The 72089-nt window shown below is 41.5% G+C and overlaps 1 protein-coding gene across 1 annotated transcript; it reads left to right on the plus strand.

Moving 5' to 3' along the window:
* Positions 1 to 25602: 25602 nt before the first annotated feature.
* mchr2b (melanin concentrating hormone receptor 2b) lies at positions 25603 to 49837 on the plus strand. Its single transcript, XM_066669043.1, has 2 exons — positions 25603 to 26278; positions 46839 to 49837. The coding sequence occupies exons 1-2, from the start codon at positions 25878 to 25880 to the stop codon at positions 47479 to 47481; spliced, it is 1044 nt and encodes a 347-aa protein (XP_066525140.1). The 5' UTR covers positions 25603 to 25877; the 3' UTR covers positions 47482 to 49837.
* The last annotated feature ends 22252 nt before the right edge of the window (positions 49838 to 72089 follow it).

Here is a 72089-nt window from a genome sequence, read left to right on the forward strand (position 1 = left end):
CCAGAGCATCCCATTTCATTTCATGCTTTTCTACAGAGCTGGTGCAAACTGAACATTTGGTGACCTTAAAAGAGCTGAATTCCCTCATTATACAGTCTATGTTTCAAATGACTCACTCTCACTTTTCTAACTAAGCCGGAAAGTGAAATTACACCTCCTGTCAGCAGCCATTATTGTGCTGGGTACAGATGTGGTGTGATCGGATTGATTAGACTTGGCCAGGGGCTAGGTAACAGCAGACAGGGAGAAAAGTATCGATTTAAATAAACCATATTAGCTTCTTTCTCGCTTACCTCCGCACTGGCCTTGTGGGCGCTCATTTCTTGGTTAACCTTGGGAAGAAGTGAGGCCACCTCGTGAGGAGAAACTCTAGACTGAGATCCAGTTTGGTTACACTGTCTCTACAGGGAGCTGCCAAAATACTGTCCCCTTATTTTGAGAGACAGACTGTCTACATTTTTAAATAATGGCGTATACAGTATTATCGTTAATTTACAGTACTGCAGAGGAATGTTTCAGTACATCCAGCACAGGACCTGAACTTTATAAAACCGTTCTTCAACTGTTTGGATCCTTTTTTTCCTTCTATACAATAGTAAGTATGATAACAGAAAAGATACTGAACCATAGTTTACAATGAAATCAAGAATTTGCAGAGACAATATGGATAAATATGAATGGCTTAAGCATAAAAGAGCAAAAATAACATTTATTTACTAACATCAGGGGTGGCACAGTGGCGCAACAGGTCGTGTCGCTGTCGCTCTAGCTCCAGGGTTGTGACTGTCTGTGAGGAGTATGGGGTTTCCTCCAGCTGCTCCATTTTCAGCCCAAAAAGACATGTTGGTGTCAGGAAACGCGGGGCGGACTGACTGAGGCGGACGCACTCGCTAAAAACACAGCGAACTTTATTTAAACAAAACAGTACCATACATAACAGATAGACTTCAAAAGAAAGGAAACACAATCACTGAGAAACAAATCATGACAGAGGAAATGAAACGAGGAACAGCAGAGATAAACTAGACTTAGAAACAAAATGACGACGTGGAAAACAATGACGGGAAACAGCGGAGACAGACAGACTTGATAACATGACAAAGCTAACAACAACAGGGAACGAAACAGTACAAATGACTGACAAAACGGGAGTGACACAAGGGAACTTAAATACCTGACACAGACAAGACACACCTGGAACAGATAACGAGGGGGGCGGATCAACGAGACTGACGAGGACTAGGGCGGAGACACGAACAATAACAAACAGAGCCATGTGCTAAGAGAGCACATGGCAGGGAAAACAGACACGACAGGATAAGGGCGTGACAGTTGGTAGGTGGATTAATTATTCAAAAGTGTCCATAGGTGTGAGTGGGTGTCGCCCTCTGAAGGAGTGGCGCCCCCTTTTATGAAAATATCCCTCAGGCTGTGGATCTGGAGTCTACCAACCCACAAACAGTGCAACACTCAGGATTTTTTGTGGGCCGTCCAAATGAGCCACTCTTACTTTGTGCTTTGTTTTATCCTACATAGAACCTTTAGAATTACCCTGCCCCCTTGTTTGAGTCTCTCCAATCACAGCACTGAACAAGTGCAGATTAAAAAGAGAACAGAGCTAAAACGTTTAAAATTCAGATCTCCTCATTCCTGGGGTCTCGCACTGAACTGAGCCGTGGGTCATTCTTATTTAAAGGAAGAGATGCTGAAACCGGCCATTCAGAACAGGGCTGCTTAGACAGGGGGCTATGATCCTTGTGGTATTTTGACCAAAGAAGGACCCCAGAACTGTTAACTTGTGAAAAGGGGGGAGGAAATGTCCCTTCATGCATTTTACAGCTCACTGTACACAGCTTGAGACACTGCTCATTGGATTTCACCACCATTTCTAACTGTTTGAAAAGAGCCAGACACAAAGGGTATTAATGTGAATATTATTTGTGATATTACATGGAGCAGTGAGGATTGTTATTTAAAATGTAGGTTTAAAAACAAGTGATCAGTAAGAGACAATTAAGAGGAGCAGCACAAGCTTATGTATTGATAGAGTCTTATCTTTATTATAAAGCTAGGGTTTCACCTGTGTCACTTCTGTACATGCTGCAGAGCAATATCCAACCCTAAATATAAAAATCAAGGCTAAAAATACAAGGGCAGTGTTGTTATCCACCATGCTACGTGATGACAGTGGAGACTGCTGTTGGTTCAGTGTAATATCTGATGTAATGAGGTTTCATATTGAGCCTCTGAGGCTGTTCCTCTGCAGATGGGTGTAGACAGGGGCTCTCGCAGTTCCGGGAAATCCTTTGTCTCCACCTGCTGGTGGTCTCTCCTCTCCACAGCTCCAGGTGTGACTGACAGGTACAAAGCCCACCGAAGCTACAGCACGGCTAAGCTCTTTAGCACGAGCACTCTTTGTGTCCAGTTCCCATTGTACGAGTATGAGATATCACAGGTGTGCCCCGTGTAACAGGCTCTTTCACGGCCTTCAGAAGCACTAATCTGATCGGACACGCTGCAGAGTGATGCTCTCCCTGGGTGTGAATGGATTAGCCTTTACTCCATCTCATCACAGTGAGAATAAGGGCAATGGATGGAGGAGGAGGAATGAGGAGGGCTTTGCTGACGTTTTGGAGAACAGGGGGTAAACAATGAGGAAGTTCTCTAGAAATCGACCAAAGTGATTTTGTTTACATCTCAATCTTTAAAGCGTCACTAGGTAAGATTTGGTGCTTTTGCTCTTGGGCTCCCCCTTCTGTTGAAAAGTGTAATAAAGTTACCTCTGAAATCAAGATGAAGTTGGAGTTCAAAAAAGTTCCAAAAGTTACATAGTGCATTTTGTGCAGTGCTGAGCCTGGAGTAGCAACGACTTCACACTATTACAGCTCAGTGGAGCATCACAATCATTCTGAAGCTGCAATTTTACAATGAAATTATTACATAGTGATCCTTTAATGCTGAGGTGCTTTACACCCATAATCAGCTCAGAGCCTAAAGTCACTAATGCCAATCATTGGCTGGACAGGTATAAAGTCATCAAGCACTGGGCTATAGGACAGCTCAATTGCTTTAAAAGTGAATGAGCTCCATCCACTACCTGGAATGAGTTGGAGCATCTATGCCATTAAGATTCTCAATGCTGAATGCCATCAGTCTCAAAGAAATGTTCCAGCCTCTGGGATAAAGCCTTCCTTGAGAAAAGTAGAAGCTACAATTAATGCATACAATTCCAGGGACCTGGATGTTGTGGGTTCGAGGTTGTCTGCTCCGGGTGACTGTCTGTGAGGAGTGTGGTGTGTTCTCTCTGTGTCTGTGTGGGTTTCCTCCAGGTGACTGTCTGTGAGGAGTGTGGTGTGTTCTCCCTGTGTCTGCGTGGATTTCCTCAGGGTGACTGTCTATGAGGAGTGTGGTGTGTTCTCCCTGTGTCTGCGTGGATTTCCTCCGGGTGACTGTCTGTGAGGAGTGTGGTGTGTTCTCCCTGTGTCTGCGTGGGTTTCCTCCAGGTGACTGTCTGTGAGGAGTGTGGTGTGTTCTCCCTGTGTCTGCGTGGATTTCCTCCGGGTGACTGTCTGTGAGGAGTGTGGTGTGTTCTCCCTGTGTCTGCGTGGGTTTCCTCCGGGTGACTGTCTGTGAGGAGTGTGGTGTGTTCTCTCTGTGTCTGTGTGGGTTTCCTCCAGGTGACTGTCTGTGAGGAGTGTGGTGTGTTCTCCCTGTGTCTGCGTGGGTTTCCTCCGGGTGACTGTCTGTGAGGAGTGTGGTGTGTTCTCCCTGTGTCTGCGTGGGTTTCCTCCGGGTGACTGTCTGTGAGGAGTGTGGTGTGTTCTCTCTGTGTCTGCGTGGGTTTCCTCCGGGTGACTGTCTGTGAGGAGTGTGGTGTGTTCTCCTTGTGTCTGCGTGGGTTTCCTCCGGGTGACTGTCTGTGAGGTGTGTGGTGTGTTCTCTCTGTGTCTGCGTGGGTTTCCTCCGGGTGACTGTCTGTGAGGAGTGTGGTGTGTTCTCCCTGTGTCTGCGTGGGTTTCCTCCGGGTGACTGTCTGTGAGGAGTGTGGTGTGTTCTCCTTGTGTCTGTGTGGGTTTCCTCCGGGTGACTGTCTGTGAGGAGTGTGGTGTGTTCTCCCTGTGTCTGTGTGGGTTTCCTCCGGGTGACTGTCTGTGAGGAGTGTGGTGTGTTCTCCCTGTGTCTGTGTGGGTTTCCTCCGGGTGACTGTCTGTGAGGAGTGTGGTGTGTTCTCCCTGTGTCTGTGTGGGTTTCCTCCGGGTGACTGTCTGTGAGGAGTGTGGTGTGTTCTCCCTGTGTCTGCGTGGGTTTCCTCCAGGTGCTCCGGTTTCCTCCCATGGTCCAAAAACACACATTGGTAGGAGTCGCCCTGCGAAGGATTGGCGCCCCCTCCAGGGTGTGTTCCCGCCTTACGCCCAGTGCTTCTGAGTAGGCTCCGGACCCACTGCGACCCTGAACTGGATAAGAGGTTACGGATAATGAATATTTGGACATTTTCTGTGAGGAACACTCCACCTAACCTTTGCCGACAGTTAAATCTGAGGCCTTGCAGCAGAGACTCTCAGTGGTAAACTACAGCAGCGGAGTGTTCCTTATGTCTCTTTGTCTTGGAAAGGACCCGAGGCTGATGTACTGATACAGTGATGTTGTTAGAAGAGGAAGGAAAAGGAAGAGAGGGATAATGATCGAGGAAAATGGGCACATTCGGCAGCCCTCTTTTTTTTTCCTTTTGATAACACGACGAGATCAATGCAAGTGGGTAGCGCCGTCTGAGCGAGATGCAGATCAATACGCGACATTCAGAGGACTAAAAGTAAATTAAAGAGGTTTCCAGCTATGACAACTTTCATCTGCCATTGGAAGCTAATATCAGAATTTATTTTCCTGAGTCTATTAAAGCTTCTATACTTTCTTATAAAAGATTACAGCGCTGTATGTTCAAAAACCTTGTAATTAGTGAATTCAGCTACTTCAGCACGCACCCGCTGTGGAAAATTAGGTTTGGTTGCACCCACACAGCTCGTATAAACACCATAGAACTGAATAAAGTGAACTGAAGCAGCGATACATGAGCCGTTACCACAATACACACGAGGGGTACAAAACCCTTCAGCACACGTACTCTGCCTGCAAAGCCATGCTGTTGAATCACATGCAGAACAGGGGCTGGCACGGTCTTGCTGAAATAACCATGGACTTCCCTGAAGAAGACGTCACACCTCAATGGAAGCATCTGTTTCTTTAAAATTCCAATATACACCTCCCACATCAATGGTGTCTGCTCAGGGGGGTGGGCCATGACACCTTCTTGCTGCAGAGACTAACCCTTTGGTGGATGCTCCTTTCCCACTTTTTATTTTCTTCTTATTGTGAGGATTCCAAATATTCTCTAAACATTTCACTGTTATTCTGCCAGAGTTTTTACAGGTGACTAATTCTTAATTTGTTTATATTTACAAAATACAACGGAGTTGATCAGTGATAGCTGTTGAAATCTTTTCAGCAACATTACACGTGTATTTCAAGAGTGAATGTGTCACCACTGAAAGCCCGTGATGATGGTCTACAGGTGATTATACGGTCAGCATACTGAGTGTATAGGTTGTTTGAATGTCAAGGACAGATGGCCCTGTCTCCAGGCTTCAGTAGACACAGCTGTGGCTGTATTACTGCCTGTATATAAGTGTTATTATATTGTCTATGAAGGCTTGGCTCATCTCTTTTAGATCATTACACTGGTAATCTGCTGAGGCCTCACACTGTAAATCGCAGAGAGTGCACTCTATTCTCAGCTCAGGTGGATTTTACCCTTACGCTGTATATCGCTATCACTGATGTAAATACAATAAGTCTTAAAGGGCGTAGTGATAAAATGAGGCATTCTGATTTTGCTACACAGGAATAAATAAATGAATAACTTGAGGTTGGGGGGTGAGCAGTGGCCCATTCTCATTTAAAGGAGCAGGTGCTGAGACCTACTGCTGTAGGGTTGATCTTTGTGGCATTTTGACCAAAGCAGGACTAAGAAGTTTCATGAAGAACCCAGGGCTGTGTTGACTTGTAGAAAATGGGGAGAATATGTCACGTTTAAAGTGTACAGTAGGTAAACCCTTGATTTAAGCCAGATTCTGCCCATTCTGAGGGTTTGAAAAAAGATGGCAGGTGTGTGTGGGTGCCAGGTAGCATCCGTGACAAGAGGTGGAGGAAGTAGCTTGAGTATTAACCATTAAACATATAAACCTTATTCTAAAAATGGACTGACCTGTGTCTGAATAATACACTTTGTATTTATTTAACATTGACATTTTAAGTTCAAAGTCACTGTCTAAGCTACTCGTTAACTGAGACTGAGACGACTCTTAAGAGTTTTAACTCTATGAATTATTAGCCAGCAGTTGATACGAGCGACTCCTAGATGCTCAAATAATCGATTCTTCATTATTCCGCCTGGCTGCTCTCGTGACATCAGTAAATATACGATTTCCTTGTTATTTTTTTTCTGTTTCCAAATCAGAAATAACAGCTTATTTTTCAGACTTTGACCTTTCGTTTAATTTTTTATTTAAATTATCTATTAATGCTCATGTGCAGCTGCTCCAGTGTCTAATTTTGAATCATGCTTTTGTAGGGAGACCATTATTCAACGTGTGCACACGACTGTAACTAACCAGGGGTGTCTGGAAACCTCTGGATATGTAGTGTTACCATAGTAACCACCTAGACAGCCATTAGGACATCACACAAATCCCCTGGGATAAAATGGCAGCCATGTAGAAAACCCTAGAAACTACCTGGAATAACTTATTACATGGGAACTGCTTAAGCTACATGACCGCTCTGTTTCCAGTTACATTCAGTGAAGTAAAATGGCAATAAATCACACACGGACGGTGAGACTCACTGTGTGCTCTGATCATAGCGCTGGGGGGAGGATTTGATGCCAGTAAGAAGTCACGGCCTTTGTGTTACAGTGAGCGGCTCAGCGTGGCATTTGCACAGGTACGAGAGTGGATTTAGGAGGCCAGGGACTGCACAGCCTGTGATGTGAGAAAATAGACAGTACACAGGTTTATCTCCCCCAGCTCCAAACACTCCTATCTCTCTCTCTCTCTCTCTCTCTCTCTCTCTCTCTCTCTCTCTCTGGGGAAAGGCTGCCTTAAAGGACTCATATCCTACATTTCTCACATTTTTTTTTCTTTTCCCAAGGGCCACATTGGATTTATGTATAACACACAGCTGTTATTCATTCTCAAACCATTTCACTGACTGTACTTATATGTATATGACCTCTGTTCAGACTGGTCACTGGCCAAAGCTCAATTAAAACAAGCAGTATGTATATAAATGAGTTGGTATCTCTGACATCACAAAAACAAATGAGCTGCACTCGAAACAGACCATCGTTGCAGCTTAATTCAAATATGCAGCTTTAATCTGGCAAGGAAAAATGTTTTCTAATGAGGGCCCTTTAGATGTCACACTTCTACTCTTCCCTCGTCCTTGGTTAATGTCATCCTTTGTGTACACCTCCTTATCTTTATATTGAGACAATTTCTTTGAAGACATAGTTCAGAATATTCATTTGAAAGGTTCTTTATGAATAATTAAATGGTTCCTAATCAGAAGGACCAAGTACTCCTCAGGTTCAGTCTATAGTTTAGCCTCCAAGCTAACGCTTTTACAAATCACCTGGCATATGGTTTGTTTTCATCTGCTTCCAGAAGGACCAACATAACTATAAACATGTTGATGGACCAAAATGACCAGCATGACAAAGCTGTTCCAACAATATTGACCAGTGTAAACAGCTGGTGGACCAGAGTCACCGGTGAAACTAGCATTACAGCGCTAGTAGTCCTTTGACACTGGTATAACTTAATGATATTTATAGACCTGTTTTGTCAACCCTAACCCTAGCTGTTTAAACTGGATTGTCCAGTGGATGTCTGGCTTGTCATTAAAGACCAGCTAATACCATCAAAACCCAGCAACCAGCAAAGAGCCTGGAGACTTCAGTAGTGCTAGCAGCTCTTCTACAACACCTTAGAGTAACCAGACTACAAATGAACTAAATACTGAGTTTATCATCTCTGAAAACTCAAAGAATTAAGCACTTCACATCATTATCAGCCAAATAACAGCAACATTCAGAGAATTAACTTGTTGATTAATTAGGGTGACCAGATCCAGATGGTGATAAAGAGGGCACGTCTCCGGGGGGATGGGGGTGTGGACGACTACTGACGTGCAGACTGACCAATTAAATGTTTACAGAGAAGGTTATCGACCAATAACGGTAGCTCTACAGTCAGACCGTCCAATCAAAAGATTTTAGGCTACTTCAACACGACCCCTTCTCACTCAAGCGAACCAATCGGAGTAGGGGAGGGCGGGACTAGGACATGTCCGAGTAAAAGAGGACGTCTGGTCAGACTTAGATTAATGCACAGTGTTAACTTTTATTGTTCTGACACTCTGTGCTAGCCCTGTTTTTTTTTTCTGTTTTAGTAAAAAACACATTTTTACTAAATCTTTACACATCTTTGACACATTTATATCCTTCTTATCTATAATGTTAAATATTACTATAAAATGTACAATATCCATGCCTGAAAGAATCTCGAAATATGATTTCAAACACTCCTTCACTGGACCCTACACCTCTCCTCTGCCTGCCTCTCACACATTATTGGTCATGTGGATTGCGTTCTCATTAAGGTAGCACCTGCACAACCCAGAGAATGCGTCACGTGTATGTCGCTATCAATCTTTTAAAAAAAAAAAAAACTATTGCCTTCAGTAAATCACACATGAAGACGTTAGACTGCTCAATTTTACTGCAGTGGCGACACATTTCAGGCTGAAGATGTGTCTTTATTAGGTGCTTTGGACATGACGTCGTCACCTTTTAAGGTGGAACAGAACGTTCAAATAAGAAGCTTGGTTTATTTTCTCTGTGGACTGTTTGTGTTTTCTGCACAACACACACAGAAATGTATAAAATTCATCAAGAACCTATCATCTACTCAATGATCAATGTAATGTTTGCACCATTTTAAGGTGGAAGGGGAAAATTGGAACAATCTAGTGGCTGTAGTAGTTAACTATTAATTGCTGCTGTGAACACAGATATTACTGTAGAGAATCAATACATTGATGTATTATTTAAAAAATAACTTGTTTCACTTAACATTCCATAAACAAACATTTACATTGGAGACTAACAATAGCCAAGCTTCTACAAAGGTTGTGGTGTGGTACACATTAGAATTAGAGAAGAATTAGAATGACTTTATTGGCCACTGTGCTTGCACAAAGAGGAATTTGTTCTCTGGATTTAACCCAATCCGTGCAGTGAAACACATTTATACACACACTAGTGAACACTAGGGGGCAGTGAGCACACACGCCCAGAGTGGCAGCCCTAGCCACGGCGCCTGGGGAACAGTTTGGGGGTTAAGAGATCTTCAGTCATTACCTGCCGGCTCTGGGGATCGAACCAGCAACCTTCTGGTTACAAACCCACTTCTGTTTACTGAAGTACACACCTGCGCTGTACTGGTTTCCCATTATGACCTGAAGAAAAAGTTGACTCCCCGCAAATTGTCATTGTATAATTCGTACCTGCTCTCACCCGGAACTGATGGCGTATGGTGCATGTTTAGAAACAAAACGAAAGCTCAGCTCAGAGTGTTTCTTTCCTCTCATAGACCGACAATTCACAGAAACTCACAAAAAACTAAGAGATTCTGTGCTTTTATTCATCTGATATATGTCTCAGCTATGGGCCCAAAGTTAATCCTAATCTTTATGTAAGAGGCTCATTACTTGCCTAATTCTTTTAATGTCCTACTACATTAAGAGAAAGATTATGAGGAGTAGGCTCTGAGATCAAACATGATTTAATCTTAACGACAAATTCCACCCGGCTCTGACTTCTTTACAGTGGCAGTGATAGTAACCAGACGTCCAAAGGTCTACAACAAACAAAGGCAATGTTTATTTATCTTCATTTACACTCATTTATACAGAGCTTATTTAGACATAAAAACTGCTTTTTCTTTTTTGGACATTAGGGTGTTGCCTCAGCCACAACCAAACACCCACCCAGTCACTCACTCACTCACACACACACAACCAGTTTTATACACTCACACCTGTGGACAGCTACACACACTCACCCAGTCACTCACTCTTTCTCACACACACAATTTCAAACATTTGCAGAGTCACTCACACACTCATCCCACACACAACCTCACACCTGTGGACAGTTTCACACACTCACACCTGTGGACAATTTTTCACAGCCAAGCCACCTACAAACACCTTTGTTTGGACTGTGGTAGGAAACTGGAGCACAATGAAGAAGCCCAAAAAGACAAAGAGTGGACACGCCACACTCACAGACAGGGACAAGGAGGGGCTTAAATAAAGGAACCCAGGACTCTTAAGATGCGCATTAGCGACTCGAGCCATTGCGCCACCATCCTGCCGTGTAGCTACTTTAATGTGCACTCATTGCTGACACAGGTGCAAATAAATTTGCTTAGTTCTCTATAGAAACAATAAGGTCTGGAGCTGATGCTGAGTTCACTATGCTCATCGGCTCAAGGGCTATAGACCCCCCCCAGTGTTGGACTTTGGAACAGTGGAACTGCATCCTCGGGAGTGATGGAACTCAATTAAGAACCTCTGGGATGAGGGACAATATCAGGACATGACCTGTGTAATGTTTATGTGGTTAAATGCCATCAGATCCTCACAGCAATGTCCCGCCATCTAGCGTAAGGCCTCCTCAGACTTATAGAAGCTGTAACTGCAGCGAATCAGAGACAAACTCTCTAATGCTGCCCCTTCATTTCAAAGGAAGTGTTGGATGAATAGATCAGAGCTGCAGGTCATCAGTTCACAGAGGCTCAGGGTTTGATTATAAAGATATTTGGACAAGCTGCTGGTCATCAGAGAGATGGAGTCCATTCCTAACAGAAGGAGGTCACTTGTGAGATTGAGATCACACTCTGAAGAGAGACAGAAGGACGTCCCGGCTATCAGAGAGATCACATCCAGACTGGTCTGAGAGGAATAATGAATAGTGGCGGCCCACTGGGGAGGTTAGAATATGACCACCTCTCTTCAGCACTGCTCACCTCCCGGTATGACCTCGAGCACTCAAGACGCAGTTTGGGTAATTTAGAGTACAGTTTGTGTGTGTGTGTGTGGGGGGGGGGGGGGTGAGAATGAGTGGAGAGAGAGAGAACAAGAGAAAATAAAAAAAATTAAGAATGAGAGAATGGGGAAGAGAGATTGAGAGGATGGGCTGGAGATAGAGAGAGTGAGAGAGAGAGATATTAGCAGAAGTAGACACTGTTGTAAATTGCACACTAAGCTGTGGATAATTGTCTCGGAGCTTATCGTGTTATTAATGAATTGGAGAAGTGTGAATTGCTGCAGTTAAAGACCAGGTTGTCTGAGGTTACTGCCACATGAAAAGATAATCTTCCCCCAAAAGTGTCTGAGTGCACTTTTATAAGCTTTCGCATCTCACTAAAACTCTGTGACAGGTCAGAGTTATTTCCCAGCATGCCTCTGCAGTAGGGCAGTCGTTTATCCATGCCCTCGGCAGGCTTTCAACTCCTTACATTCAGAGTCTGAGATACAGAGTTTAGACTGTTTTTTTTTATGTCAGTTTGGCCATTTCTGTCATTATGCTTCAATATTACTTGGAATTGTATCTTGTTACATTCAATGTTTTCTCTCTTATACAGATACCATTTGGGGGATGTGAGGTTTGGATTGGATTAGTTTTTCAGTGGAATGTGTGTAATAAAAACACATTCTAATTCCTGAATTAGATCCCATCATCACGTTAATATGAGTACGGTTCCATTTCGCAAATTATATTAAATTAATATAAACGTAACTCTATACACCTGTAGCTGCCGTTATAATCGTTCCTTTAATCAGCCTACATCTCCATTTTCTCTTTGATTCGATCCCCCTCCTGATAAAACAGCCCCAGGTGAATTCTGGAGAACTTTTAACACACCTGCACCTTCAATTTTCATATTGTTTCTCTGCTCGTAAATTGTTTTCTGGGAGTATCTATGGGAACGTCCACTCAGAGGCTAAACGCGGTGCACAGCAGTGCCCAAACTCCTACTTAATCCAACGCAAAGTGAGATCTGCCTGTTAAAACTCAAAGTTTTGCATCTGGACAGGGTTATCAGAAGTGATCAGAAGACCACTGAAACTCAGTGAAAATCGGTAGGTAATTCAGCCTGTACATTTCTCTTATGACATTGGGGGAAAAACACAGACATGGTCAATTTGGACGGAAATAAAACTACAGATATCCCCCATAAAAGAGTCTTACCCCAAGACCCCATCGACATATAAAACCTGTCCAGACAGAGCAATAGATGATGATACTGGGGAACCAGTAACAGGCTCAGTATCTTTTCGATAGGACTGGAATAGGACTGGAACAACCTTCATTCCACTCTTGTACATCAGTAAGTCTTGGGCACTCATGGCCCAGGTAAGCTGCACTTTTGGCAGTTACTAACCACTGCACACCAGTACACCCCTCAAAAACCTTATGTTTTGGAAATGCTTTGACCAAAACATGATGACCATGGTCAAAGAGGCTCAGATCCTTACCCGTTTGACATGATTCCAACATCAACTTCCATACTGATTGTTCTGAGTTCACCTACTGCCTGAAATATCCCACACTTCGACGGGTGCTACTGGAATTATATAATTAATTAATAGTATATTAGCTGACAGACATTCAATGAGTGCCAGTAATGCATGATAATGGCACTATGACACAAGCTATTTAAGTATTACTCCACCACATACACATTACAAGAAAGTGGAGGGGTGTCTGAAAGATAATCATTTTCCATCAATATGCACCATCTGCGGTTCCCATTTTCTTACCTAATTTTAAAAGTTTGGTGCATTTCCACCAACAAAAACAGGTTCTGGATCCTTAAAACCCTAAAAATAAACTGTAACATCAGAACTGTCTAATAATCACAATAATACACAAGGTCCGTGCTATAATGAGAGATATTAGAATTCGTGTACTGATCTACGACCACAGTACACCAGTGCCAATATCTCACATTATATCATAAATCGAGTGTACTATTGCTTAATTTTTCAAATTTTCCTGTCGGTGGTTTTATTCTTGTGGCTGATTGTTAGTAGAAAATATGTTAGCAACAGGAAAGACGAATTAAAAACAGGAATTGGCAGCAAGCGACTGAGCATTACAATTCCACACAGAGTCCACACTTCTCTTTAACAGGCTTCTGATGGCCGCTCTGATGTCAGACCTCCTTACCGTACTCTTATGGATTTTCTTTCACGGTCTGGAGTTTAGAGTGCGGCGTGGAGACACATGTGATACTTTGCCTGCAGCATTTTCAAAACTGAGCTGCTAAAAATAAATAAATAATCCCATTTGAAATGTAAGCAAAGCACAATCCCTTTTCCCCATAGTGTCTAGCACCTTCAAGTGCATGAGTCTGGTCCAGTGAAAACAGGTTTAGCTAAGCTTGGATTGTGCTGGAATGAGAGTCTCACTGACAGCACACAGGAATGGACCATGTTAGGTAAAACGAAAACCCACCCAACTTAAAATAGTTGTTTTGGCCGGTAAACCGAAATGTGAGGAGCTCCCGAAGAGGCCTTGGCCTTGGACTGACCTTCTTATCTTCAACAGCCGTGCTCTCACTCTCAATGCAGGTTCATAAATTGCTTAGTTTAGAGTCTATTATTCAGCATCTACAATACAATTAGACTTTAAGCAGCATCTACAGGCAGAGATGGCTCCTACAGACACGAGAGGACCAATGCTGGATTATTTTAGATTCTCCTTCACAAGTCCAGCATAGTTTTGAGTGGGTTGAGTTTCTTTTTTTTCAGTCCCAACCTGGTCTGCTCCATAAATCTTTTATGAAACAATCAACGCCTTAAGGGAGCTGTATACGGTTCGGGAGAATGACTGTTGATATCTGATCTTCTCAACAACTAACGTGTAAGACCACTTCAGATTCTGTCTTTTAAAATCAGTAAGTCTCAGGGGAGGCGCAAAAAAACTTCTAAAAACATCAGTAAATCTCCTTATTTACTCGCTCACAGCGACACAGTAAACATCATTTTCTTTCCTGCGGAATGGTGACACGGTGTTTACGTAAAGTCTTCGTGAATTTAAAGTTTAAGGTGTTTCTTCTTAGATCTGTGGACCAATGAGCCGCTGCCTGGTGTGAGCGGTTGCCCGTTACCCGGGGGGGAGGGAGGGTTGCCCTGCGGGCTGCCGCTCTCCACAGGGATTCGCTCACAGCTCTAAATGGGCGATGATTGACACCGCTATAAACCAATAGCAACAGAGATGAAGACAACTACTCACTTGCAGCGCCTGGGAAGTAAAAGTGTGCCTATGGCTGAAAGACCGGCAGAGAACACCACCCGGGGCAAAATATAATAAACTTAAAATTACTTGTTTTATCACAGAAAAGCCAAATAAAATCTTTATGTGACACACTAATTTAAACGTTCTGGGTACATATTGCTTACATAATTTCATAAAACTTTACTGGACCTGCTTAAAACCTTGTAAGTTGTTTTACAAGACCCCAAATGGATCAGAAAATATATATGAAATATATAAATAACAATATATAAAATGGCTGGTCTGATACTCCCAATTACACATTATTAACCCCTAAACTTATTTAATTTAGATTCACACCTGGGAATTTAATGATTGAAACAAAAGCCTGAATTTGAACAAATATGTTGGCCCAAGTGCCTATGTCAATTTAAGCCTTGAATGATCATTCAACTCTATGTAGAACTCTAGATATCTAGTGTTAATGTGTAGTGATGCAAACCACTCTAAAATGAGCCAAAAACTAGATATGCGCAAAGGCTCTAGGCTTATTACTCAGCTATTGAGATTAAGGCTTATAATTAATCCAAACTCTACTGCTATAAATATAGACTCTAATTAGACAGAAGCAATTCCTTTCAGGATCAATACAGTGCTGTTTTAGCCCAGTTGTTCAAAGCAGAAATTCTTTTGTTTGTTTTTCTTAGTCTGAATTTCCCTGAACCAATTCTTTTGAACTGAATCAATTGATTAACTTTGGCCTCAACACACCTCTGTCTCAGAGCTTAAATCTCCAAGACAAGGGGTCCGTGTTGCATTTTACGTCATAGTGTGCACGCTCCCAACTCGTAGGCTGTCTCGATTCGTAGGCACCTCATTATACTCAGTATGCCTACTGAGAGACAGTTCCTTAGTCGCAAAGGCCATCCGATGATGCAAGGAAGCACAGCTCCGGTCTATTTTTAATTATGTTTTAAATAATATTTTTAATGAACAAAATCTACCACACTAAAACATTGAGGTGTGTGTGCGGTGGGAGGGGAACAAACTGTGATGAAATTGCTCTCTAATGACTCAATAATGACTCAATGTCTCAGTAATCTGCCTCATGAGGACAGACAACCGTTAGAACGCTGCCGACTTACAAAGCTGTCTACGTAGTCAGTTCCTTCTTTGGCAGCTCACTAGGTTTTGGGACAGACCTAATATCTGCCAAAATAGCTGACATTCTGGAAAAATGATGATGTTAATAAAATGGAGTGTGACATGTAACGGTGTCAGAGTGTTAATGTAAATCAAGCAAGAATTAATCATTCTCGTGTACAATTAATTAGAGGCAGAACAGGATTTCATTGTTTTTATAACTCATTTCATCTCATCTTCTTTTCCACTTAATCCATTTCAGGGTCGCAGTGGCAACAGGGCGAGTGAAGGATGTGAGACATCTCTTTCCCCCGCAGCTTTGGGGAGGGGGCGTAGATCAACCGCTAAATTGAGAGCTTTGCTTTATGGCTCAGTATCCTCTTTGCCAGAATGCTCCGAACAGCGACCGCTTTACTACAAGTGAACATGACCCTTTACTTGTAGCAGATTCTCACCCCCTACCTGGAGGGAGTATGCCATCTTTTTTAGGGAGAGAACCATGGCCTCAGTTTTGAGGTGCTTCTCTGCAAATTGCTGAATTGTACACTGGAGGTCACCATACAAAGAAGCCAGAGGACAACATTATCCACAAACAACCAACTAAGAAGCAATTACACCTTCTTAGTCCCTGACGGAAGCTCTCCTGTCCCAGACTACGCCATAAATATCATGAATAAGAGTGGAGACAAGGTACAACCCTGACAGAGTCCAACACCCACACTGAAAAAGCTCGACTTACTGCCAAGAATATGAACACAACTCACCTCAATGACCCTTGGCATGCCATACTCTCTCAGCACCACCCACAGAATATCTTAGGATACATGGTCATGTACCTTCTCCAAATCCACAGAAATCATGTAGAGGGGCATAGCGAATCCACCCTTCAATCACCATGGCCATTCCTCAGCCAGGACAGAATCTGCATTGTTCCTCCTCAGTCTGAGGTTCAGACACATTCTCCTTTCCAGCACATTGGCTTAGACTTTCCCTGGGAGGCTGAGAAGGCAAGGACTGAACCCACAACCCCAGGACCCTGGAGCTGTGTTGTAGAGAGACTACCCACAGTGCCACCTTGCCACCCTGGTTCTTTATTAAATATTTTATATAGAACAGTTGTATAGTGCTTACTGAAAGAATGAACAAGTGAACAGGAGTTTCTTCAGGGTTGGGATTAGGATTCATAGTTTGTGCATGGGAATTCTACAGCATAGTCATTTTAGACAACTGTATGCTTACAACATTTCAAGGAATACTTTTTTCTGCTCTTTTTTTCCCGTAATAACTAATATTTTTTTTATTAGGTAAACAACTTATCAGACCAATTCCCCACGACTTTTGTGTTCACCTTGTTAGGTCATATGTCTGCTCTTATTAGGTACAATTCATCATTTAGCGCAACAGAACTGGCACTTAGTGTTCTCCTCCATGCATGTGGAGCTCCAGGGATGTTGAGTTAGCGATACCTCAAAAAGAAATGTTGGTGCTTCACAGATCTTACCAATAGCCCAGTCTAGCTATGAGTCTCCTGGCTTTAAAGTGTATTTTGATGTTTGAATATGTCCCTGTGCACCAATAGATTAACCTCAGCTAGCTTAAAGACCTTCCCTGATGCTAGGTTTTACTAGGAAATGTGTCAAGGCATGAAAGAAAGCTGTGATATGATTTTGGACTTATATTTACCATAAGGTCAAGGAACAAGTTACATGTACTTTGGCATCAATTTTCCTTATGTTCCAGAACATTTTGCTTACTGCTGCTCTGGGAACTTCGGAGAGTGGATGAATGTAGCACATCATTCTCTGACAGCGTTTGACATGAGTCCAACTGGGTAAGGATCTGTGAGGGAGAGATGAATGAAAGTCATTTTTGAAAGTGATCAGTGACTCAGCATGTCATTAAGCCCTTGTTGAGTAGAACGGCCTGGGTGTGTTTGATCAGTGCAGAGAGGCCCTGAGTGGAGATCAGCTGTGTAAAGATCAGTGTTTCCCTGAAGGCTTTCCGCTGTGTCCAGGCCACGCTAGAGCAGACGGTGCGAGGACTCCTCCACCAGAGACACTGCACTGCTGAATACTGATGAAACTCTGAGAGGAAGAGGAGCAGATGCCCTTCCTCTGACTTTCACTCATATACATTCATCAGATGCTCACTTCCAGAAATTGTGTTGCAAAAAAATGATTTACACAATATTTAACTTCCCCTAGGTGTATTTGATAGGCCAAGACATGCTGTAATCTTCAAAAGAACAATAGGCAGCATTGTTATCTTAAAATTACAGCTTCAAAATAATTATGCTGCTTCACTGAAATGTAATAGAGAGAATAGAGCCTCTATTGTTGCTACTCTAGCCTCAGCATTACAGAAACTGCATTATTTAACTTTTGAAGGTTGGTAGAAAACTACTTGTCCTACTTAACTTGCCAATGCCATGTGTCAGGTTGAGGTGTGTACTCCTTTCAGCATTGGGCTGTGCAGCAGAGGAACTGTGTTTTGTTAGCAGTGATGACAAGGAGCTAACAAAGTTTGCAGAGCAACAGATTAACCACAGTCTGTAATTGTACAGGGTGGGCAATTTATATGGATACACCTTAATAAAATAGGAATGGTTGGTGATATTAACTTCCTGTTTGTGACACATTAGTATATGGGAGGGGGGAAACTTTTCAAGATGGGTGGTGACCATGGTGGCCATTTTGGATCCAACTTTTGTTTTTTCAATGGGAAGAGGGTCATGTGACACATCAAACATATTGGGAATTTCACAAACAAAAACAATGGAATGCTTGGTTTTAACGTAACTTTATTCTTTCATGAGTTATTTACAAGTTTCTGACCACTTATAAAATGTGTTCAAAGTGCTGCCCATTGTGTTGGATTGTCAATGCAACCCTCTTCTCCCACTCTTCACACACTGATAGCAACACCACAGGAGAAATGCTAGCACAGACTTCCAGTATCCGTAGTTTCAGGTGCTGCATATCTTGATGGTATGGTGTGGTATATGGGGTACAAACATAGTGGGGCCATTCTTCATCAATGGAAACCTCAAGGCCACTGGATATGCAAAATTGCTACATGATGATGTGTTTTCCTCTTTATGCACTGAAGCTCGCATGTTCCCTGAGTTTTTCCAGAAAGATGGTGCACCACCACATTATGGGTGTCAGGTCCGAGCATTCCTAGATGAACAGTTTCCTGGAAAGTGCACTCTTGGGGTAATTTTGGTCGGCTGGCCGCTGCTGGGAAGGTTCACCACTGTTCCATGTTTTCGCTGTTTGTGGATGGCTCTCACTGTGGTTTGTTGGAGTCCCAAAACTTTAAAAAGTGCTTTATAACCTTTTCCAGACTGATAGATCCCAGTTACTTTCTTTCTCATCAGTTCCTGAATTTCTTTGGATCTTGGCACAATGTCTAGATTTTGAGAATCTTTTGGTCTACTTCTCTCTGTCAGGCACGTCCTATTTAAGTGATTTCTTGATTGAGAACACATGTGTGGCAGTGATCAGGCCTGGGTGTGGCTAGAGAAATTGAACTCAGGTGTGATAAACCACTATTATATTTTAACTATTAATTAACTGTTTTAACTATCAAGTCAATGTTTTTGCAGTTGTTGCTGCTAAGGGTGGCCCAACCAGTTATTAGGTTTAGGGGCCGTGAAAAATCACTTTTTCACAAAGGGCCATGTAGGTTTGGATATTTTTTCTCCTTTAATAATAAAATCCTTCATTTAAAAACTGCATTTTGTGTGTGTAACATATCATTGAATTTGGGTGTTTCAATCCCTTCCATGTCCACAGGTGTATAAATCCAAGCACCTAGGCCTGCAGACTGCTTCTACCAACATTTGTGAAGGAATGGGTCACTCTCAGGATCTCAGTGTATTCCAGCATGCTGCAGTGATAAGGTGCCACCTGTGTAACACGTCCAGCTGTGAAATTTCCTCGCTACTAAATATTCCACAGTCAACTGTCAGTGGTATAATAACAAAGTAGAAGTGGGAATGACAGCAAGGTCAGTGGATGCTGAGGCACAGATGTCGCCAACTTTCTACAGTCAATCACTCCAGACCTCCCAACTTCATGTGGCCTTCAGATTAGCTCAAGAACAGTGTGGAGAGAGCTTTAAGAAATAGGTTTCCACGACAGAGCAGCTGCATCCAATCTTTACATCACTAAGCGCAATGCTAAACATAGTGCCACTAGACTCTAGAGCAATGAAGAGGGGTTCTCTGGAGTACTGAATCACACGTCTCCATCTGGTGGTCCGATGGACGAGTCTGGGTTTGGCGGTTGCCAGGGGAACCGTACTTGTCTGACTGCATTGTGCCAATTGTATAGTTGCATATAGGGAGCCTTAATGCTTCAGCATACCAAGAGATTTTGGACAATTTAATGCTCCCAACTTTGTGGGAACAGTTCAGGGACGGCCCCTTCCTGCTCCAACATGACTGTGCACCAGTGCACAAAGGTCCAAAAAGACATGGATAAGGGTTTGGTGTGGAAGAACATGACCGGCCTTCACAGAGCCCTGACCTCCACCCGATAGAACACCTTTGGGATGAATCAGAGTGGAGACTGTGAGCCAGGCCTCGTCCAACATCAGTGACTGACCTCACAAATGCACTTCTGGAACAAATCAAAAATTCCCATAAACACACTCCTAACTCGTGGAAAGCCTTCCCAAAAGACATGGAGCTGTTAGAGCTGCAAAGGGTGGCCCGACATCATATTAAACTCTGTGGATTAAGAATGGGATGACACTCAAGTTCATACGTGTTCAAAGGCAGACGAGTGAATACTTTTGGCAATATAGTGTATAAATACGTCATTTAAACATTGCAGCTCTCCTTCACATTTTGTGAAAATTTCATGATGAATGGAAATTGATAAAAATGCTCCATAATTTGTAATAATTTTAATGCTCGATAAATTTTACATTGACATCTTTTGAAAATTACAAAGGTTTTTCCCTTCTGTAAAGTTACTATTTTGGAGATGCATGTTCTTCTTTGGACAGTGAAAATAGATATCGCTAAGGCACACAGTGAGTAAAAGTCGCAAACGCTCTGCTGCCTCTGAAACTGCAAGGTTCTAACCCCCCTCTGGCTTTGTGTGTAAAGTGCCTAGTTTTGTGTTCAGTTTTGTATTGTTTCTTGATTGTGCTCCCCTTGTCATGTGACTGTTCCCTCACCTTGTTTAATTCCCGCTGGTTCCATGGTCATGTGATACCCTTCCCTTGTGTTTCTAGTGTCACGTGTCTTAATTAGCTGTCACTGTGTTCTATTTTGCTCTGTTTTGTGTTTATTATCTCTGTTCAGTGTTTAGCTTCTTTGTTTAGTGTTTATTATCTCTGTTCCGTGTTTAGCTTCTTTGTTTAGTGTTTATTATATCTGTTTAGTGTTTAGCTTCTTTATTTAGTGTTTATTATCTCTGTTTAGTGTTTAGCTTCTTTGTTTAGTGTTTATTATCTCTGTTCAGTGTTTAGCTTCTTTGTTTAGTTTTTATTATCTCTGTTTAGTGTTTAGCTTCTTTATTTAGTGTTTATTATCTCTGTTCCATGTTTAGCTTCTTTGTTTAGTGTTTATTATCTCTGTTTAGTGTTTAGCTTCTTTGTTTAGAGTTTTTTATCTCTGTTCTGTGTTTAGCTTCTTTGTTTAGTGTTTATTATCTCTGTTTAGTGTTTAGCTTCTTTGTTTAGTGTTTATTATCTCTGTTCAGTGTTTAGCTTCTTTGTTTAGTGTTTATTATCTCTGTTCCGTGTTTAGCTTCTTTGTTTAGTGTTATCTCTGTTCAGTGTTTAGCTTCTTTGTTTAGTGTTTATTATCTCTGTTCAGTGTTTAGCTTCTTTGTTTAGTGTTTTTTATCTCTGTTCAGTGTTTAGCTTCTTTGTTTAGTGTTTATTATCTCTGTTCAGTGTTTAGCTTCTTTGTTTAGTGTTTATTATCTCTGTTCCGTGTTTAGCTTCTTTGTTTAGTGTTTATTATCTCTGTTTTGTGTTTAGCTTCTTTGTTTAGTGTTTACTATCTATGTTCCATGTTTAGCTTATTTGTTTAGTGTTTATTATCTCTGTTCCATGTTTGGTTTCTTGGTTTAGTGTTTATTATCTCTGTTCAGTGTTTAGCTTCTTTGTTTAGTGTTTATTATCTCTGTTCAGTGTTTAGCTTCTTTGTTTAGTGTTTATTATCTCTGTTCAGTGTTTAGCTTCTTTGTTTAGTGTTATCTCTGTTCCGTGTTTAGCACCTTTGTTTAGTGTTTATTATCTCTGTTCTGTGTTTAGCTTCTTTGGTTAGTGTTTATTATCTCTGTTCAGTGTTTAGCTTCTTTGTTTAGTGTTTATTATCTCTGTTCCGAGTTTAGCTTCTTTGTTTAGTGTTTATTATCTCTGTTCAGTGTTTAGCCTTGTTTGGTTAGTGTTTATTATACCTGTTCTGTGTTTAGCTTCTTTGGTTAGTGTTTATTATCTTTGTTCAGTGTTTAGCTTCTTTGTTTAATGTTTATTATCTCTGTTCAGTGTTTAGCTTCTTTGATTACTGTTTATTATCTCTGTTCAGTGTTTAGCTTCTTTGTTTAGTGTTTATTATCTCTGTTCAGTGTTTAGCTTCTCTGTTTAGTGTTTATTATCTCTGTTCAGTGTTTAGCTTCTTTGATTAGTGTTTATTATCTCTGTTCCGTGTTTAGCTTCTTTGTTTAGTGTTTATTATCTCTGTTCAGTGTTTAGCTTCTTTGTTTAGCTTCTTTGTTTAGTGTTTATTGTCTCTGTTCCGTGTCTAGCTTCTTTGTTTAGTGTTTATTAACTCTGTTCCGTGTCTAGCTTCTTTGTTTAGTGTTTATTATCTCTGTTCCGTGTTTAGGTTCTTTGTTTAGTGTTTATTATCTCTGTTCAGTGTTTAGCTTCTTTGTTTAGTGTTTATTATCTCTGTTCAGTGTTTAGTTTCTTTGATTAGTGTTTATTATCTCTGTTCAGTGTTTAGCTTCTTTTTTTAGTGTTTATCTCTGTTCAGTGTTTAGCTTCTTTGTTTAGTGTTTATTATCTCTGTTCCGTGTCTAGCTTCTTTGTTTAGCGTTTATTATCTCTGTTCCGTGTTTAGTTTCTTTGTTTAGTGTTTATTATCTCTGTTCCGTGTTTAGCTTCTTTGTTTAGTGTTTATTATCTCTGTTCAGTGTTTAGGTTCTTGCCTCTGTGTTTAGCCTTGTTTAGTGTTAGCCCCTTCATTCTGTTTAGTTTTTGTTTAGTCTTCTAGTCCTGTTTTATGTCCTTGTCTGTGATTTCTAAATAAAATACTTCTGCACTTACTTCTATCCTACTCCTTGTACCTTGTCCTTGATCACTTGACCAACCCCCCCCCCCCCCCCCCCCCCCCCCCTACATAGCATTGTATTTTTTCTTCAAAAATTTTGGAAGCAATTTGTGGCTGGAACAAAATGAAGGTACAAGGCAGACATAGCATTTTTGGGTTCCCAAAATCAAAAGCCTTGATTCGGGCCTTTGTGTTCAATGACATATGGATTCTCTGCTCTGTGGAGGTTATTGCTAAGTCATTCAGTCTTTCTTGTGGTAGAGCACAGGAAATTTTCAATTGGGTTTAAAAAGGAGACTCTTCTTTCTCCTGAAGCTACAGAGATGGAAAACATCAATAGTATGCTCAGGGCAATGCTTAAATTGTTTAAAAGCTCCAAGAGACTCTCATTTTAAATATAATTTAACATATCTACAGGAGAAGAGATGGAGAGATCTCTGGAAAAACACTGACAGCTTCCTTAATTTCTGTCAACTTCACCCCTGCTACATTTTCTTTCAGATTTGTCCTCTTGAACTGCCTTCTACATGTTAGATAGATAGATAGATAGATAGATAGATAGATAGATAGATACTTTATTGATCCCCAGGGGAAATTCAAGAAATTCATGTTATTTGCCAGCATACCTCTTTAGCATGTGTCTTTGGTGTCAAACAGTGAAGGAAAGAATGAATTAAGAGGTGGTGGGGGGGCGTGTATTTGTTTCTCAACCAATAGCTTTTGTAGCCAACAGGACAACATTGTTTGCCTTGCCTGGTGGTAATGACTGTGACTGGCTGTGTCCAGTGCAAAAAAAGCCATGGTTGTGCGAGTTTGGTGTTGAAGAACATGACTGGCCCACACAAGAGCCCTGACCTCAACCTCATCAAACAGATTTGGGGTGAAAGGTGAAATAGAACAGAGATTGCAAGCCAGACAAAAAATTCCAACAGACACACTCCAGAATCTTGTAGAAAGTGGAAATTGTTATAGCTACAAAATGGGGGACAAACTTCATATTAATGCACTTGAGCCGGATGGGCCCTCTTTTATATGGCCCTGGAGAATGCAGCATCTGTGGTTTCCAAAATGAAATTCAAATTTTGATTTGTCAGACCACAGGACACTTTCTGCTTCATCTCAATCCACGCGAAATGAGCTCGGGCCCAGAGAAGGTGGCAGCATTTTGGGATCCTGTTTATATGCATTAGGGAGATTTAATTAGCCTTTGTGAATTCAGTGATGAAACATGTTCACACACAATGATTCTGGGAAGTGTTTGTGTGCCCATTCAGTGATTTTCACTATAGAAAGGTGTCTGTTTTTACGAGTATTAGTTTTAGTGTTTTTGGAATGGATGTCAAGGAGTCCATTTTACCAAAATCTACATTGGTGGCCGACTGGGTTTTTAAATTAAATGTACATTTACTGCTCATTTTACAATGTACAATGAAATGTGTCTTTCGCATTTAACCAATCCATGTCAGTGAACACACATTAGCGCACTAGGGGCAGTGAACACACACCCGGATCGACGGACAGCCATTCCCAGCGCCTGGAGTTGGATGCCCTTCTCAAGGGCAACGCTGTTCCTTCACACCTACCGCACCCGCAATTCTCCTGTGTGTCATGGGGATCAAACCAGTGACCTTCCCGTCTCAAATTGATTTCTCTAACTGTTATGCCACGTGTCCCATTAAGAAAAAAAAAACAAAAACAAAACTGGCTGCTGACCAAATTAAATATGGGCAAATATTTTTTTTTTCAAAAGCCAATGAAATGTCTGTTTTACAATTTGACATAGTTTATTTGTATTATTTTAAATTAAATATAGACTTTGAATTATTTGCAACTCAATGCACACGGTTTTTATATAAATTTTGCACCAGGCCCCAACATTTCTGGAAATGGGTTTTGTAGATAGAAAGGTCATGTTGGGGCAATAGATGTACCATTTGTCAGTCAGTTGTTTAGGAAATAAAACCTGGCCTCTTTCAGCAGCAAATGCTAAAAAGTACATGAAATTTTAGTAATTAAATAAAATCAATATTTATTCATCATTCTTCGCCGCAATGTGCCTATAGGCAAAAAGTTACGGAGAAAATGCGTATTTTCCTCCACCCGTATTCAGACCGGTCTGTGATTGGCACCCAGTTCACATTTCGACCAATGGGAAAAGACGGGAGTGAATTTTGTCGGAATGCGGGTGGAAAAAGAAGATTAGCGTTAGAGTTGAGAGAGAGATAGAGAGAGTTCATACGTAAACAAAACGCGTTTATACTTTTGAAAGGAGGATAAAACATAAAGATATGCGTCAAAAAGCTAAAAGCAAGTTTAAACTGGACAACTCTGTCAAACTGAACATCTTAAAGTTTGGCAGCCTTTATTCAGTAAAAAGAGACGGTCTTGAAGTAAATAAATAGCTGTGAAGATTTGTGTCATAAAATGAACGAAATGGAGGTTATTTTGGGCTCTGGTGAGGTGTGGGCGAACTCGTAAGGCTGTGTGAACCGGACAAATAACCGTTTTCCGATTTATTCGCGTTCCAACCACCCCGACTTTTGAAGGAAGAAATGCAAACAGTACGGCCTCGGTACCGAGACCAGTCAAAACGTTATTAAAACAATACGTAATCTAAATATGTCTAACACCGTACAATTTGTTTGTTATTTGTTTTCCCCACCGTTATTCATACAAGTGCCACGCGGATTGGCTAGGTGTATACGCTTTCTGCTCTGTGATTGGCTCATAGCCACGCTTCAACCAATCATAAATCAATGAGGGCGGGACATATCAGAATTCGGGTGTGAAAAAAAATAAAGTACTTGAGACCGTTAAAGGGTGGAGGCGGTTAAACTACACACCCTCTCTCTCAGAGGACAGCTCCACATACGCTGGTCTGGCCAGCATTAAACCCGTTACAAAGGGTGAAAGTAATGTCAAAGTTAACGTCTACACGAAAGCTCTTCGGTTCAGTTCGGCAGCTGTTCGCCGTTAACGGAGCGCGTGCGAGCTAAAGTCGTTTAAAAGACGCACAATTCTGGTCCTGTAAAAATGAACGAAACGGAGGTGGTGTGCGGCTCCGGTGAGGACTGGGGGAACTCTTCGAGCTGTGTGAACCGAACGGTGTCCCCCTACAGCCCTATGGACGTCGTCTCGTTCATGCACATCTTTCCCACCGTGTACGGGGTGCTGTGCTCGGTGGGGGTCCTTGCCAACAGCCTTGTCATTTACGCCGTGGCCACGTGCAAGAAGAAGATGGTGTCCGATATCTACGTGCTGAACCTGGCCGTGGCCGACCTACTCTTTCTGCTCGTCATGCCCTTCAACATCCACCAGCTCGTGCGCGACCGGCAGTGGGTCTTTGGGCACTTCATGTGTAAAGCCGTGGTGGTCGTGGACGTCAGCAACCAGTTCACCACGGTGGGCATAGTCACGGTGCTCTGTATAGACAGGTAACTTTGCTTTGAAACACAATTTGCGTTAATAACAATTATCATTATTACCAGTCCACCAAGGGGGGTTAGTCATAGCTCTCTGTATAGACAAGATACTCAACTTTACTACGCTGTTTTTTAACATTATCTCAACCTATCATCAGTCCACCACAGCGTTCTGTATAGACAGGTAACTCAACTTTGCCACACTGTTTATTAACATTATCTCTGACTTAACCATGGGGGATTAGTCACAGCTCTATATAGACAGGTAACTCAACTTTGCCACACTGTTTATTAACATTATCTCTGACTTAACCATGGGGGATAAGTCACAGCTCTATATAGACAGGTAACTCAACTTTGCCACACTGTTTATTAACATTATCTCTGACTTAACCATGGGGGATTAGTCACAGCTCTATATAGACAGGTAACTCAACTTTGCCACACTATTTGTTAACATTATCTCTGACTTAACCATGGGGGATTAGTCACAGCTCTATATAGACAGGTAACTCAACTTTGCCACACTGTTTATTAACATTATCTCTGACTTAACCATGGGGGATTAGTCACAGCTCTATATAGACAGATAACTCAACTTTGCCACACTGTTTATTAACATTATCTCTGACTTAATAATGGGGGATTAGTCACAGCTCTATATAGACAGGTAACTCAACTTTGCCACACTATTTATTAACATTATCTCTGACTTAACCATGGGGGATTAGTCACAGCTCTATATAGACAGGTAACTCAACTTTGCCACACTGTTTACTAACATTATCTCTGACTTAACCATGGGGGATTAGTAACAGCTCTATATAGACAGGTAACTCAACTTTGCCACACTGTTTATTAACATTATCTCTGACTTAACCATGGGGGATTAGTCACAGCTCTATATAGACAGGTAACTCAACTTTGCCACACTGTTTATTAACATTATCTCTGACTTAACCATGGGGGATTAGTCACAGCTCTATATAGACAGGTAACTCAACTTTGCCACACTGTTTATTAACATTATCTCTGACTTAACCATGGGGGATTAGTCACAGCTCTATATAGACAGGTAACTCAACTTTGCCACACTATTTGTTAACATTATCTCTGACTTAACCATGGGGGATTAGTCACAGCTCTATATAGACAGGTAACTCAACTTTGCCACACTGTTTATTAACATTATCTCTGACTTAACCATGGGGGATTAGTCACAGCTCTATATAGACAGATAACTCAACTTTGCCACACTGTTTATTAACATTATCTCTGACTTAATAATGGGGGATTAGTCACAGCTCTATATAGACAGGTAACTCAACTTTGCCACACTATTTATTAACATTATCTCTGACTTAACCATGGGGGATTAGTCACAGCTCTATATAGACAGGTAACTCAACTTTGCCACACTGTTTACTAACATTATCTCTGACTTAACCATGGGGGATTAGTAACAGCTCTATATAGACAGGTAACTCAACTTTGCCACACTGTTTATTAACATTATCTCTGACTTAACCATGGGGGATTAGTCACAGCTCTATATAGACAGGTAACTCAACTTTGCCACACTGTTTATTAACATTATCTCTGACTTAACCATGGGGGATTAGTCACAGCTCTTTATAGACAGGTAACTCAACTTTGCCACACTGTTCATTAACATTATCTCTGACTTATCACCAGTCCACCATTGGGGATTAGTCACAGCTCTATATAGAGAGGTAACTCAACTTTGCCACACTATTTATTAACATTATCTCTGACTTAACCATGGGGGATTAGTCACAGCTTTATATAGACAGGTAACTCAACTTTGCCACACTGTTTACTAACATTATCTCTGACTTAACCATGGGGGATTAGTAACAGCTCTATATAGACAGGTAACTCAACTTTGCCACACTGTTTATTAACATTATCTCTGACTTAACCATGGGGGATTAGTCACAGCTCTATATAGACAGGTAACTCAACTTTGCCACACTGTTTATTAACATTATCTCTGACTTAACCATGGGGGATTAGTCACAGCTCTATATAGACAGGTAACTCAACTTTGCCACACTGTTTATTAACATTATCTCTGACTTAACCATGGGGGATTAGTCACAGCTCTATATAGACAGGTAACTCAACTTTGCCACACTATTTGTTAACATTATCTCTGACTTAACCATGGGGGATTAGTCACAGCTCTATATAGACAGGTAACTCAACTTTGCCACACTGTTTATTAACATTATCTCTGACTTAACCATGGGGGATTAGTCACAGCTCTATATAGACAGATAACTCAACTTTGCCACACTGTTTATTAACATTATCTCTGACTTAATAATGGGGGATTAGTCACAGCTCTATATAGACAGGTAACTCAACTTTGCCACACTATTTATTAACATTATCTCTGACTTAACCATGGGGGATTAGTCACAGCTCTATATAGACAGGTAACTCAACTTTGCCACACTGTTTACTAACATTATCTCTGACTTAACCATGGGGGATTAGTAACAGCTCTATATAGACAGGTAACTCAACTTTGCCACACTGTTTATTAACATTATCTCTGACTTAACCATGGGGGATTAGTCACAGCTCTATATAGACAGGTAACTCAACTTTGCCACACTGTTTATTAACATTATCTCTGACTTAACCATGGGGGATTAGTCACAGCTCTTTATAGACAGGTAACTCAACTTTGCCACACTGTTCATTAACATTATCTCTGACTTATCACCAGTCCACCATTGGGGATTAGTCACAGCTCTATATAGAGAGGTAACTCAACTTTGCCACACTATTTATTAACATTATCTCTGACTTAACCATGGGGGATTAGTCACAGCTTTATATAGACAGGTAACTCAACTTTGCCACACTGTTTACTAACATTATCTCTGACTTAACCATGGGGGATTAGTAACAGCTCTATATAGACAGGTAACTCAACTTTGCCACACTGTTTATTAACATTATCTCTGACTTAACCATGGGGGATTAGTCACAGCTCTATATAGACAGGTAACTCAACTTTGCCACACTGTTTATTAACATTATCTCTGACTTAACCATGGGGGATTAGTCACAGCTCTATATAGACAGGTAACTCAACTTTGCCACACTATTTATTAACATTATCTCTGACTTAACCATGGGGGATTAGTCACAGCTCTATATAGACAGGTAACTCAACAATGCCACACTATTTATTAACATTATCTCTGACTTAACCATGGGGGATTAGTCACAGCTCTATATAGACAGGTAACTCAACTTTGCCACACTGTTCATTAACATTATCTCTGACTTATCACCAGTCCACCATAGGGGATTAGTCACAGCTCTATATAGACAGGTAACTCAACTTTGCCACACTGTTTATTAACACTATCTCTGACCTATCACCAGTCTACCATGGGGGATTCATCACAGCTCTTAATAGACAGATAACATTGCTTTAAATAATTGTTTATTAACATTATCTCAGACCTATCACCGGTCCACCACAGGGGATTAGTCACAGCATTCTGTATAGACAGGTAAATTTATTTTAAAACACTGTTTATTAACTTTATATTTAATTTGTTACTAAGTCACTAGTGCTTATTCTGGACAGAACACCCAATTTTGCCACACTTTACTATAACATTATCTCTAGGCGTGATATGAGAATCCTGGACAGATGCAAATATCTGATATCATATGTGTACAGTATATGTGTACATATCTGCCGACTGCTGATGTATTCATTTACCTCGCTTTCAACAAACTATATGGAAACAATGGTGTCTTCTGAGAAAAGCATTAGTCACGTTTATTTATCTAACCACCCCTGACATAGATTGACCACAACTTTAAACACTTTAAAAAAATATACTCGAAACAAATGGAACTTTGTGTTTACTTACCATTTTTCTTACGTCAAAAAATTGCATGAAATTAAATCATCTACCTCCAGATATGTCATTTGAGAATGATTACATCTTACTCAAATTACAGCGTATCTCGGGATGTTGATGATTTAATTTAATTGCAGCCATTTGACGTAATAAAAACTAAGCAAATTCAAAATAAATCGTTTTTTGAGTGTTATAAATAGGTAGATTAAATCATCCAATAAAAATAATAGCTACATAAATGAAAGTTAATTTAAAGCATAGCATTAAACACAAAAAATACAAGTGTACATTTAGCACTGTAACTATTCAACAGTACAGTTACACAGAGATAGGAGAGCATCAGCTCTGCCTTCGTACTTCTCCACACTGTCACAGGGAGGAACAATCTGGGCCAAACATTATTTTCCTACCTTCATTCATTCATTAATTTAGAGTAAGAAAGTCGCCCTGCCTTTTCCAGCATTAAATTAGTGTGTGTGTCAGTAATTAATCATTTGAAATTTTGGCAGAGTGAAGCATCTGCCAGATACTGATACTATTTAAAGAAGCCAGTATTGGCTGATACTGATACGAACATCTCTAATTATTGCTGACTTATCACTAATCCACCACAATGGAAATAGTCACAGTGCTCTGCATAGACAGGTACATTTACTTTAACACACTGTTTATTATTCATTCATTCATTGTCTGTAAGCGCTTATCCAGTTCAGGGTTGCGGTGGGTCCAGAGCCTACCTGGAATCACTGGGCGCCAGTTCTTCACAGGGAAACACACACAGTCACTCACACCTACGGACACTTTTGATTTGCCAATCCACCTACCAAGGTGTGTTTTTGGACTTTGGGTTTTTGGTTTTGGAAACCGGAGCACCCGGAGGAAACCCACGCAAACACAGAGAGAACACACCACACTCCTCACAGACAGTCACCCGGAGGAAACCCACGCAGACACAGGGAGAACACACCACACTCCTCACAGACAGTCACCCGGAGGAAACCCACGCAGACACAGGGAGAACACACCACACTCCTCACAGACAGTCACCCGGAGGAAACCCACGCAGACACAGAGAGAACACAACACGCTCCTCACAGACAGTCACCCGGAGGAAACCCATGCAGACACAGGGAGAACACACCACACTCCTCACAGACAGTCACCCGGAGGAAACCCACGCAGACACAGAGAGAACACAACACGCTCCTCACAGACAGTCACCCGGAGGAAACCCATGCAGACACAGGGAGAACACACCACACTCCTCACAGACAGTCACCCGGAGGAAACCCACGCAGACACAGAGAGAACACAACACGCTCCTCACAGACAGTCACCCGGAGGAAACCCATGCAGACACAGGGAGAACACACCACACTCCTCACAGACAGTCACCTGGAGGAAACCCACAAAGACACAGGGAGAACACACCACACTCCTCACAGACAGTCACCCGGAGGAAACCCACGCAGACACAGAGAGAACACACCACACTCCTCACAGACAGTCACCCGGAGGAAACCCACGCAGACACAGGGAGAACACACCACACTCCTCACAGACAGTCACCCGGAGGAAACCCACGCAGACACAGGGAGAACACACCACACTCCTCACAGACAGTCACCCGGAGGAAACCCACGCAGACACAGAGAGAACACAACACGCTCCTCACAGACAGTCACCCGGAGGAAACCCATGCAGACACAGGGAGAACACACCACACTCCTCACAGACAGTCACCCGGAGGAAACCCACGCAGACACAGAGAGAACACAACACGCTCCTCACAGACAGTCACCCGGAGGAAACCCATGCAGACACAGGGAGAACACACCACACTCCTCACAGACAGTCACCCGGAGGAAACCCATGCAGACACAGGGAGAACACACCACACTCCTCACAGACAGTCACCCGGAGGAAACCCATGCAGACACAGGGAGAACACACCACACTCCTCACAGACAGTCACCCGGAGGAAACCCACAAAGACACAGGGAGAACACACCACACTCCTCACAGACAGAACCCACAACCTCCAGGTCCCTGGAGCTATGTGACTGTGACACTACCCGCTGCACCATCATGCCACCCATTCATTATCTGTAACCCTTATCCAGTTCAGGGTCGTGGTGGGTCCAGAGCCTACCTGGAATCATTGGGCGCAAGGCAGAAATACTCCTTGGAGGGGGCGCCAGTCCTTCACAGTCGTGCCGCCCACTGTTTATCATAATTATCTCTAGTTAATTACAAGTTTAGTTGTACTCTGTATGCACAGGTTACTCAATTTCACCCACTGTTTATCAGTGTAGTCTCTGACCTATCACCAGTTTATCACAGTAGACAGAGTCTCAGTCCTTTTATGGACAGATATCTTTACTGTCACCAGTTCACCAGGGTGGCCTTCGTAACAGTACTTTGTATGGACAGGTGACTGTACAAGACTATAGTCGTAAATATAGTCTCCCGTTTGTGTCACTAGTTCAGTACAATGGGGAAAGTCAGTGTGCTCTGCGTTGACTGCAAACTATTACAGTTTCTGTTTACCATCTTTATCTCTGCCTCTCCCCCTCACCCCCAGCCTGTTCAGCCATATGAACAGTAATGGTGTGTTAAATGTGCTCAGGCAGAAAACCTGTTACATTCTGTCACTTAGAAAACCAGTGTGTTATTTTAACAGCGGCACCGAAGACTATGTGTTCTTTCTGACTTATCATTAGTCCTCTATTTTTATCACTGATTATCTCTCATCCATTAATAGGTCAGTTAACTCCAGCTGGCCTAGTCAGCAAGCATGCTCTGTGTAGAGAGAGGTACAGAGATTGTTTACCATCCGTATGTCTCATTATGTCTCATTAATGTCTAGTGCACCACAATAGGCTTGGTCACGATGCTCTGTACAGACAGGTACAGAGTCTGTTCCTGGTTTGATGGTTTTTCTCTGGGATGAAGAAGAAAATCAACATCATAGAGATAAGAGTGTTTTTTTTAGGGAACCAAAAGCAGTTCTTCAAAGGTTCTTCAGAAAAGACGTCTGAACCTTCAACAAATCAGATGCCTTCTTTGTGTCTGAAGCATAAATTCAGATCAAAAGTACATTCAGCAAATCATTGCTGTCCAAAGAAATAGAAAAATATTTATCTCCAAAATAGTAGCTCTACAGGAGAAGGAAAAAACCCTTTTAACTTTCAACAGAAGTGAATGTAACAAGATTGTAGTAAACAACAAACACAGATACATGGTTTTTTCTGTGGCCAGATATGAAATAAACAGTGATAGTCCATTAGAAATCTGCAGAAGTGTGTTTCCAGTTAGGGACATGTTAACTCAGACCTTTACTTTGAAGTAGGTTTGAATTATTGGGGACAATATATGATTGATTTTTCTTGCATAAGTCCCTCAGATGTTTACCCTCACTAAGGGAAAATAGTAAGGCATTTACTGCAGTGACTGGAGTTGTGTGCCTGTGAACATGTACTGTTTCCATGACAACAACACCTCGACAGAAAAAAAAATAGTTAATTGAACGGCAGTGAACAGCCTGGCTGATGTGGACATGGAAACCATCTCCCACAACAGACTGAAATAAAAAAAGCAAAAAAAAGTGCAGGCAAAACTGAGTGTGGAGTGTTGAAGGTCATCTTTTTGCTCTTTAGTGATTTCATATAGAGAACTAAAGACAAATCTGAACTCTGTGAATATCTGGTCATCACTCAGAGGCTCTAGACTATTGTTACAGACTTGAAAATGTTCACGATCAACTTCAAAAACCTCCAATAACAAGGTACACGTTCGCTTAAATAATTCTAAGGGAACTGAGGGTTAAGGAGTGTTATACGACCCTTAAGAGTTTTAAAGGGAATATTTAAGAGACTTAAGGGTTTATGACAATTACTTTTATAAAGCCCTTAGGTACCATTTAGGGCATTTATTTTGCCACACTTAAGGTGTTTTATGCAACCGGTTACTGGTGTTAATTCCGAGTGCTGAATGTAGAGTGGCAGATTGAGCTTCTGTATACATCTGGCATTAGATCGGATAATAACCGGCTCATTCAAACCACATTCAGAGGTGGTAAGAGAGTAACACAAGTGTAAACAGAATGCGTTTCCGTGTCCGGAGTTACCAGAGAGAAGAAAGCACATCAGTCAAGAAGAGGGACAATACAGATGTGTTGTTTTTCTGGAGATCAGTGGCTGGACATTTTCACAGATTAACCTGAATGTCCGTAAACCGGACACAATTCTTCCCCACCTGATTCGTGTCCAGACATTCCTCTGGACAGTTGAGGTGCTGACCACACAGCCATTTCCTTGGCCACTTCAGATGATTCCCTGAGTGTTTTAAATGTTTATTTCCTGAGGTTCGAGAGCGTATAATACTCAGGTAGCAGCAGGGTATAAACCAGTTAGAGGAAGGAAATGGAAATGATGTATATGGTGGTGAGACTTTGGTCAGACTGGGGATGCATTTTAATGACAAGTGAACACAGAATCCGGTCAAACTACGTGAGGATACCGTCCAGATGCAAAACACATCCTAATTCCAGGTGCAGACAGGTCCAGTCACTCAGCTGTTGTTGTTGTTGTTGTTAACAGCACAGAGTATAGTTTCATCTGATTGGTCTTTCATCCCAATTTAAAACTTAAGACATTGCAGGGGGGTAGATTCGACTCATTGAGTGAATCGTTTCACAAGCTCAAATCAATGATTCAAAATTTTGCTTACAAGTGTAGGCTGCACATGCTCGTGTACACACAGCCGCGGGGAAACTCAGAGACGACACACAGCTCGCCTTGGATTCTACTTTAGAACACGTTTGTCACTGGACATTGCAGAAAGCCTCGCACAAACACATCGGAAGTCTTGATAAGAAACTGAACGAATTGCACGGAACTCATTGTGGGGGTGGGGGAATGGGTGGATGACGTTGTTAAATCTAACTTATTCATAACGTAACGCATGCTGGGGTTAAAATTGCAGCTCTGACCGAAGCTCTTCAGGTATCACTCCACAAAACACATGTAACCTAGCAACGACACCAGCACTTACACGACTGTGCCTGGACTTTTTCACCCAATGGGGAACCGGTTCATTTTTTGTTCACCAGCTTTCGTTCACACGGACAGGCTCCTGGAGAGAACCGCAGTTCAGAAAATCCTGGACAGGTCCAACATCGCATAAGTTAAAGATCCAGAGTTTGTTGAAAAAAGCAAAACGGAATGTGCTCACGTTAGAGCACTTCTTCTCGTTTATTATTGCTTAATCATAATGTGAGGAGGAAGTGATCATTCTGGCTTTCAAAGAAGATAAATCTTTTCCTATATGTTACTTAAGGGGTACACTAAAAGCTCTGTGCAGTTTAAATGTAAATGTTATAACTCAGTTATTATCTGCAATAATGGATTTGTTTCCCTTCCCATTTAATCATTTCCCTGGAGAGATTTTACACAGTGCACTTAACGTATCACAGCTCAAGACTCTTTATGGCTCTACTCTTCTCCTTTTAATGTTAAATCAGTGTGAGACCTCAACAGCCTTCTCCTGGAGCTGCAAGTCCACTTTCCAGAAACAGTCCTCACATGCTCTCACTTCCCTCAAACATGGTTACACAGAGGGACAAACTCTTCCATGAATGACTCCCGCCAGTGTTTTTGTGGACAGAGGTTTTCCACACTTCAGAAACCTCACAGCAGTCCTCTCAGTGCAGCAGGAAAACGTTATGCCTCTGTCATAGCAAGGGTTCTTTTAGCTTTTAATCAAAGTTAAACTAACACCAGTCTATTGTAAGTAATATTTCATTTTTTAGCCTCTACACTGTTGGCTTAATATTCAAGACAGTGTTGACATCATGAAAATTTGAAATGTAACTTTAAAACAAAAAAGAGGTTGTGTAAGTAATTACATAAGCTTTTGCACATATTATAATTCAGTTACCGTTAATTTGATGATGAATAGAAATTATATTACGCTTTAAAAAATAATGTTCTTAGAAAATGCAATGTTTTGCATTTGGATCTCTGTCCCCACATAATTTATGACGTACGATAAATCGGTGCTGTTCTAGTTCACAGGCATGACACCTGACTTCTCGCTGAGCAAAGGCTGTTGCGTTAGTGCTTAATTTCATTTGGAAAAATACTGATCTGAAAAACTTGGAAGCATGGGATTGGCTGAGCTACCACCCTCACAGCTGTTGATGTCTATATTTATTTATATCCATTACATTTGGCAGACGTTCCTCTCGAGCGGGATACAGTCTGATCATCTTTGGGTTTTCTTAAGCAGTAAATTCTCATCGAGTAATGAACCATGTACACTACAGTGCAAATATATACAATACAATCTGACTCTAAAACCTCAATGCAGCGTTTGTTTGTGTTTATTCTAACCCACACAGATCCAGGGTTCAGTTCAGTCCTCAGTCACTGTCTGTGAGGAGTGGTGTGTTCTCCCTGTGTCTGTGTGGGTTTCCACTAGTTGCTCTCACAGTTAAAAAAAAAAACATGTGTTTGTAGATGGATTGGCTTAGCACGAGTGTCCATAGGTGTAAGTGAGCGGATGAGTGTGTGATGTCCTGGTGAAAGCAGGTACCAAGCCTTTCATTTTAACTTTTCATAGGAAGGATAAAAACTACATAAAGTTTTGATGGAAGTTAATGTAACATGACTTTTTTCCTCTATGTAGTTTTGCACCATTAAATGTGGAAATAGAAAATGACAAAAATGCAGATAGAAGGTTTAGTGGAAATGACTATGGCATTTTAAACTTCTGTAATCTCTGATGCCGGGAAAGTAGCTCTCTCTGCTGCGAGTTTAAAGGCCAGTCAGAAAGAGATAAACAGCACAGAGTAATAATTTGATGCCGTGTAGATGAAGCTTTGGACATGCGATAGAGCTGTAATAGATAGTAGATGACAGCACCGTATCAAATTTAATTCACAAAGCACAATACACTTACACACAGATCTGCTTATGCGGAAATGAACTCTCTATAACTGGGGCAGTGTGACTCTAATCAAAACAGAAAAGCTGAATGTTATGTTACATTCTTTTCTGAAACACTGCATATTACCTTTCAAAGGCCAAAGGAGGTCTTAGTGCCATGTGTTAAGTTATTCTCAGCCCTTGGAATTCCAATCCATACATGTGCAGGCACTGTAACTGCATTTATACTAGCATATTTAAACCCACAGGTGAATTGGTGCTTGTACTAGTACTGTGATTCTGCTACTAGAGTTTGTGACTGTGATACACCTCTCAATATAGTTCAAAAGTAGTGGTGAATCCATATTGTCACAATGTATAGGATCAACTTGATTTGACTCCCAAATCACAATGGATTACTCAGTTGGAAACTTGAAAGGTGGGAACCTCTAGTGAGGGGAAACCCCAACCCATAAGCAAAGGAATACATCAATCAACTCACCACAAGCGTTTTAAGAGCCCAGTTTGTAGTGCTCAGTATAGTATAAGTGCTCAGTTAGTAGCACATTGCTTTCCAGTATCGAACAACTATATATATATATATATTTTTTTTTTTTTTTTTTCTTTGTTTAAATCATGAATATTCCTTTTTACTCACACAAACATGATAGTATCTGTTTGTTTATTTTAACCATTATTTCTGTCGTCAGCTCATAATAACTGTAAAATATGATAACTCTCAAAGAGAGCAAGCTAGAAACAATATCACTGTTGTTGTGTAGCGTATATATAGGCCCATGGTTGGTGAAGCACCAATAAAAGGGCTGTGTCCCACATCAGTGAAATAAAGTGAATGCAGAGAGAGAGAGATATCTTCAAAGCGCTGTGCCTGGATGATGATGGAGAGACATTTATTTTCACATGTTATCTTTCGAGTTCGAGTCAAGTCAGGACTCATTAGGGACGAGTTACAGATTTAGTCTGGAGTCTATTTACATGCGACCTTAGTGGCCCAGACTTGAGTGCCCAGCTCTGCTTCAGGGTGCAGAGCATTCCCTCAGACCTTTGATCCTCCTGCTTGGAGTATTCCCTCACCAGATAGTTTCACCTTTCCAGATTCCGAGTTTCAGGAGTTCCTGAGCTATGGTAGCATGATCAGACTGATCTACAATACAGTGTGAATCACAGGTACCACCTGAGATATCTCTGGTTGTTTTGACACTAAAGACAACACCATCCTTATGCATACTATTCCTTGATTAGTTCCTTATTTAGCCTAAGAAGCTACACTAAATTAAGCTATTTAATAGTAATAATAATAACAATAATAATAATACACTATATTTATATAGTGCTTTTCAAGAACTTACAATAGTCAATACTTAAAACACACAGTTCAGAACGAGCATGGATGGTATAAGTTTGATGAATATTATAAGCAAGGGTGAAAAGATGTTTTTTTGATGTTTGATTTGAAAATACCCAGAGATGGAGGATATTGGACCAAAGGGTGAAGAGAGTTTCAGAGTCGCAGAGCAAACCTAGAGGAAGCAAGATTTAATTTAACCGAACGGTTAACTTTAAATAACAAAAGCAGAGTGGTGGGTTACACCATTGCAATTTGTGAGTAACAAGCCAGGTCTATGGAGTGTTTTAGTATCTTAAAAGGCCTCCTATGATTCACAACTCATAGGAAATTTCACAAATTTAAATCTATGCAATGTTGTCATTTAAATGTGTTAGTTATATGCAATGTTTTTATAGCAGATGATATCAGTAGCGGCTGATTTTTATTGGTCACCTGTTATATCATTTAAGCCCTAACTGGTGTATTGTCAGCTATATGTGAGGGTATAGCAAAATCCAATAGTGATATAATATTTAAAACGGGCATATTATAAAAATACACATTGGGACATACATTTGTGTACTTGGAGCACCTAACAACCCACAATTTACAACTTCTTTCCTACATCAAGAGTAGGCTCATTAGAAAAACACCACCCCATCTACACCCAGAATCTACACCCACACTTGAGAACCAGGCCTACCTTTTCACAGGTGTGCCAATTTTTTCTAGCAAGCAGTCGACCAACCAGCATTATGTCCGAGTATTTCTGGGAGATAATGACAAAAATTACATCACAAGAAATTCTTCTATATTGATCGATATTGATAAATTTCCACTATATCAAATTTTGTAACATTGTCATAGTTTTAAAAGAATATTCTTGTTAAAACATCAAATATATTAGATACACCAAATATATTTAATGTTAATTATTTTATTATCATGACCTGAAATATTCAAATATTTACCAGAAAATAATATACATGTTCAGTATGCCCAGGCCAGTGTAAAAGTTAGGCCCTACCCTCCTACCGTCCTTACATAGTGCAGTTTCTGCAGTGCCGACCCCAGAGTAGCAACAACAGAGACTGGATTCTCTATATTGAATACTACCTAGTGTTCATTTAAGAGCTCAGAGCTGGGAAAAATCTAGAATGTCAACATTAACAAACAGTGCACACTGCATGTAAATAACACATAACGTGATCGCTGGGTAAGAATGACAGGTTTCAGTGGCTCTGTTAATGAGGAGATTAACACAAGGCTGGCAAAGACTTTCCTGCTGTGATATGATCATGATTCACAGCAGGGCCAAGTCCCAGACCCTCTGTTTTCTCCTGTGTCCAAGCTTTATATAGAAGCACACGCGGGCAGTTGATTTGCCCTGGTCACTGCTGGGTCATATGTTTTCCATCATCTCTTGATGAAGCATATGACCCTGCAGTGCAGGGCCATTGTTAATGACAACCTAACCCACTGTGTGAAATTTATTTTGCTGTAAGGAAAGAGAGAGGGGCAAGCCAGGGTTACATACACTTTCACTTATATACACTGTAGATATTTATTTTACTTTTATAGAATATAAACTGTTGTGTGAAATTGATAATAACAGTCATGGGTAAATGAGTGATCAGTGAAACACGATGTTGTTTGTGTTCTTGTATTTACTTTAGAACCCAACCAGGGGACGGTCACGACCCACATGACCCTCAATCATTCTTCTTTTAAAAAGAGTTCTGTTTAAAATTTGTTTTCCATTGTCTTTCCTCTTCCTAAAGCTGCAGTTAAATTACAGTTTGTGAGCAAAATTTTAATAAAAAAAAATCACCATCACATATTGTAGAGCGATTTTGCACCAAGTAACCAAAGCCCCTGACAAATAGCGCTGCTACTTTTTTTTGGAACCGTTCAGCGGTGACCAGAGATCTTCTTTTCCCTGGAGACAAGTGCTCTTTTTTGGACCTAAAAATTGCATGTTCAAGGGGTCAGAGAGTTGAGAGCTGAATTGGGACACACTCGCGCCGCTTCAGCGCTGTAGGTCCACCATCCACCACGGAGAGCAGCTCAGTGTTTTACTGGAGGCTCGAACAGAAATGTGTTGAACGTTGTTGAGGTAATATTTATCATAGTCTCTCCTTTATGTTTGGAGGATGTTTCTGTGACAGAGTCTTTTGTTTTCTACTCTATATTTAACAATCACAAAGTCGTCTTGTCTGTCCTTATAATGACACGAATACACGACACATCTGACTTTATTAGTAAATTACATCTGCACCGCTTTTTGTGTAACTTTACAAGAAAACGAACAGAATCTCTGGATCATTAAAGAACACCAGAGTGAGGTGTTACTCCACAGAGATGAGGCTGTTTATTAGTGACAGCACTGTTTTATCAATCGGACCCTTATAGAAATGTAAGTCAGTAATAAATATCTACTTCCCAGCGATGTCCTGTTCCTTTATCAAGTGTAGATTACTTGGTTGATAAATTGTTAAGATGCTTGGTTTTAGAAATGTTCAAAATCTTAAATGTTATCTTGTTGCTTTCAGGTCATCGCAACACAGTGCTTCAGTTTTGTAGCTTTGTATGAACAGAAAATAACAGGCTTTCCATAATTTTTTCTAAAACTCTCAGCAACTGACAAGATAAACTATTTTTATAGTTTATTATTATGTTAAACAAAGACATTGATATGAAGCACCAAAGCTTATCCATACCTTCCAATGACAAGGTTATGTATTTTGGTCTTTCCTGTTTCTGAAATGCCAGAAAAACCTCTGTGATAATGGCTATATGGCTAATGGCGGTCCGGCTGGACTAGGCTTGCCTAGCTTCTCTTTCCTCTTGTTCACTAAAATATATATTTGTTTTAGTCTTATTTTAGTCGCCTTAATTATTGTTTTGTCTAGCTTTAGTTGACGAAAACTGCAAATATTTTAGTCTACGTTTTACTCTTTTGGAGGTATTATTTATTACTAATTTCATAAACTATAGCTTAAAAGTTTTGTTACATTTAAAAAAAACAACCGAAGCTGAGTAGATTCTGAGAGTTTCAATTTACTGGCCAACAGCAACTCTGAGATGCTGGAAGAATTCATTTTTTTCATTCATTCATTATCTGTAAGCACTTATCCAGTTCAGGGTCGCAGTCGGTCTGGAATCACTGGGCACAAGGTGGGAACACACCCTGGAGGGGGCGCCAGTCCTTCACAGGGCGAAACACACTCACACACTCACACCTACGGACACTTTTGAGTTGCCAGTCCACCAACCAACGTGTGGTTTTGGACCGTGGGAGGAAATCGGAGCACACAGAGGAGACCCACATGGGAGAAAACAACAGTAAATATGCCATCACTTTTTCAGTTTTATTTCCTTGTGTTACAAATCCAAGTCTTTTATCAGTCTTTAACATATTCATTTTGTTTATTCTTACATAACATATTCTTTGTTTATTCTGCACGGTGGCGCAACAGGTAGTGTCACAGTCACACAGCTCCAGGGACCCGGAGGTTGTGGGTTCGATTCCCGCTCCAGATGACTGTCTGTGAGGAGTGTGGTGTGTTCTCCCTGTGTCTGTGTGGGTTTCCTCCGGGTGACTGTCTGTGAGGAGTGTGGTGTGTTCTCCCTGTGTCTGAGTGGGTTTCCTCCGGGTGACTGTCTGTGAGGAGTGTGGTGTGTTCTCCCTGTGTCTGCGTGGGTTTCCTCCGGGTGACCCTCTGTGAGGAGTGTGGTGTGTTCTCCCTGTGTCTGCGTGGGTTTCCTCCGAGTGACTGTCTGTGAGGAGTGTGGTGTGTTCTCCCTGTGTCTGTGTGACCTTCCTCCGGGTGACTGTCTGTGAGGAGTGTGGTGTGTTCTCCCTGTGTCTGAGTGGGTTTCCTTCGGGTGACTGTCTGTGAGGAGTGTGGTGTGTTCTCCCTGTGTCTGCGTGGGTTTCCTCCGGGTGACCCTCGGTGAGGAGTGTGGTGTGTTCTCCCTGTGTCTGCGTGGGTTTCCTCCGGGCGACCCTCTGTGAGGAGTGTGGTGTGTTCTCCCTGTGTCTGCGTGGGTTTCCTCCGGGTGACTGTCTGTGAGGAGTGTGATGTGTTCTCCCTGTGTCTGCGTGGGTTTCCTCCGGGTTACTGTCTGTGAGGAGTGTGATGTGTTCTCCCTGTGAAGAGTGTGGTGTGTTCTCCCTGTGTCTGCGTGGGTGTCCTCCAGGTGCTCCGGTTTCCTCCCACAGTCCAAAAACACATGTTGGTAGGTGGATTGGTGACTCAAAACTGGCGCCCCCTCCAGGGTGTATTCCCGCCTTGCACCCAATGATTCCAGGCTCTGGATCCACCGCGACCCTTACAGATAATGAATGGTTAATGAATGGATAATAAATGCTTTGGTTATCACTGTGGATCACTGCAACTCTTTTTGGGTTGAATTAGTGAGGGGAAGACATGATGCAGCAAAGCAGTTCTTAGAAAAACTGTGACTCATTCTAGGGATTTTTGTCTTGAACTTGACTATTGACATGTGATCTGCAGTGCCTAGAGTGGAAGCATTCTTAATACAGAAAAACATATCTTGACTACAACGGGGTCCAAAGACAGAATGGCTTTTTTTCCAAATAAGTCAGAACAGCACCAAGGGGGATACTATGAAGTCGGACAACTTTGGGTTTAACTTAGGGCAAATCTAGCTCTAGGCAGGTTAAAGTCACATAGTGTGTGACTGGGAATTTTACATTTAACATCAAAGATGCAAACAACGATGGTGTAAACCAGACAATTACTGCTTCAAAACATTTCCTTGGGCTATCTGGCTACTCATTCTCTTGACCTTTGTTGATTTGAAAGTGTAACATTGTTCCACTTGTTCCAGCGATGCTATGGGGATTGGAATTCACAGTGTGTTTGGAAAGACAAAGGCCATTGATCTTACTGCATATTTTTCAAATTTATAAGTTTGTTCATTAAAATTGAAAGACATTACATTCCGGTGTCAAGAGGAAAAATATAGTGTCTTTCTGCTGCTACAATTTGCCCTATAGAGCCTGAAATATGAATTCAACAGTAAAGTGTACAGTGCTGTTGTGTACACTGATGATATTAGTGAACGGAAAGAGACGTATATCACTGAACATGGAGTGATGTAATGGAGCACCAAGTTTTTATTTCATATTATTTTTTAGTAGGTACTTGAAAAATTACGTTTAATACATTTAACACAGATTTAATATTGTAACATAGAGGATTTTCCATTACCAACGTCTGATCCAGATTGTTTTGAATACTTCTTCAACGTGAACTCCTTCACAATCATCAGTTATCAGTTATCATCTGCCCGGGAATACGGAATGCAGCACAACCCACGTTACAAAACGTTCTTTGACATGTTTAGTGCAGTTACACGTTTCCACTGGAGAGGTCGACTTAAAGATTTGAAAGATTTGTTTCTGAAGTGGAATTCTCACAAGGCAAAACACTTTAGCAACTGCCAAACACCATATATAGTGCAAAATAATATTCTCAATAAGGGGTACTTCACAGCTCCATATTCTTTTGGACTCATAGTAATGATTGTTTTCTTTTCACTGAGACAGTGTCTCTGGATTTCTTTAAATCTGAAGTGAGAGTGGAGCTAAATTTTATTTTCCCTATGTTTGCTTAAACATTAACCCACCGTTTATGGGATAGGAACATTTTTGGTGGTCTTCTAGGTATACCAGGTGTTCCACTTATTTACCACTGACATTGCTCCTCCTTATTTTGGTTTATCTTAAGAATCATTTGAACAAATTGTTAACTCTTAGGTAGGTTCTTAACCTGGGGAAAACAACAGTGGTTCTACTGATGGAACGCAATGTGGAAGCCCTCCAAGAGCATTTTGTTACATTGACGCACATGATTAGTTATCCTGTCCAGACCTACAAACCAATCACACATTTTTTATAAACTCACTATGTACACATTTTTAGAGCAGAAACGAAAGTCACAGCAAAGAGCAACATGGAAGCGTTTGTGTTTATCACTCTATATCAGTTGTGTATCACTCTGTATTGGTTGCTTTTTAGAAACTGACATATTATGCAAGGATTATTTCAATTATTCAAGCAGAAAATATTTAAAAAATCACAGATATTGTCTGATCTGCTGTAAATGTTTGCTCTCCTGACCACGTGACTCATACGGAGTGATCTATGATTGATATGTCTCTTCATAATGTCCTTTTTATTCTGCCACATCTGTCAACTTCTGACTGAATGATGCTTGTTTTATGTGTGAATAATGATGTTTGTTCTGGTCTTCCATGGGTTGGTTTGTATATTGCAGCCCCAGTGCAGTATGGTCATTTGCTGATCAGTGTACTGATATAAGTACAACAGACTCTGCTGCTGTAGACCTAAAATAGCAGATTCTAACCATTACTTCTTGTAGCCTCTTATTAAGTGAACTAGGGAGTCCTGAAATGTGTCATCACAAAGGGATGGTATTGTGAAAAAGCTTATTAACCCCAGGGATTGATGATTATTATAGAGGTGTGTATCTTCTGCCAGACAAAAACTAAAAGACACCTCAGAAAAGGTCTCAGCATGTGTGTGTGTCCTCTTCATTTCTGGGTGACTGCTCATGTAGCTTCTTGACAGAGTGCTAAGAGTGTGCAAAGAAGCATCAAGAGCAGGTGGGACTAGTGTGAAGAATGAAAACTAGAAGATAGATTGGATGTGATTTTGCTGATTAATTGCTAGTTTGGAGTCTACACTTTTATGTTCATTCCAAAGTGTGAGTCTTATTCATTTATTCATTGTCTGTTAACCACTTATCTAGTTCAGGGTCGCGGTGGGTCCGGAGCCTACTCGGAATCATTGGGTGCAAAGCAGGAACACACGCTGGAGGGGGCGCCAGTCATTCACAGGGCACCACACACTCACATGGACACTTTTGAGTCGCCAGTCAACCTACTAACGTTTTTTCTGTGGGAGGAAACTGGAGCACCCGGAGGAAACCCACACGGACACAGGGAGAACACACCAAACTCTTCACAGACAGTCACCCGGAGGAAACCCACACGGACACAGGGAGAACACACCACACTCCTCACAGATACTCACCCGAAGGAAACCCACACAGACACAGAGAGAACACACCACACTCCTCACAGACAGTCACCCGGAGGAAACCCACACGGACACAGGGAGAACACACCACACTCCTCACAGACAGTCACCCGGAGGAAACCCACGCAGACACAGGGAGAACACACCCCGCTCCTCACAGACAGTCACCTGGAGGAAACCCACACGGACACAGGGAGAACACACCACACTCTTCACAGACAGTCACCCAGAGGAAACCCACGAAGACACGGGGAGAACACACCGCACTCCTCACAGACAGTCACTCGGAGGAAACCCACACAGACACAGAGAGAACACACCACACTCCTCACAGACAGTCACTCGGAGGAAACCCACGCAGACACAGAGAGAACACACCACTGTCCTCACAGACAGTCACCTGGAGGAAACCCACGCAGAAACAGGGAGAACACACCACACTCCTCACAGACAGTCACCCGGAGGAAACCCACGCAGACACAGGGAGAACAAACCCCACTCCTCACAGACAGTCACCCGGAGGAAACCCACACAGACACAGGGAGAACACACCACACTCCTCACAGACAGTCACCCGGAGTGGGACTCGAAACCCACTGTGACTGTGACACTACCTGCTGCTGTGCCACTGTGCCGCCTGAGTGCTATTTATAAATTATAGAATTTTACACAGAACAGTGGGGTAGTATTAGAGAGTAAGACTTCTACAATATACATTCTTTGGTTAACAAGGAATTATACAGACAAGAGTAAAAATTGTATAAAGGGAAACAACTATGCAGTTTACACATCATCATTATCACACCTGAAATGTTTCAAATGCAAAAACTTTGGCTGGTTCACAAGTGGCAAGTGTGTGTAGAGGGAAATATTATACCCCGCCCTGCAACGGTTCTGGTGCCTCATCCAGGGTGTGTTCTCGCCATGCCCCCGCGACCCTGAACTTGATGAATGGTTACAGAAAATGAATGAGTATTATACTCCTTTTCCACAAGTGAACACAGTTCATTTATATGTTCAGGTATGATCACAAACTCTGTCAGAACTTGAGCACAGAAACATGCCTCGCCGGAGGTGGGTTTTTGTGGGAGCACAGTTAGCCACGCTTTATCCTCACTCAAACTGATTAATGTATCATGATAACATTTTTGGCTGTATCGTCCAGCTCTATCACCAGCAATAATTACAAGACCCCAGTTCCTCTCCCAAAACTAATCCTGAGTGTTTGCAGTGTGTGGAGGATGAGTTTTCAGATTGACAAATCTATCTTCTTGTTATTTCCAAGGTACGTGGCCATTGTCCATCCCACCTCAGAGAACCGGACCATCCAGTGGACCATCATTATCAACCTGCTAGTGTGGGTGGGCAGCTTCCTCCTGACCATCCCTGTGATGATCTACGCCAAGGTGATCTCCAAGAAGCACATGAGCATTTGCATGATGTACTTGGACGGCCCCAGGGACATGTATTGGTACACACTTTACCAGTCCACACTTGGCTTCATAGTGCCCCTCATCATCATCAGTACTTTCTACTCTCTGACTCTGTACCACGTATTCCGCTCCATCCAGCGGGTCAAACGCAAGCAGTCGGTGTGGGCCAAGCGTGCCACCAAGATGGTGCTGATGGTCATCGGCTTGTTCCTGGTGTGCTGGTCCCCCTACCATGTCATCCAAATCATCAACCTGGGCATTCAGCAGCCCACCAACATCTTCATCTACGCCTACAACATCAGCATCTGCCTGAGCTACTCACACAGCTGCATCAACCCGCTCATGCTTCTCATCTTCGCACAGAACTACCGGGAGCGCCTGTGCCGCCGCCAAGACCTCCGCAGCTCGCACACCAGCAACTCTAAGACCACCATGAAGACTGAGGGCTGCTCCAGCATCAGCCCTAATACAAGCCACCGCTGCACTGTCATCTAAATACTTATCAGATGTGATCAGACATTGAGGCTACTTGGATTTGTTGAGATGTTAATGCTAAGGCATTGGGTCGGATCCAACATTCTTGAAACTTGGGTTTGATTAAACGTTCATGCTAATGGATTGGATTTGATGTTCATGTTATTTAATGGTTGATTGGACTTTCAGATCAGATATGCGTTGATTAAATTGATGACATTATGGTGAAATCAGATGTATCCATGTATTAAGACACCTTCCTGCGATCTGTCGTTAAGCACAAGTGTCCAGGGTGTTCACCAGTCCTCCGTCATGTGATGCCTCCCTGCAATGCTCATTTCTGAATAGGCTGTTTTCAATCACTTAATCACGGATGATGCGCAAAATCTAGATGGAGGGCAGGAGGTGAAAAACAGAAGGTGAGGAGCCTGTATTGTATATTTTGTAGTGTATTGTAATGTTTGTAGTGTTTTGTAGCATATAGGCGGTCATCTGTTGGAGGTGATGTTTGTTATGGAGAGAGATTTTTAACTGAACTGTAAGATTAGCTGCCATCGAGGCAGTCTCAGAACTGTTTTCTTCTCTAGACGCCTTTTACCTCAAAATCACAAATGAAAGCTCACGGAAAATATAAAAGAAATACAACGTAGTTTGTGTGCAATTACACTGCCACACCACTAGGGCTGAATCTCAAATATCCTCCTCTGCACTGTATAGTAAACAATGCAGTGGTGTAGTAGAATTACTTTCATAAATCTTTAAAATGCACTGTTTTGGGAGGTCGGCACGTGATTCAGCAAGATTCAGTGGCACAGTGGCTCTCGACATTAACCTTGCGGTTGTTTACATAACGTAAAGAGTCAGGTTTCAAGTCCATCACCAGTGGACATCGACAGAACTGAACAATGACATCCTCACTCCTTATAGACCTCAAAATAAAGCCAACTTTCCATTCCACATTAAATGGTATGGCAGGTATAAGGCGTCTGCTGCACCTCAACACTGGTGAATAACGTTGACTTGAGCCTTATGCGGTTTTGAGAAGGGAGTATTGTGTCGTACACAGATGTGTTGGTGCTGTGGCTGTGCGCTGGTGGTAGATTTTCAACAACATCGACAAGAAACACAACTGAACACGTCATTTGCAACCAACCTATTGCTTTCTCTCTAGGGCTGAATTACACCTCTGCCCACATTGCTGTATCATTACATGCAGCACGAGGGAACACAGCTGTATTTACCAAACCACTAGGTACGTAAACAATCAAGTAGAAACCATTTGACTGTAGTTGAGAGAGAATGGAGAGAAGCAAACTGTTAGATTCTGTGAAGAAAATACTTTTCACACAGTGCTTTTTGTGTAGGTTCTATTTTAAAGCCCAACACAAGCAAATACACCATGAATCAAAATTGGGAATCGAAAAAAACTACAGTGTCCCTCAACACACAGCTGTACATGCCCCTCAGTAGAAATGTAACTCTGCTTAGGAAGGTATTGAAGCACACTGAAACCCCCAAAAGCCGCTAGCACTTATTACGGGCCACTGATTGTCCACTGTAATGACAGTTTGAGTCACACTGGAAACCGGATCTTTTGGCATGTCTTGTTACTGTATGCAGTGCGTCCATTTTGATAGCTTTGGATTTACTACAAAGCAGCAGAGCAGTGTCTATCCTGTTGCTAATGTGCAGTGTCCCAGAGTCACTCATAAGAGAATCTGAAGTAGAATGCTGTAACGCCTCACTGTTTTAAATTCAGCTGCAGGAGTCGTGAAGAGGCTTAAAGGAGGATATTTTATAATATCTCTGAGTTTTGGTTTTTCCCCTTAGTATCAGACAAAGAGAAAAGCAGCAGTGCGAACTGCACACTGACCACAATCAGCTTGCTTAAAATAATCAGATAACTCATCGTATTATTCACTGTTTTGTTAAAAGAGGTCATTTAAGGTTACCACGTTCATTTATCACTGTTATCTCACAATTTTATGTGTGTGTATTATCTGTTTTTGTAACACAACCTTGAAATTTGACAGCTGCACTATGAAATGTCTACATTCAATGTCTGTTTTCATTATTATTATTAATAATAATATCATCATGAGTTTGTGAACCTTTGTGAATGTCAGTAAAGACCAAAGTTAAGTGCTTTGTTTACAAGTGGAATATCAGCTCATAATGATGTTTGTGGTTATTGTCTACTCTTATGTACCACTGTCGTCTTTGGGATGTCATGAAAATATATTTGCACTTCAAGAATGTTAAAAAAAAAGGAGGCTATTGCTTGACTTGTCACAATCTTGATATTTTAGCCCACAATGAACTGTCATATCAGAAACTGTGATTAACCACTGCAATGTATTTTAATTCATTGTATGCAGCTATTAAAATACAAGCCTAAAGAGGCCAAATGACCTGTTTAGTCATCACACTTCTTTGTTGACTGCCCATGGTTGTTGTTCCTATGACAACAGAAACAGCCTGAGCTCAAGAAAACGAACATTTATATAAACATCAAGTAAACAACCTTTGCTCACTGCTGCCCCCTGAAGGTTGTAACAAACCTCAAGTAAACAAACATTGCTCAATGTGGCCATGTGATGAAGTTAAACATCAAATAAATAAAAAACAGATTATATTACCCACACGTAAATTAACAGTACACACTAACAATGGCCTAAGCACTAAGTCAGATTGCATTGTTTTAATAAGCACCATTGTGTGTGTCAGTAAATGTATTTTCTGCTTTTAGTACTTCACACATTTTTGCCTTAAACAAAGCACTTTAAATTCACATTGTCTTCACTGTGCTAAACATATGCTTGTGAAAGCTAACATCTGTGGAATACAACTGCAGCCAGCCAGAATAATCCTGACAATAATGCCTGAGTATTGGTAAATGACTCTATGATTCAGGATTACAAAACAAATCATTCAGAATCACAGATTTAATGTGCATGATATTTCTTAACAGTCGCTAATGCTGTTCTTAATGGTGCGTTTTCTTAACTGTATTATTAGTGTGTCATTTGCCATTCACTGGTTGCTTTGGAGTGTGTTTAGAGGGAGAGTGTGTAATGAGAGGGTGTGCGATCACAGGGCTGGGGGTGTTGGCCTTATTCACAGTGTTCTCTTATCCACTGTGAATTCTCCCCGTTCTCTACCCCATAGCCACTAGAGAATAGTTATTTCTAGTTTTAATGTGTGACACTTCAGCTATGTGTGACTGGTCACATTTCACCGCCCTGAATCAACACATTGTGAAGAGCATAAGCAAACCACTGTGGTCAGAGTCTGCCTTCTGTTTGAACACATGAATTATAGGACGCCGGCCCCAGTCCACACTGAAGTAACAGTAAAGTAAAGTAACAGCCAAAACACAACTTGAGTGAGGTTATGGGATGTGATCAGAATTAAGGAGGGAGTATGACGGATGTTAAATATTGGGCTGGGTATCAGAATGGTACCAGAGCCAATGATCATGGAGGATATTAATAAATTTAAAGGGACACTTGGTAAGATTTTTCTATGTTTGCAAAGAGATAAAAAGAGGAAAAAAGGGGTTTGAACCACAGCCCTAATGTGAGTTTCTGATGAAAGCAGAGTCAAAATGGGACACTGATCAGGGGCATCATTACACACACCTGAAATGTTGTTGTGCCCCACTAAAATCACAGCAGTGAAAAGGCAATTTCATTCTGTATTGATGAAAAGAACTACAGAACTTGCAGTGCAAATTCAGTACAGGCACTACACTTCCCATAATGCCTCAGAGTCTTTCCTAAAGCTTGAACTGCAGATGAAGCAGATGAAGACCTGTTGTTCACCCGCCCTCTACTGCTACAATAAAGTAAATGATTATTTTGTGTTTTTCGGGTGGTCCAAAGGGTCAGTTGTGGGTCCTGGACCTTCACACCTTGCACAGATTGGCTCTCCACCCACTGAAGTTCACATGGACTACAACTATTATTCCCCTCACCATTTATTTCTCCATTAATTAACCATCTCACCATCACTACTGTGTTTATAAACCAGAACATAACAACAGATTAATGTGATGCTTCTGTGACTGTGCGTCTTTCATTTTTAAATGGTATTGACCAGAGGGGGATAGGTGCGCCATGTGAGTCTTGGTTCCTCCCAAGGTTTCTTCCTCCAGCTTCGAGGGAGTTTTTCTTTGCCACGGTCACGTTTGGCTGCACATGGGTAAATAAACACAGGGACCTGGGGCACAAGGAGGCAGGGGCAGAACATGACAGGGTCACATCTCTGACTTTGGAGCTCTAGCTTTTTTTTTTTTTTTTTTAGACCACAAGCATCCGAATACGATTCCAGACTTCAGTTTTCATTCTAATGCAGCTCAAAGAAACATTGGGTAATATTTGTTTGCCTTAAAATTACATCTTCAAAATCATCGGTATGCTCCACCGACCTGTAATAGGGAGAATAGAGCCTCTGTAATTGCTACGTGTTCAGCACTTCAGAAACTGCACTATGTAACTTCTGCAGGAGGGTAGAAAACAACTCCCCCCTCCCTCTCCTCATGCCCTGACTTCAGGACAGAGCTGTAAATAAAATGACTTTCCCTCTGAAAGTGTAGGGGGCGCCCAGGAGCAAAAATACCAAACCTTACCTAGAGTTCCTTTACATCTCAGTGCAAAACTAACCCTTTCATGGATATCTGTAATTTTGTAAAAAGCATTCTCACCTTTTCAGTACCTGTGTTGTGTGGCAGCTCCACAGCTAAGCACCTGCTGATAATTATACAGCCTCTAAGATCATAGGTTGGGAACCTCCCAGTAAGTCTGCGATTAATGAGATCCACACTCCACTCAAATGACCTAAGATCCATCAGAATACTGAGCCCCTTGCAAACACTCCTCTGGTTCCCCACAATCAGGCAGAGGACTTCATCAATCAAGTCAAGAACCTGGAGATTTTAGAAGTGCACCTAGGTGTGGACTCTTCAGCTGCTGAAACGTTCCTCAAACATCACGACCTGGAGAAGACTGAGTGGTCAAAGAAGCTGATCCCTGCCACTCAGAGGCACACACTTAATCACATACTCTTTCCGCCTTTTTGAAGTGTGTTTGATTGTTTTTATTTATATTCTAATCTGTCTTTAGTTGTATCTGTTGTCTGTTTGAACAAATTGAAGCAAAATCCTAACAGCTCTGTTGTGATGGTGATAAATATTAAAGGAGACATTCATATTTGTTGCATGTTTTAGCACAGTGCTGGGTCTTAATGAAATATCAGTGACCTGTTTTGATCTAAATACCACAAGGATCAAACTTCAGAGCGGCCAATTTCCGTGCTTGTTACTTTAATTGGGGATGAGCCACAGCTCAGTTCAGCGCTAGATCCCAGGAGTGAGGAGCACGGAACAGTAGCTCTGGTCTTTAGCCGTTTCACTCGGTTCTGTTTCTTCCCCGCTCTCGTTTACTCTGCTTTTACTCATGGATCTGTTTCTCAGTGTTTGTTGTGTTTTGCTCCTTTTAAACCTTGTCTTTGTGCTCTCACATAAACACAGGTCCAGCGCTGTGATTGGAGGCTCAGAGGAGGGGGCGTGACAATCTGAAGTGTTGGCACTCTATATAAAATACAGCACAGAATTCGAACGACTTGTGTTGTCCCATGTTATCATATTTAGACAACCCATAAAAAACTGACTCCCACGATTTGTGAGAAACAGACCCCCACATTAATGTGCTAATGCATGCTATAAGTAATTCAAATTATAATTATAAGTGAAAAAAGTTCTCTAAATATTTTTAAAATTATATATTATTTATATGTGTCTAAGTCATTTATTTCCATTTTTGTCAATTTCTGTATCTCTGCCTGTGTTTACTTTCTGTGCTCTGTTTTCGTTAGCTGTTGGTAAGACTCATTCAGACTTGAGTTGCTGCAGAGTTTACACTTCGTGATTACAGTCGAAGTCGGGTTGAATAATTCAGAGTGTGCCAGAGTCTTCAGACTAGCGCCAACTAGCACAGGCTCAGTCTGACTGGGAATCAGGAATAAACAAACCAGCTATAAGTCATGTCGTGTAACCTCAGCTTACGATAGATTCTGAACGTCTATGCGACCTGTCTGCAGTGATTAGGCGAAGATGTAAGTTCCTTAAAAAATCAACTCAGCCTGGATCATAGGAGTGTAAATCAAAACAGTGGCAGAACTGAATTTGAAGGATTTTTCTTTTATTGCTTTAAGTGGCATATGTTTCCTTTATCGCCTGTAATAACTCCATCGGCGGGACGTTTGAGACATGCGGCTCGCTGACACTGAAATGCCAGAGCCTCTCTCTGAACTGGACTGTGCTCTCCCACAATGGCCTGATTGAATTAGGAACCGATAAAGGAACCGTAAAAAATGGTTTTGAAAATCATAAGACAGATCAAAACAGATAGCAGAGAGCTTTTGCAAGCCCTGCTTCCAGCCATTTCCCCTCCACCCACTGCCCCCATACCCCCATCCCCACCCCCGGCCCAAAAGTCAATAACTCAATGTTCCAATAAAGTAGAGTTCTGTACCAGGAAATATGTGAATATGTCACTGTAGCATGAGCAAATTTCCTTCATTAGTGTTAGTTAGGGATCTGTAATGCCTTTTTTGAGATACTCGCAGAAACACACACAAACCCACACACACACAAACAAACACACTCGATACTGTGAGACCAAACAAAGCAGTAGCATAAACAAAAGACAAAGCTCCTTTGTGGCTGTCCGTGGATAAAAGTCTGAAATGAGCTGGAAACTGGTGGATGCTGTCATCCGCTCCTCAGCCCAACAACGGCTGGCTTTGTGCTCTTTAGAGCATCACTTTGTTAGAGCCGTGTGATAAGAAATAAATAAATGCAAGACACGGTTTGGGCATTGCAACTTCGCGAGGAACACAGATGGATATTCTGTGGGATGTCATCCAACGGGCACTGACTCTCTATGGCCCAGAGCTTCCAGGAGCCAGTCAAGGGCTTAAAACTAGAGAGTAGCACAGTAGCTAACATCCAGCATTTACCTCAGAGTTGTCTTATTTCTGCTCCCACCCTTCTGAGGCCATTTACCTGCATTGAGCACCAACATGTTCTCAAGAATACTTGGATTACACTCTTGAGCTACATAAGAGCTGCAGTTCAAATGGGCTGAACTTCACTGACAACTTTATCTCATTCTTTGTGAAGAGAGAACTTGTTAGAAGAGATGGAATGCAAATAAGAGGGGCGTTAAACTTCAGACATAACACTTTTCCACCAACGAGGAATCAGAATGGTTCCCGTCCATGAACTACATTTGGAAACTTTCAGTTTGGTTCCACAGACATTAGCTGGAAAATTTCATTCCCAGCTGGAACCAAACAATAGTTGGTTTTTCATCCTGAACTTTGATGTCGTCCGCGAGAACGTGGAGGTTCAGTAACTCAAGAAAGAGCTCAGAGCCTCACACACAATTTCTAATCAACCCTTCATAAACAAAATCATGCAAATGAGTAGCTTCTGGGTTGGACTCTCAGGAACAGCCCTAAAGTGGTTCGGTTCATACCTGCAAGGCAGGAACTACATTGTGGAAATAGAAAATAATATTTCTGAGAGGGTGCCAGTGACCTGTGTCCCCCAGGGTTTGATTCTTGGTCCACTCCTATTTAATCTATACTCGCTTCCTCTTGGCCAGATTCTTTAAGACTATGGCCTGCCCTATCACAGTAATATATCGTGCAGACATTCACCTTTTTCCCAAATGATTCTGGCACTTGCAGCTGCCATAGTTCTTACTAGGAGCAAAAGAACAGAACCCTACACTCACTACACAACACATTTTGTCAGCTTCTTTCCTCGAATTAGACCCCCTCCAAATATCTCTGATTAGTTGTGGCATACACTGTGCCCCTAGTGAGCCCCCCCCAAAAATAAGGGAGTGAGGGAAAATGTATTCTGATCACTCTGCAAAGAAAGCAGCTTGGAGATTAAAATTAATCAAAATTCAGTCATAAACTTTGATGTAATCTTTCCTATATCAATTATCATTCCTTAAAAAACAACTCTGTTAATATCCCCCACTGTGTGCTCATGGACTGTTCCCTTTGCATGCAGTGATTCTGCCCCAATGTGCCACATGGAAGCAACATGGAGGAGAACCTAAACACAGAGGCCAACCAAGCAACTCGATGATCTTGTACCAAAGAAAAAATGCTGTTTTGGTTTTAATGAAGATGACACCATTGGCGTAGGAACTACAGGGAATGGGGGCGACGTGCCCCCTGCAAAATTGGAAACAGCTGCATTTGTCGCCCCAAAAACTACACCAAGGAGAGAAAAAATATGCTTCTTTTGCAAACTTTTATTTTGAAATTGTGCCACATAGGTTAACACATTTTGCCAGCGAGTCGGACACAGGGTGAGTCTTATTTCAGCCGTTCAGCCTTCGTAAAGGCGCCTGTTCAAATATAAAGCTGCTCCAATCATCAGCTTCACTGGCCTCCGCTTCACCGTCAGAGTCTCGTTTATAAAGTTAGTTTTTAACAGCTCTTAAAATGTACCAGACTCACATTCAGAGGACGCTGTCGGCTGGATATTTTTGGTTGATGGACTTCAGGTCAGTAACGAGAGCACGACAGATAACAATGACGGCTGATTACAGTTATAAAAGCGCAGTGTATGTAACTGTAAGGGAAACAGAGGAGGATCTGAGAGTTAGTGAACGTTAAAATTAGCTGTGTTCAGGTTGTGAGACATGGAACATGCAGCAAGTTAATGTTAGTCTCTGACTGTGTCCCAAACTGCACACTGCTGCACTGAACAGTGTGAAATATATATATATATATACACCACCCTTATCAGTGTTTCTGTAGTGTAGTATGTAAAGTTCCACACAGTGTGGTTTGGGACACAGCTTCACTCTAACATTAACTTATAGCTATCTAATATTTTGGGTATGGGGTGGCCGTTGACTTAGCAAATATGCCCTCAAACAGACTGCTCTGTTTAAAGGAATACTGGGTAGCGTTTGTAACTTAACATTACACCTTCAGAATCATCGTTATGCTTCATTGAGCGGTAATAGGAAGAATAGAGCCTCTACCATTGCTACTCCAAGCTCTGCACCACAGAAACAGCACTATGTAGCTTTTAGAGGGGAGTAGGAAGGAAGGGGTTTCTAATAAAGTGGCCAGTGAGAGGTGGTGATGCCCATTGATATTCCAGTGGTTTCAGGCAGCTCTAGGTTATGAACAACACTGTTGATAAGGAAACAAGCTGGTTCTTATCCATTAAAGCAGAGGATTTGATCGTATCTTGATCTTATTAAAGCGCAGGAGACCAGAAAGACTATCGACCACCTCTCCCAGTTATCCTTCTGAACATCTTCATTTAACACCTCACACTCTGACCGTGCACCTGAGGGGTGACTTACAATATTGAGCATGCAGATGTCAGAACCTGCCCTAAAGGGATACGGAGCGTTTTATCCGGTCAGTTATTAGCTCTCTGAGCTGGATGTCATCGAGGTCATAGAGCTCCAGCTACAAACAAACCACTGAGTCACAAGGCGAGATGTTCTGAGGTGAATGAAATATCAATAAAGCATCAAAAACACACCCGACATTACTGCACAGGGAACAGCACGCAAGGGCCGTGAGGGTCCACTTTTGCTGCAGAGGAGCAGAAGGCCATGGAACACACTGAAGCTCAGGTAGAGCTGTGTGAAAGCAGAGACCACAATTCATTTAGGTACAGTTATTAATTTTATATGTAAACATTATATATGTTGTATATAATCCCAAACCTCCTGGATCTATACACCAGCCTCTGTCTGAGGAAGGCCAGGAGAATCATGAAGGACTCCACTCACCCGAGCCACTGTCTGTTCTCACTGCTGCCTAGTGGCAGAAGGTACAGAAGCATGTAGTCCAGGACCAGCCTGTTCCGAGACAGCTTCTTCCCCCAGGCCATCAGGATGCTGAGCAGCCAGTAGCACAATGCTCTGGACCACAGTCACCACACTCATCCATCTTACACACTCAATCTGCATCTGCACTTTACACTGGAGCTGTTTTACTGCACCCTCCAGGTCTTTGTCATAATACTTTTCGGACTCTTTCCAACTTCTTGTTAAAGTAATATACACAATGCCTTATATCCTAGTTATATACAATAACACGTGTATATTTCAACAGTGCAATATTGGGAGTACAGTATAAATACACATAATTTACATACATTACAGTATACTGTACTCCCAATATTTTACTTTTTTTTTTTTTTTATTACGCCCACATTAAAAAGACCTTATTATATCTACACTCATTGTCCATTTTATCAGCTCCACTTACTGTACAGGAGCACTTTGTAGTTCTACAAGTGGCAGCTGGTCAATAAGGGATGAAAACTTAAATAAAAGTAAAATTATTTAAGATATTATTTAACATTTTTACCACAGACATATGTAATATTCATCCATTATCTGTAACCCCTATCCAGTTCAGGGTCGCGGTGGGTCCAGAGCCTACCTGGAATCATTGGGCGCAAGGCGGAAACACACCTTGGAGGGTGGCCAGTCCTTTACAGAGCAACACAGACACACACACACACACACTCACACCTATGGACACTTTTCGCCAATCCACCTACCAACGTGTGTTTTTGGATTGTGGGAGGAAACCGGAGCACCCGGAGGAAACCCACGCAGACACGGGGAGAACACACCAACTCCTCACAGACAGTCACCCGGAGGAAACCCACGCGGACACGGGGAGAACACACCAACTCCTCACAGACAGTCAGCCGGAGGAAACCCACGCAGACACGGGGAGAACACACTAACTCCTTACAGACAGTCACCCGGAGGAAACCCACGCGGACACAGGGAGAACACACCACACTCCTCACAGACAGTCACCCGGAGGAAACCCACGCGGACACAGGGAGAACACACCACACTCCTCACAGACAGTCACCCGTAGGAAACCCACGCGGACACGGGGAGAACACACCACACTCCTCACAGACAGTCACCCGGAGGAAACCCACGCGGACACAGGGAGAACACACCACACTCCTCACAGACAGTCACCCGGAGGAAACCCACGCGGACACGGGGAGAACACACCACACTCCTCACAGACAGTCACCCGGAGGAAACCCACGCGGACACGGGGAGAACACACCAACTCCTCACAGACAGTCAGCCGGAGGAAACCCACGCAGACACGGGGAGAACACACCAACTCCTTACAGACAGTCACCCGGAGGAAACCCACGCGGACACAGGGAGAACACACCACACTCCTCACAGACAGTCACCCGGAGGAAACCCACGCGGACACAGGGAGAACACACCACACTCCTCACAGACAGTCACCCGGAGGAAACCCTCGCAGACACAGGGAGAACACACCACACTCCTCACAAACAGTCACCCGGAGGAAACCCACGCAGACACAGAGAGAACACACCACACTCCTCACAGACAGTCACCCAGAGGAAACCCACACAGACACAGGGAGAACACACCACACTCCTCACAGACAGTCACCCGGAGGAAACCCACACAGACACAGGGAGAACACACCACACTCCTCACAGACAGTCACCCAGAGGAAACCCACACAGACACAGGGAGAACACACCATACTGTCTGTCAGGAGGATTAATCTGGCTGCACTTTCAGGATTCTGCCAGGTGAATTCAGACTGACTATCTGCTTCTTTCTACACATCGTAGATTGGTCTTTTTGCATGTCAGTAAAATGTATTTTTCTGCAGTAGTAGTAGGTGGTTCTTGGCCATGTTAAGTGGCAAAAGGTACCAGACTCACGTTCACAGGACACTGCTGGCTGGTTTTTTTTTTGTTGGTGGACTATTCTCAGTCCAGCAGTGACACTGAGGGGTTTTAAAAACTCCAGCAGCACTGCTGTGTATGATCCACTCGCACCAGCACAACACACACTAACACACCACCACCACGTCAGACTCACAGCAGAGCTGAGAATGATCCATCACCCAAAACATACCTGCTCCGTAGTGGTCCTGAACACTGCAGAACAGAGTGAAAAGGGGTTAATGTATTACATTACAATGAACACATTGCTCATATGAAACAGGAGGTTGCGAAGTTCAGTTAATATCAGCGTAGGTACGCCACAATTCAGGGCTTTGTTTACAAATGCAGACTTGCCCATAGCAAAGTGTGTTTGGGTTTTCTGTTCCTACAGTATGTTACCTATTACTGTCTTGAGTGTGCTCTCTGTTACAGTTTGAGTTATGGCCGAGTGGAATTTGGGATGCACCTCCCTCACTGAATATCGCTGAACTCTTCTTCCGGACAGTGTTAACACCGTGAGTACTGCTGGGTGTATGTGATAGGCTTGATATGACACTACCGTAAAGTTTATCAATCATGGAGTAAACCGTGTAATCCCCACTCTGTCCAGTGTCTACAGCACACTCTGCAACATATGTCCATTAATAGTACGGTGAAAAACCGTAAAAGACACTGTACTCTAAAGTTTTGAATACAGTTTCTGAAACAGTGAGATAGTGTAAAAATATATATATCAACCAAAACACTCATTTTTACATTTACATTACTCCAATGGTAAATATAATTTGACTGTGTTTATAAACAGAAATACACGTTAATATTCATATAACAGACAACACTGTAATATTTGCATATTATGAAAAATATATTTTGTTACTCTCAAATATACAAATCATTTGGGGCCGAGGCCTCACAGGATTCTCATGAGGGAGCTCCCAGCATTCCTAGCAGCTCCACATTTTCAGTGATTTTCATGGTTTATTCTGAGTTTAGGCTTATTGTGTTGGGGTTGCACTGGGGGATTAGTGTGTTTGTGTGTGAGTGTGTGTGTGTGTGTGTGTGTATGTGTGAAGATGTTTTTTGGTCAGGGGACTTTACAGTCAGCCTGTGTTGGAGCGCTGGAGTGTGGCACCCCTGAATCGTGTTACACACCAAGAACAAAACCACCCTTTTCCTCTCACTCCTTTGTGCTTTTAAGGACTGTATAAACTTCTCTTACTTGCAGTATGTTTATGTCTCAGTCTCCATCCTTGCCTTTGTCACCGTATTTACATATGAACTCCATGGCAAATCCATGATTATTTTTATTATATTAAAAATACTGTTTTTTTTAATCTATTTTTTATAGTAACATACTGAATATAAAATGTACGGTTGCCAAATGCATGCTGCAAAATCTTACACACTGTGTTCATATATTTGCTGCCAGTATTTTACCATATTATTATTATTATTAATTTTTACAGTGCAGTCTTGGGGGATTAGTTATGGATCATGTCTTCAGCTAATCCTGAAGGTATTTGATGTAGCGCTGGATGCTGGAATTTCTGTGGGAGAATTTCTTTGCGTTCTGCTCAGGAACATTATTGAGGTAAAATACTGAAGTACTGGGTTAGTTCACCCAAAGGATCCCTCCAGAGAACACAGTGCACAGCTCCGCTGCCCAACGCTGGGTGTCTCTAAACCAGTTTAGCTGAGGACACTGTTGAATGTCTTTGCACAATGGGGCCGCCTTAAAAGTAGCCGAATGCCCTTTGGAGGTACAGTGTAGATGTGAGAGTGTAATTCAACGTCTGGGCAGCAATTAAGGACTTTATGTCACTAGATATTTTAAATTAAATTAATAAAAACACAGTTGCACTTATTGTTGGTTCTAATGATGCTTCTAGGAAACAGCAACATGTTCTTGGTCCTTTGGGGAATCGAAGTACTACTCTTAAGCCCCATTTGAATTCCTTGCCAAGTCCTGCTTTATCCATTTATAGAGATTTAAAATGTCCTAAATGATTATCCTAAATGTCCATATAACAGTTGTCAAGACGTAAACAAAGTTACTGCACAGACAAAAATGACATTGAATTTCACTTTTTTTAAATCAAAGGGTTGCATGAAATTAAATAATCTACATCCAGAGATAACATTTGAGAATGAGTACATGTTACTAAAATTATATCTCTGGATGTAGATTATTAAATTTCATGCAACCCTTTGATATAAATAAATTAAGTCGATTCAATGTGTCGTTTTTTTTTCAATGTGGTTTGATGTAAATGTTCTGTTCTAGTGAAACAAAGCAAGAACTGTTCACAGTAGTAGAGACAGGACTAATGCATCTGAAGACTTCAAAGGCTACATTCACATTTTAATCAAAAAAATACTGCAAAAATAAATAAATACAAGAAAATAAAATCTATTTGCTGCACAGCAGTCTGTTTGCACTCTAAAGTGTTTATGAAGCCTCAGTGTCTGTAAATGGGTAAAAAAACAAATCGTCTTGGTCTGGTATGCTAGGCTCTCTCTCGCTCTCTGTCTCTGCTCATGGCAGAGAACTGGCATCTGGAATTTTTAAGACAATGGAGAGAACCCCAATGGTTGTAAACCCAAACGAGATGAAGATATTGCTCTCTTTCTGCTCCATAGGTGGGTCATATTGACTTATCTTTGCTGTTTCTGATCACTTAAGGTGCAATGTCTCTAAACTCAGGAGACAGTTAACTGCATTAACGAAAGTGTTCAAAAACTAACTAAAAAACTCAGGTTACAAATGAGTTTCTGTGGTAATTTAAGCAGTGAATAAAAACTTCAGCCACAAATCAACATCTGTCTTTTTTTTCCTCAAGCGTACCATTCCACATTAAAAGACGCAGAGCTGCTGAACATAAACAAATCAGAGAGAACATTGTTTCCCTACAAATGTAGACGTTCTCTTTAATGGCTATAAAACAGGTTTCTTAACCAGGAAGTCTAGATGTAGTCCAAGAATGGTTCCACGAAAAATATAATAAAGCAAACTAATATGTACCCCTCCATGCACAATGCCAGATGGAGATGTTGTTTCATGCAATGATGTATACCATTCATTGTTTACACACGTTTCTACACTGTTAGTAAAACTGTCACTGTGGTGGTTTGTGTAAATTGTGTTGATTTTATACTCACTATTTCATCTCCAGAACTTGTATTATGTTGTTTTATTTTATATAGTTCTATAACAAATGATTATTCACCTCCTTCTGGAGAAGAGAATGTAATGCACCTTTAGGGAACACAACTGGACTTTAAAGGTATGTTTACACTGTTTGTATCTTTAGTGAAAATAATATACATTTGCTGGGCATTTTTTTCTAAGAGCGTATAACAAGAAGGCAGAAATCACAGTGAAACTGAACTCTGTGTGGCACTGCTGGTTCCTGCTACCACCTGAGCTCTGTACTCTAATAACACAGAAGGGTTTGTGTGTACTACTCTGTATCGGTTGCATTTTAGATAATGGTAGGATTCATCAGCAGACACTTTCTAAACTATGAGATTGTAAATGATTTGCTGTGAATATTCCTCTCTTGTAATGTCTCTTCTGAGCTGGATGGTTGTATGGATTAGCCTACCATAGATCTAACACCTCGTATTGTTTATCCATTTTTCCGCTGCATCATAATAGTTCAGACGGAACTGTCTCTGTTTTATATAATCACCGTCCAATAAAAAGCATGTATCTCAAAATAGTAACTTTACAGGAGAAAAAGGAAACCTTCTAAACTTTCAATGTAAAAAGTCAATGTTCATTCATCATACATTTTACACACAATGCTGTGTCCAAATAATGTACTAAAACTCCACATAAGTGGAGATAAATGTTTTTAAATAGACAGTGATGAGTTTGAGTCTCTGAGGTGTGAGTCTCTGAGCTGAGTCTGGGTCGAGTTTGAGATCTCTGAGGTGTGAGTTTGGGTCAAGTTTGAGTCTCTGAGGTGTGAGTCTGGGTCGAATTTGAATCTCTGAGGTATGAGTCTGGGTTGAGTTTGAGTCTCTGAGGTGTGAGTTTGGGTCAAGTTTGAGTCTCTGAGGTATGAGTCTGGGTTGAGTTTGAGTCTCTGAGGTGTGAGTATCACATACAATGCTAACAAGGAACAAGTTAACAGGGGCATAGGATTTTCTGAATGTTTAAGTGGGACACAGTCAACTGGGGTGTGGCATCTTTCCCAGTTCCCGAGGCAAATGGAACGCAGCTGTAGCATTTTAACACTGCATATATCACCTGTAGTCACACTGTGGTTAAGGTGTTGTTGTAGCATGTGTTGTTAATGTGTAAGTACATTGTTACTACAGACACAGTATAAAGCCTGAGCCATCTTTGGAAATTTATGAACTTCCTCATACGACATCATACTGCATCAGTCTCTACTTCGACACATGAGGATGAAATATCAAATGTCACCAGAGGCCATTTCAGGACGTAAGATTAGAGCAGTCAGTGGACAGAGACATGTTTCTATATCTCCACAAAGATTTAATAAAGCTCTAATAAACAAGACGCCTTGCTGAATTGCTTCATGGAGCAGCTAATGTTTTTAGACCATAGCAGAACGAAATAATGTGTTCAGGTAGACATTTCAAATGAGGTACAGCAAAAAATAGAAAGAAAGAGAGAAGTGTGTGTGTGTGGGGGGTCCATTTCCTGTTGATCAGGCCTCATGGAGAGCCAGTTTTCTCTCCACTCCTCTACACATCTCCCCTCTGAGCTTCTCTACTGGAGGCCATCTTAATGTAATCTGACGTCTCAGAAGGAAAAGGAAGAAAAGCAAAAATCCATGTAGCTTCTTCAGAATTCGATTCGAGGCCAGAGGATAGACTTCCTGGTGTCCTGAGACCCCCAGCAGCCTCCTGCTCATTATCTGTCTTTTTTTCTTCTTCTTCTTTTTTTAATTTTTTTTTTTTTTTTTTTTTTTTTGCTCAAGGCCACTGTGGGGGAGCGTAAGCCTCATGAAGCATCACTAAGGAGTAAGAACAAGAACCCACAACAAGAGAGTACAGGATCCCTCACTGTCTCAGACACCACAGTTTCCAAAGTCAACCTCAGCTTCAGCTGTCCGCCTTATTTGTTGGTGCTCTGGTTGATGTTTGATCAGCTCTTTTGTTTCTATAGGCAGGTAATCCTCTGGAGTTCAAGTTGATTTCTCTGGAGTTCAAGTTGAGTGTGAGTTTTATTGATAAACCTAACACACATGAACATTCCAAAGCACTGCAGAGCACTATATAAACAACACATGGATGCTTCTCCATCACCAGCCGTAATTACATGTCAGTATCTCACACACAAAAAAAAATCTTTAAAAAGTTAAGTTTTAACTCTCTGAACTGCATACCAAATGTCAAGCATATCTGATTCAAGTCTTGGTTTCTTGGTTTTCACGGTCTCTGAGGTTTGAGTCAGGGTCAAGTTTGAGTTTCTGAGGTGTGAGTCTGAATCAAGTTTGATTCTCTGAGGTGAGAGTAAGATTCACGTTTAAAATAATGAGGTGTGAGTCAGAGTCAAGTTTAAGATAATGTGAGAGTCAGAGTCAAGTTTAAGATAATGAAGTGTGAATCAGAGTCAAGTTTACGACTCTGAGGTGTGAGTCAGAGTCAAGTTTAAGATAATGAGGTGTGAGTCAGAGTCAAGTTTAAGATAATGAAGTGTGAGTCAGAGTCAAGATTAAGATAATGAAGTGTGAGTCAGAGTCAAGTTTAAGATAATGAAGTGTGAGTCAAAGTTTAAGACTCTGAGGTGTGAGTCAGAGTCAAGTTTAAGATAATGTGAGAGTCAGAGTCAAGATTGAGATAATGAAGTGTGAGTCAGAGTAAAGTTTAAGATAATGAAGTGTGAGTCAGAGTAAAGTTTAAGACTCTGAGGTGAGAGTCAGAGTCAAGTTTAAGATAATGAGATGAGTCAGAGTCAAGTCTAAGACTGAGGTGTGAGTCATATAATGAGATATGAGTCAGAGTCAAGTTTAAGATAATGAGGTGTGAGTCAGAGTCAAGTTTAAGATAATGAGGTGTGAGTCAGAGTCAAGTTTAAGATAATGAGGTGTGAGTCAGAGTCAAGTTTAAGATAATGAGGTGAGAGTCAGAGTCAAGTTTAGGATAATGAGGTGTGAGTCAGAGTCAAGTTTAAGATAATGGGATGTGAGTCAGAGTAAAGTTTAAGATAATGAGGTGTGAGTCAGAGTCAAGTTTAAGAAAATGAGATCTGAGCCAGAGTCAAGTTTAAGATAATGAGGTGTGAGTCTGAGTCAAGTTTAAGACAGAGGTGTGAGACAGAGTCAAGTTTAAGAAAATGAGATGTGAGCCAGAGTCAAGTTTAAGATAATGAGGTGTGAGTCAGAGTCAAGTTTAAGATAATGAGGTGTGAGTCAGAGTCAAGTTTAAGTTAATGAGGTGAGAGTCAGAGTCAAGTTTAAGACTGACGTGTGAGTCTTAGTCAAGTTTAAGATAATGAAGTGTGGGTCAGAGTCAAGTTTAAGATAATGAGATGTGAGTCAGAGTCAAGTTTAAGATAATGAGATGTGAGCCAGAGGCAAGTTTAAGATAATGAGGTGTGAGTCAGAGTCAAGTTTAAGATAATGAGGTGTGAGTCAGAGTCAAGTTTAAGATAATGAGGTGTGAGTCAGAGTCAAGTTTAAGATAATGAAGTGTGAGTCAGAGTCAAGTTTAAGATAATGTGAGAGTCAGAGTCAAGTTTAAGATAATGTGAGAGTCAGAGTCAAGATTAAGATAATGAAGTGTGAGTCAGAGTAAAGTTTAAGACTCTGAGGTGAGTGTCAGAGTCAAGTTTAAGATAATGAGATGAGTCAGAGTCAAGTCTAAGACTGAGGTGTGAGTCATATAATGAGATATGAGTCAGAGTCAAGTTTAAGATAATGAGGTGTGAGTCAGAGTCAAGTTTAAGATAATGAGGTGTGAGTCAGAGTCAAGTTTAAGATAATGAGGTGAGAGTCAGAGTCAAGTTTAGGATAATGAGGTGTGAGTCAGAGTCAAGTTTAAGATAATGGGATGTGAGTCAGAGTAAAGTTTAAGATAATGAGATGTGAGTCAGAGTCAAGTTTACGAAAATGAGGTGTGAGCCAGAGTCAAGTTTAAGATAATGAGGTGTGAGTCAGAGTCAAGTTTAAGAAAATGAGATCTGAGCCAGAGTCAAGTTTAAGATAATGAGGTGTGAGTCAGAGTCAAGTTTAAGATAATGAGGTGTGAGTCAGAGTCAAGTTTAAGTTAATGAGGTGAGAGTCAGTCGAGTTTAAGACTGACGTGTGAGTCTTAGTCAAGTTTAAGATAATGAGATGTGAGTCAGAGTCAAGTTTAAGATAATGAGATGTGAGCCAGAGGCAAGTTTAAGATAATGAGGTGTGAGTCAGAGTCAAGTTTAAGAAAATGAGATGTGAGCCAGAGTCAAGTTTAAGATAATGAGGTGTGAGTCTGAGTCAAGTTTAAGACAGAGGTGTGAGACAGAGTCAAGTTTAAGAAAATGAGATGTGAGCCAGAGTCAAGTTTAAGACAGAGGTGTGAGACAGAGTCAAGTTTAAGACTGAGGTGTGAGTCAGAGTCAAGTTTAAGATAATGAGGTGTGAGTCAGAGTCAAGTTTAAGATAATGAGGTGTGAGACAGAGTCAAGTTTAAGACAGAGGTGTGAGACAGAGTCAAGTTTAAGACTGAGGTGTGAGTCAGAGTCAAGTTTAAGATAATGAGGTGTGAGTCAGAGTCAAGTTTAAGACAGAGGTGTGAGACAGAGTCAAGTTTAAGACTGAGGTGTGAGTCAGAGTCAAGTTTAAGATAATGAGGTGTGAGTCAGAGTCAAGTTTAAGATAATGAGGTGTGAGTCAGAGTCAAGTTTAAGATAATGAGGTGTGAGACAGAGTCAAGTTTAAGACAGAGGTGTGAGTCAGAGTCAAGTTTAAGATAATGAGGTGTGAGACAGAGTCAAGTTAAAGACAGAGGTGTGAGACAGAGTCAAGTTTAAGACTGAGGTGTGAGTCAGAGTCAAGTTTAAGATAATGAGGTGTGAGTCAGAGTCAAGTTTAAGATAATGAGGTGTGAGTCAGAGTCAAGTTTAAGATAATGAGGTGTGAGACAGAGTCAAGTTTAAGACAGAGGTGTGAGACAGAGTCAGGTTTAAGACTGAGGTGTGAGTCAGAGTCAAGTTTAAGATAATGAGGTGTGAGTCAGAGTCAAGTTTAAGATAATGAGGTGTGAGTCAGAGTCAAGTTTAAGACTGAGGTGTGAGTCAGAGTCAAGTTTAAGATAATGAGGTGTGAGTCAGAGTCAAGTTTAAGATAATGAGGTGTGAGACAGAGTCAAGTTTAAGACAGAGGTGTGAGTCAGAGTCAAGTTTAAGATAATGAGGTGTGAGTCAGAGTCAAGTTTAAGATAATGAGGCGTGAGACAGAGTCAAGTTTAAGACAGAGGTGTGAGACAGAGTCAAGTTTAAGACTGAGGTGTGAGTCAGAGTCAAGTTTAAGATAATGAGGTGTGAGTCAGAGTCAAGTTTAAGATAATGAGGTGTGAGACAGAGTCAAGTTTAAGACAGAGGTGTGAGTCAGAGTCAAGTTTAAGATAATGAGGTGTGAGTCAGAGTCAAGTTTAAGACAGAGGTGTGAGACAGAGTCAAGTTTAAGACTGAGGTGTGAGTCAGAGTCAAGTTTAAGATAATGAGGTGTGAGTCAGAGTCAAGTTTAAGCTAATGAGGTGTGAGACAGAGTCAAGTTTAAGACAGAGGTGTGAGACAGAGTCAAGTTTAAGACTGAGGTGTGAGTCAGAGTCAAGTTTAAGATAATGAGGTGTGAGTCAGAGTCAAGTTTAAGATAATGAGGTGTGAGTCAGAGTCAAGTTTAAGACTGAGGTGTGAGTCAGAGTCAAGTTTAAGATAATGAGGTGTGAGTCAGAGTCAAGTTTAAGATAATGAGGTGTGAGACAGAGTCAAGTTTAAGACAGAGGTGTGAGTCAGAGTCAAGTTTAAGATAATGAGGTGTGAGTCAGAGTCAAGTTTAAGATAATGAGGTGTGAGACAGAGTCAAGTTTAAGACAGAGGTGTGAGACAGAGTCAAGTTTAAGACTGAGGTGTGAGTCAGAGTCAAGTTTAAGATAATGAGGTGTGAGACAGAGTCAAGTTTAAGATAATGAGGTGTGAGACAGAGTCAAGTTTAAGACTGAGGTGTGAGTCAGAGTCAAGTTTAAGATAATGAGGTGTGAGACAGAGTCAAGTTTAAGACAGAGGTGTGAGACAGAGTCAAGTTTAAGACAGAGGTGTGAGTCAGAGTCAAGTTTAAGACCCTGAGGTGTGAATTTAAATCAAGTTTGAGTCTCTGAGGTGTGAGTCTGGGTTGAGTCCTTTGGCGGAGTGTCCAATTTGAGTGTACGTTTTATTGATAAACCTAACACACATGAACATTCCAAAGCACTACAGAGTACTATATAAACAACACATGGATGCTTCCCCATCACCAGCCGTAATTAAGTTTTAACTCTCTGAACTGCACACCAAATGTCAAGCATATCTGATTCAAGTCTTGGTTTCTTTCGTGTGTCTCTGAGTTGACTTTCTGTCTGTCTGTCTGTATGAATCTGTCCCGGAAAGAGCACACACACACACACACAGATACACTTATTCAGCTTTGTCCCAAAAGGGGTCCCTAAGCCCTGTGTAGTGCACTATGTAGGTCCCTAAATACTGACTCCTACACCCAGGTACTGTGCAATATGTCAAACACATACCCATTTAAATTCAGCTATCCCCTGCATGGCTCATGTTCTAACATTCCATGGATTATTTTGGTGCAGAAGCCATAGTTTCGTCACTGGTGAAGTGCGCTTTGCAGGAAGCACAGAGTCATTTGAGACAGAGCCTGCATGTTTCTGCTGGTGCTGGCTGGAGACAGCAGCCCTAAGCTCATGTGTACAGGCTAAAAGATGAATTGAAGCTGATCTGACCATTCACGTTCCCACTAAATCTAATATATATCTAGGAGCACATATGAAAGTGACTCAAATCTGATTAGAAAACATCAGATATGTCATGTTTACACAGCCCTGAAATGATGATCACATGAAGGCACAGATTTGAGTCACTTTTCAGTCGGGTAATGTGAATGTAGCCTAAGTTGCCAATCAAGTCTGAGTTGATAAAGTCAACATTGAAAAGCCCACATTCAGTTGAGCAGTTATGTAGAAGAACCACATTTGGTTCCACAAAGAACATCACTTGATCTTAAGGTTCTTTACCCATTTAAACGTATCAGCAAAAATGATTCTTTATGGAACCAAAAGTGATTCTTCTATGGCACTGCTCAAAGAACCTTTTGTGGCACCTTTATTTTTAAGAATGCAAGTAGAGAACTGGGTGTGATTCAAGTCTCTTGTTGGATTTCGAGTGACAGGTTTGAGAGTCCAGATCCAGGTTTAGAGATCTGAGTCTGAATTGCGAGTCCAAGCCGAGTCCTTGGGTCTGAAGTCATTTATTGCACACGGCACAAGTGTTATTCTTCATCATAATGAAGTACTTCTGTAATAAAAGGCTTGTTATTTGAAGCTATACTGAATCTGTCATCACTGCACTGTAGGAAACAGCACTGCAGTCCTTACTATAGAGCCATTAGTCCTCCTGTCTTGAGAGTGAGTGTTCAAATCCAGTTCTGAGTCTGCGGGGGGCTCAACTGAATGCTTTCTTCAGGGTGAAGTCTCACTTACATCTCGAGTCGGGTTTGAACTGTGCCTCTGATCACTGTAGCTCCAGTATCTGAGGATCTTACACATAAATTCTCTCACATGATGTAACTAAAGGTGGAGCAGTCAGAGGATAACCACAAGATCAGCCACAGTACACTGACCTCAGAGCAGTCTGGGGTGAAGGTATGGCTTCAGGGAGAAGTAGAGTGCAACTCCTCTAACACTTCAAGAAAAAAAATCTCTAAGGATTCACAGCCCACCATTGACTGGGACACAAAGCCACCACAGTCACGTGACCACATCATGTGACTGGTGTTTTATTATTTTTCCCTACTTTTCCCTGTCTGATGATAAATGATCCACTACTATTCTGTGTGAATGCTACTGCGCTAGTGTAGAAGCTAGCATGTTCTCCAAGGGTTTGCTGGAAAGCATCTGCCAGTGGTTTCCCAAATTAGTCTGGATACATTTTGGGATGCAAAAGGCTGATTGAATTCGCACTGCTGGTGGATGCTTTTCCACTTGTGTATGTTCTAAAATATTGAAGCTGTTTGAACAGACAAGTGTTTCTCTGGTTCAGTATGAGACAAACATGTGCCAGGCATCTGGAGCACAACAAAAGCAGTATTATCCTGGGTTAATTTGAGAACATACAGCAACAGCTTTAGCTCCCAGGTGTGTGCTTGTTTGTTTGAGCCTAGTGGAGAGAAGCAGTACCTAGATTTACTCTTATGTAGTGTAGCAGATGCTTTAATCCAGGGCACATGCTCTTATGTTAGAGTTAGGCTAATGCTGCTTTATGAGTCTTGCCAAAAGAATCTTACTGGTACAGCATGCAGTTCTTGCCCAAGTGAACGTTCACATGGAGAACCTATAGACATACTGGTATTTGGGTGTTGTCTGCACAGCTGTGAAAGCTTTGGGGAGGGGAAATATATATATATATATATATATATATATATATATATATATATATATATATATATATATATATATATATATATATAACAATATTACATTTCAAAGAGGATTGAAAGCATTGATGTGTGATGTATAATTGTAATTCAAACATTCTCCTGCTCCTTTGCAGTATTCTGCAGTGTTCTGTAGCATTAAAAAGGACAACTGTAATTTTTTCATAAAAAAATAATATAAACGAAGTATGTTGAAAATGTCAAGCGAGAAGAATTTATTGGTCACTGCTTTCGTTAAGAGTTCCGTCAGAAAAAGTGCTGCAAATGCATGTGAATCGATTTCTGCTGTTGTTGGAGATAATATTGTATCTAAAAGTATGTGTGAGATTTGGTTTAGGAGATTTAAACATGGTTATTTTGATGTTAGAGATTATAAACATAATGTATTAATACTTTTTTTAGGCTGTCTTTTATTAAATAAAATAAAAATGGTCGTTTTTAATTGCCATTATACGTTTTACCCATAAACATGCGCTTAAAAACTTATTTATCCCTCTAATATAATATTATAGAAGACCCAGGACTGATCCCTGAGGCACCCCATGGGTAAAAGTGACAGCACATGATGTTTTGCTTAAAATTTTATCATTATCTGTAAGCGTTTATCCAGTTCAGGGTCGCGGTGGGTCCAGAGCCTACCTGGAATCATTGGGCGCAAGGCGGGAATACACCCTGGAGGGGGCGCCAGTCCTTCACAGGGCAACACACACACATTCTCCCACACACTCACACCTACATGGACACTTTTGAATCACCAATCCACCTACCAACATGTGTTTTTGGACTGTGGGAGGAAACCTGAGCACCCGGAGGAAACCCACACAGACACAGAGAGAACACAGCACACTCCTCACAGACAGTCACCCGGAGGAAACCCACACAGACACAGGGAGAACACAGCACACTCCTCACAGACAGTCACCCGGAGGAAACCCACGCAGACACGGGGAGAACACACCACACTCCTCACAGACAGTCACCCGGAGGAAACCCACACAGACACAGAGAGAACACACCACACTCCTAACAGACAGTCACCCGGAGGAAACCCACGCAGACACAGAGAGAACACACCACACTCCTCAGACAGTCACCCAGAGGAAACCCACACAGACACAGGGAGAACACACCACACTCCTCACACACAG

This window comes from Hoplias malabaricus, chromosome 4, assembly GCF_029633855.1.
Source record: "Hoplias malabaricus isolate fHopMal1 chromosome 4, fHopMal1.hap1, whole genome shotgun sequence".
Classification (NCBI taxonomy): Eukaryota; Metazoa; Chordata; class Actinopteri; order Characiformes; family Erythrinidae; genus Hoplias; species Hoplias malabaricus.

Coding starts and splice junctions, on each gene's coding strand:
- mchr2b (XM_066669043.1), top strand. CDS start 25,878: ATGAACGAAACGGAGGTGGTGTGCGGCTCCGGTGAGGACTGGGGGAAC. Junction 26,279..46,838: donor ACGGTGCTCTGTATAGACAG/GTAACTTTGCTT, acceptor GTTATTTCCAAG/GTACGTGGCCATTGTCCATC.